Source organism: Ovis aries, chromosome 3 (assembly GCF_016772045.2).
Source record: "Ovis aries strain OAR_USU_Benz2616 breed Rambouillet chromosome 3, ARS-UI_Ramb_v3.0, whole genome shotgun sequence".
In the NCBI taxonomy this organism is placed as follows: Eukaryota; Metazoa; Chordata; class Mammalia; order Artiodactyla; family Bovidae; genus Ovis; species Ovis aries.
Genome location: NC_056056.1, coordinates 86,662,883 through 86,734,971, shown reverse-complemented (window position 1 = coordinate 86,734,971; position 72,089 = coordinate 86,662,883). Strand labels below are relative to the sequence as shown.

At 40.6% G+C, this 72,089-nt stretch overlaps 1 protein-coding gene across 1 annotated transcript; it reads left to right on the top strand.

The window, feature by feature from the left end:
- Positions 1-17,219: 17,219 nt before the first annotated feature.
- Positions 17,220-46,826, top strand: QPCT (glutaminyl-peptide cyclotransferase). The gene is given in 7 exon segments (NM_001166178.1): positions 17,220-17,339; positions 24,987-25,133; positions 32,103-32,381; positions 38,410-38,586; positions 42,319-42,418; positions 44,822-44,938; positions 46,681-46,826. Coding segments are annotated over 7 exon segments (1,086 nt in total).
- The last annotated feature ends 25,263 nt before the right edge of the window (positions 46,827-72,089 follow it).

The window sequence follows — 72,089 nt, the reverse complement described above, 5'->3', positions numbered from 1 at the left end:
TTGTGCCATTAATATTTTTCCCTTTCCCTTCTGGATACAGAACCTTGTCCAAGTAGGAGGGTCTTGAGCTAACCCTGGCCATGAGTCAATGTATGGATATTGATCCAGGTGTCCTGGCTCTCCTATGACTACTGTATAGACTGCTTCCGCTATTTGTAAGTTCATGGTGTTCTCTGGTGGCCCTCCTGCTCCCACAGGGGGCCATTCGACCTCACGGAGTATGTGGAGGCAGTTAGGCTTCATCTTCACCCCATAGTCTCCTCCAAATCCCTTCTTTAAATTTTTAATCATGCACTCCAATGCAGTTGCCTTAGATTCACTTCCCCTCATCTTGCTTACCTTCTCGGACCGTCTTCTACTTTTCCTTTTTGTTCTGTCTACAAAGTTCTCAGTATCCTATGTACTTCTGATATTTCCACTCAATGATATTTAAATTGCCATTCTGCCTCCTTCCTAACTGGGGTGAGAAGAGCCTTACCTGCCAGATCCCAGAGGGAGAAGGGGGATCGGCATGCCTTCACCTGCCGGTCAGCACAGCTGAACCAGAACAGCACGTGGTCCAAGACTGTTTCTCCCTTAACTTTTAAAGTCCATTCTGCCTTGGTGGGCTTGATTAGGTGCAGATGAAAATACAGATGGGTTAAATATCCCATGTCCCAGGCTGTCTCTGGAAAAGCCAATTCATACTCACTTATGTATCCCTCTCCTTCTAGCCTGAAAATTCCGAGGGGGTCAAGAATTTCATAGCAGATGGGACACCTCCTTGGTGAGAGCAGAATACAAGCACACAAAAACCAAGTTTGTTCTCCTAAAAATCCCCTGGCAATTGCTTGGTAATAATTTTCCCCAAGACGGCGTGGACACTACCTCCTAAATGACCTTCACAAATTTCCTTCCTTAACCCTAACATGCTCGTCAACCTGTGTACCAAGCAATCTTTGCCACCTGCCTAATCCAGGCTCCCCTGGGTCTGTGCCCCTTCTAATCCCTCCCAGGGGGGTGATCAGGCCCCCTCTTCCACCCTACCGGGTGGGTTCCTCCTCACCTGAGTGCTCAGTTCCCTTGCTGCCATCCACTATCTGCTAACGTGAAAGGTCCAGGCATTGAGAAGCAGAATCCTTCCAGAAGGGCGAGGCGCCTTCCTCCCTCTAGAAGATTCGAGCCACAAGGCCTTGGAGTAGTCCCAAATGGGACTTGTCTCCTCAAAGTGAGGAGTTTCCCGGCCCATGCACCAAATGCTGTACCCACGCGTTTCGGGGAACAAACTCACTCAGAAGGACAATGCAGACAGTGGAGTGCAGTTTATTACACCGGCGGGCCCAAGGCAGAGTCTCCTCTTAGCCAAGGACCCTGACCAGTTTTTCTGAAAACTTTATATACCCTAAGTGTACATGCCCAAACCCAACTCCCCAAATTCCCTGAAACTAGTCTGAACAAAGGAAAAGAAAGATACAATCAAAGTTAACCTGTGATTCATATACCTTAAGCCTAGGGAGTTAACAGAGGACAATTATCCATAGGCCTGTGGTCATACCCCAATAAGCATAATAGAATTTATGATTCTGTTCGGTTACACAGATAATTAGGGTATTCTTTTAGGCAACAGAGAGTCTAGGTATGAGCCCTGGGGTTCCATCCAGGGGGCCTGGTTTTCCAGTTGGTATGTGGTTTCCATAGATACTGGGCATATAGCTCAAAGTCCACAGTCTAGCTCAAGATGGAGTCCTAATTTCAAGATGGAGCCTGTTCTATCTGTTTCCTCCTTCATCATTAATATATTCCAGAAATTGTGCTTTTTCACCTTTTTCACCTTTTTGATCCTATAAGGTGCAAAAAAAAAAAAAAGAGTAGAATTCGTTGAATAAAAAGTGAAAATATACATGGTATGTATATATATTCTCTCCATAACAATCAGTTGATTGAACCTTCAACATTGTGGTCAATTTTGATCTTGTATACATCAGAGCTGTCCATTCTGTGAGCTGTAAAGAGATGAAGTTTCTCTTTGTTTCTTCATCTTTGATTCTCTTTCTTTGTCCTCATCTCCTCGAATGGATTAAAATTTCTTACTAGAAATTCATTTCTTTGGATCTTGAAGACTTTGGTTTTCAGAGCCCAAGGAGAAAAAAACTGGAAAACAAAGAAAAAGCAAGACAAAATTAATAAAAGAGTGAAAGGAATTTTGTTTGGGTCCAAGATTAGTGCTAGTGAAAGGAATCAGGGTTTGTAGGGAATGTTCTCCTTCCCTGTTAGAAAGGAGCGTGAACTGTTATTCTAAAGGGCTAGCAAGGGAGGGAGCCAGAAAACAAGAGGAAAGGAGATTTTTTTTCCCAACTTTTGTTGCCACCTTGACTTGACCTCTGATCTGGTGTAAGCAGTTGGGAAGATTTACAGGAAATCTGGATTCCTGAGATTTCCAGGGAACAGCAGAAGTCTGACTCTGTACTGCGGAAGCAAACATTTTAATTTTTTATTCCATTATTGGAAGCAGTGGTGGATAGATTTGGGCAGGGCTATAATATGGGTCTCTTTATATTCTCTGTGGTTTTTGCTAATGTATTTCTCAGAGTGTGTGATTAATAGAGTGATTCTCAGCCCTGCTAGAATTACCTTGATGTCCATACCACACATAGGCTTATCATATTAGAACCTCTAGGGGTGGTAGGTACCCAGGTAAGTTCACTTTTTTTTTAAAAAAAGCTTTCTAGATAATTCAAATATGCAATTAAAGTTAAAACCATTGGCTTGATGTTTTATTTCTCCTGGGTAAAATAGCCTTAACACATGAATTATCAAATATTTCACTCTGTTACAAATAGCAACAGTTATTGAGGGCCTCTAGTAGCTTTTGCTTATGTGGATTACTTCTATTAATATTTACTATATTGAAAATTAAAACAGACGTTTTATACATATTTAATTACGGACTTATTTTAAAACAACAAAAGCATTACAAGTCAACACATTCTTATGAAAAAATTGCTATGCTTTCTAAAACAGAGTTTCATGAGAAGACTGGCATTTTCTAATGCTTAAAAAGTGTTATTGACTTATTAGAAAGCAACTGGTTTTGTTTATGCATTCAACCTTCTGTGACATGTTATTTTGGGTTGAAGTATATGAAAAAAGTGCAGCCTCCATGGACATGTGGTAGGAAAAGGAAGGAGTGTTTTAATCGCCTCTTTAGATAATTATGGGTAATCTTTTTTGTTATTAAAACAAAACATGGCAAATAATAATAATGTCATTAAGGTTAGCTGTAATGCAGAATCTGAAACCACGTAAACATTTTTACTCCATTACATTAAAATCCATTGGTTTGTCTTATATTTTGGGTGGACCTTTTCTCTGTGATTGGGCATGGAGTGTTTGGAAAATATTGGTTCACTGAGTTATACTGATATTCCAAATGTTGAACATTTCATTATAAAGTATTTTAAAAATCACATTTGTTAAAATAACTGACTTTGTTAGAAAAGTTGTTATGTATCAGGAAACTCTCAAACTTATGGTAGCAGATACAAGTTTTCCAAAGTCGTGTCCTACTCTTGCAACCCCATGGACTGTGGCCTGCCAGGTTCCTCTGTCCATGGGATTTTCCAGGCAAGAATACTAGCGTGGGCTGCTATTTCCTTCTCCAGGGGATCTTCCCGACCCAGGAATCGAACCCAGGACTTCTACATTGCAGGCAGTTTCTTTACCGACTGAGCTATGAGGGAAGCCCAGTTTCACTTGAAAGATGCAGTTTTATTATTGACAATAAATACTGTTGGTTATTGTCCTTAAAGGCATAGGCACACTTTATTCATTTTCAAACAAATGTTTGCCAAATAGCCAAGTCTGAATAATCAGGATATCAGTCAATTATTCCTTCAAGTAAAAGTAGGATTTTATGAAGAAAGCAGATAGCTCATCTCACATCTCAAACAAACAACTGTATACGTGCTTTTCCTTGAGATAACATTTGTCTCAGCATGTAGCAGAAGTACTATCCTTGTACCTCCTCTTTTGTCAGGCAGAATATAAAAGGATTCTTAATCTCAACTTCTGCTTCCAGTCAAGATGGAGTAACAGACTAGATTTATCATTCTATCTTCAAGGAAAACAGACATCACAGAAGAGTCATAAAAGAAGGAAAACAAATGAGGTGAACTGGATATTTCCCCCAGCTTACTGTCTTGAGAGATTTCCCAGTTTGAAAGAATCCAAATGGAGCCAGGTGGTATCTACGAGACAAACAGAGTTGAGAACATGGTAAAGTCGAATGGATGGCTAGAATTTGTGTAGTACAGAAGGAGAAACAGGGAGCTTCGAGGTGAGAGCACTTCAGGAAACAGTAAAGATTTCTCTTCAAGTCTTCAACTGAGTACAGATCAGCACATTCAAGTGAGGAAACTACTCTAGGGTGGAGGGTGGGGGAAAGATCTACTGGAAAGAAGCAGGCATAAGAAGCCCTCAAGAACAGATAAGTTTAGGAATGTTTTGTTTCTAGCAGTCAGAGTGGGAAAACCTTAAAATACAAAATAGGAAATACAAAATGCAAATATAGAATATCCAGAGAGCTTTGCTTCAGTTCAGTTCAGTTCAGTTCAGTCGCTCAGTTGTGTCCGACTCTTTGCAACCCCATGAATCACAGCACGCCAGGCCTCCCTGTCTATCACCAACTCTCGGAGTTCACTCAGACTCACGTCCATCGAGTCCGTGATGCCATCCAGCCATCTCATCCTCTGTCGTCCCCTTCTTCTCCTGCCCCCAATTCCTCCCAGCATCAGAGTCTTTTCCAATGAGTCAACTCTTCACATGAGATTCAGTACAGTGTTAAATTATACCTGGATCACATGCAGCTCTGCTCCACTCTAAGAAAACTGAAGAGCAGGCCTCCAGAAGACCAAACTATTTCCAACTCAATTGTGTCTCAGAACAAAGATGAAGAACATATGAAGGATGCAAATATGCCCAGCACCCCCCAAAATATAAAAATCACATCTGGTATCTAATAAAAATATTGCCAGGCATGCAAAGAAGTAGGAGCCTATAAGGAGAAAAACCAATCAGTAGAAACAGATATAGAGATGACATAGATGAAAAATTGGCAGACAAGGATATTAAAACAGTTGTCATAACTATATCCTATATGTTCAAGACAGTAGAAGAGAGGTTGAGGACTTTAGGGAGAGACATGGATGGGATGAAAATCTAAATCAAACATCCAAGAAAGAAAAAGCAATGTCTGGGATGAAGAGTACACTGAATGGAATTAACAACAGTGAACAACAAAGGTTAGCCACCACAAAAGAAAATATTAGTGAACTTGAAGACATAGGAATTGAAACAATACAAAGGAAATAGAGAAAAAAACAGGAAAACGAAACAGAGCACAGGTGAACTGCTGGAAAACTTCGCAGAATTTAACATCTGTATAATAGGACTGCCCAAAGAAGGATGGGGCATAAAACACTTGAAGAAATATTGGCTAAAAGTTTTCCAAATTTGATGAAAGCTTAAAATCCACTGATTCAAGAAATTTTATGAACCCTAGCATAAGAACAGAAAGAAAATGTCACCAAGGCTTATTAAAATTAAATTGTTTAAAAACTGGGATAAAGAGAAAATCTTAAGACAGAGGCACATTACATGTACGGGAACAAAATTAGGATGACAGCCAATTTCTAATAAAAAACAAAGCAAGCATGAAGACATTAGAGCAACAGCCTTTAAAGTATAGGAAGAAAGAACCTGTCAGCACAGAATTCCATACTAAGAAAAAATAACTTTCAAAAACAAAGGCAAAATAAAAATTTTATTTTCAAAAGACAGAGATTATTACCATACCTGCACTACAAGAAATGTTAAAGGACATAGTTTATGCAAAAGGAAAATGATACCAGACAAACATATACATCTAGACAAAGGAAGGAAATGGTAAATACCAAATGAAAAATACCCTTTATTTTAACAATCTCTTTAAAAGATAATTGTTTAAGGCAAAGATAATAATAATGTATGATGCGGTTAATAGCATATTTAGAAGTAAAATATCTGACAATGGACTAAGAAGGGAAATAGAAATACACTATTTTAACATTCTTGTACTATACATTAAGTGACATAATAGTTCTTGATGGTATATAGTGATATGTTAAAGATGTATACTATAAATACTAAACCAATCACAAAAACAAAACAATGGTAAAGTTGACAAACTACCAAAGGACATAAAGTAGAATAATAAACAGCAATAAATTAATCCAAGATAAATGAAAAAAAAAATGGTAAAAACAAAGAACAGATGGAACAAATGGAAAACAAGTAGCAGAGTGATACATTTAAGCTTGGCCATATCAATAATCACATTAAGTATAAAAAGTCCAACTTCTCCGTATAAAAGCCAGAGAATTTCCAACTAGATAAAAAAGCAAGACCTAACTATATGCTACTTACAAGAGACCTACTTTACTTGTAAAGAAGAAAACAGTTTAAAAATAAAAAGGATGGAAAAAGATATAGCATGCTAATGCTAATCAAAAGAAAGTTGGAATGGCTCCATTAATGATAGGGGAAAATAGGTTTCAGAGCAAAGAATTATTACCAAATAAAAATGGGTCATTTCACACTGATGAAGGGGTCAATCTGGCAAAAAGACATTGCAGTCGTAAACATATATGCACTTAATAAGACAACTTAGAAATATACAATATAAAAATTAATAGAACTGAAAGAAGTAGGCAAATCTACAATTATACTCAGAGATTTCAACACCTCTCTCTTCGTAATATATGGTACAAGTAGACAGAAAATCAGTTATTATATGGAAAATTTGGAGAACATGATCAACTACTTTAACCTAATTGATATTTACAGAACACTCTACCTAATAAAAGAGGAATACACATTCTTTTCATGTCAGAAGGAAGATAGATCATAATTACCAAGATAGATCATATTCTGAGCTATAAAACAATTCTCAAAAGTTTTTAAAGGATTCATACATACCAAGTTTACTCTCTGGCCACGATGAAATAAATTTCAAACCAGTAACAAATAGATACAAGGGAGATCATTAACTATTTGGAAACCAAATTCAGTTCAGTTCAGTTCAGTCACTCAGCCATCTCCGACTCTTTGCCACCCCATGAACCCCAGCAGGCTAGGCCTCCCTGTCCATCACCAACTCCCGGAGTTCACCCAAACCCATGTTCATTGAGTCAGTGATGCCATCCAACCATCTCATCCTCTGTCATCCCCTTCTCCTCCTGCCCTCAATCTTTCCCAGCATCAATGTCTTTTCCAATGAGTTAGCTGTTCGCATGAGGTGGCCAAAGTACTGGAGTTTCAGCTTTAGCATCAGTCCTTCCAATGAATATTCCAGACTGATTTCCTTTAGGATGGACTGGTTGGCTCTCCTTGCAGTCCAAGGGACTCACAAGAGTCTTCTCCAGCACCACAGTTCAAAAGCATCAATTCTTCAGTGCTCAGCTTTCTTTATAGTCCAACTCTCACATCCATACATGACCACTGGAAAAACCATAGCCTTGACTAGACGGACCTTTGTTGACAAAGCAGTGCTTCTGCTTTTTAATATGCTGTCTATGGAGATGCACAGAGTCGGACATGACTGAAGCGACTTAGTAGCAGCACCAGCAGGTTGGTCATAACTTTCCTTCCAAGGAGTAAGCCTCTTTTAATTTCATGGCTGCAGTCACCATCTGCAGTGATTTTGGAATCCAGGAAAGTAAAGTCAGCCACTGTTTCCACTGTTTCCCCATCTATTTGCCATGAAATGATGGGACCAGATGCCATGATCTTAGTTTTCTGAATGTTGAGCTTTAAGCTCAACTTTTCACTTTTTCTTCTTCACTTTTTTTCCCACTTTTTTCCACTTTAAACTTTTTCACTCTCCTATTTCACTTTTATCAAGAGGCTCTTTAGTTCTTCTTCACTTTCTGTCATAAGGGTGGTATCATCTGCATATCTGAGGTTACTGATATTTCTCCCGGCAATCTTGATTCCAGCTTGTGCTTCTTCCAGCCCAGCGTTTCTCATGATGTACTCTGCATAGAAGTTAAATAAGCAGGGTGACAATATACAGCCTTGACGTACTCTTTTTCCTATTTGGAACCAGTCTGTTGTTCCATGTCCAGTTCTAACTGTTGCTTCCTGACCTCCATACAGGTTTCTCAAGAGGCAGATTAGGTGGTCTGGTATTCCCATCTCCTTCAGGATTTTCCAGTTTATTGTGATTCACATAGTCAAAAGCTTTGGCATAGTCAATAAAGCAGAAATAGATGTTTTTCTGGAACTCTCTTGCTTTTCCATGATCCAGCGGATGTTGGCAATTTGATCTCTGGTTCTCTGCCTTTTCTAAATCCAGCTTGAACGTCTGGAAGTTCACAGTTCACATATTGCTGAAGCCTGGCTTGGAGAATTTTAAGGATTATTTTACTAGTGTGTGAGATGAGTGCAATTGTGTGGTAGTTTGAGCTTTCTTGGGACTGCCTTTCTTTGGGATTGGAATGAAAACTGACCTTTTCCAGTCCTGTGGCCACTGCTGAGTTTTCCAAATTTGCTGGCATATTGAGTGCAGCACTTTCACAGCATCATCTTTCAGGATTTGAAAGAGCTCAACTGGAATTCCATCACCTCCACTAGTTTTGTTCATAGTGATGCTTCCTAAGGCCCATTTGAATTCGCATTCCAGGATGTCTGGCTCTAGGTGAGTGATCACACCATCGTGATAATCTGGGTTGTGAAGATCTTTTTTGTAGTTTTTTTCTGTATTCTTGCCACCTCTTCTTAATATCTTCTGCTTCTGTTAGGTCCCTACCATTTCTGTCCTTTATTGAGCCCAACTTTGCATGAAATGTTCCCTTGGTATCTCTAATTTTCTTGAAGAGATCTCTAGTCTTTCCCATTCTATTGTTTTCCTCTATTTCTTTGCATTGATCACTGAGGAAGGCTTTCTCATCTCTCCTTGCTATTCTTTGGAACTCTGCATTCAAATGGGTATATCTTTCCTTTTCTCCTTTTCTTTTCGATTCTCTTCTTTTCACAGCTATTTGTAAGGCCTCCTCAGACAGCCATTTTGCTGTTAGGTATTTCTTTTTCTTGGGGTTGGTCTTGATTCCTGTCTCCTGTACAATGTCACAGACCTCCATCCCTAGTTCATCAGGCATTCTGTGTATCAGATCTAGTCCCTTAAATCTATTTCTCACTTCCACTGTATAGTCTGTATATAGTCACTGTATGGAAACCAAATAATATATTCTAAATAACCTATAGGTAGAGATGGAATTGTTCATTTCGTTGATTGTGATGATGATTTTGTGGGTGTAAACATATGCTAAAATGCATCAGATTGTATGCCTTAAATGCACTGTTTAACATATTCTAATTCTATTTTAATAAAGCTGTTAAAAAAAACACCCACACACTTGCTCAAAGGTTGAGATTTAACAATAACGACAAATTTTATTGTTTTGTCAATGATATTCTTAAACTAGACTGGATCTTTTCCCTTTCTTTGGTCTTTCTCTCTTTTTTTTTCTTTCTTTTTTTTTTTATTGTGCGTGCAGTGAAAAATGCAATTACTAAAAGTAAGTGGTTTTTTTTTTTTAATAGTACAATTTTGTGCTCTGTCTTGGTAAGTGACTGTGAAGAAAGCTGAGTGCCGAAGAATTGATGCTTTTGAACTGTGGTGTTGGAGAAGACTCTTGAGAGTCCCTTGGACTGAAAGGAGGTCCAACCAGTCCATTCTAAAGGAGATCAGTCCTGGGTGTTCTTTGGAAGGACTGATGCTAAAGCTGAAACTCCAGTACTTTGGCCACCTGATGCGAAGATCTGACTCATTGGAAAAGACTCTGATGCTGGGAGGGATTGGGGGCAGGAGGAGAAGGGGACAACAGAGGATGAGATGGCTGGATGGCATCACCGACTTGATGGACATGAGTTTGGGTGAACTCCGGGAGTTGGTGATGGACAGGGAGCCCTTGGGTGCTGCAATTCATGGGGTCGCAAAGAGCTGGACACAACTGAGTGACTGAACTGAACTGAACTGAACTGAAGGTGCCAGAAGTTTTAGTCACTATTGCTTTAGCAACATCAGTACAAATTTAATACAGTAAAAAGTAAACATTGTTTTTGTATTATTGTAAAAATTGATTTGACCTTGAAGACATTCCCCAAAAGGGTCTTGGGGAATCCTAAGGGATCCATTTTCAGAACTGCTGTTTTAATACAACTTTCTGGTTATTACTGCTTTAGTCCAATAGTGTCACTTTAAAGGCAGGACTTGGTATATGAAAATCCTGCCAGCAAACCTGTATGGGTAAGACCTTTTTCTAGCAGTTGAGCCCTTAATGTGCTTCAAATTACAGTACAGGATCTATACTATAATAAAGATGATAACCTTTCCACTTGTGACTAATGCTTATCACTGCATACACAAATAATTTTTTCCATGGTTAAAAATGGTGCCTGCAATTGTCTAGTTAAATGTAATAGTCATGGGTTATCTTCTTTTTTTTTTTAACTTTTTTTTTCTTTTTTTTTTTCTTTTTTAAATTTTAAAATCTTTAATTCTTACATGCATTCCCAAACATGAACCCCCCTCCCACCTCCCTCCCCATAACATCTCTCTGGGTCATCCCCATGCACCAGCCCCAAGCATGCTGTATCCTGCGTCAGACATAGACTGGCGATTCAATTCTTACATGATAGTATACATGTTAGAATGCCATTCTCCCAAATCATCCCACCCTCTCCCTCTCCCACTGAGTCCAAAAGTCTGTTATACACATCTGTGTCTTTTTTCCTGTCTTGCATACAGGGTTGTCATTGCCATCTTCCTAAATTCCATATATATGTGTTAGTATACTGTATTGGTGTTTTTCTTTCTGGCTTACTTCACTCTGTATAATCGGCTACAGTTTCATCCATCTCATCAGAACTGATTCAAATGAATTCTTTTTTATGGCTGAGTAATACTCCATTGTGTATATGTACCACAGCTTTCTTATCCATTCATCTGCTGATGGACATCTAGGTTGTTTCCATGTCCTGGCTATTATAAACAGTGCTGTGATGAACATTGGGGTACATGTGTCTCTTTCAATTCTGGTTTCCTCGGTGTGTATGCCCAGAAGTGGGATTGCTGGGTCATAAGGTAGTTCTGTTCGCAATTTTTTAAGGAATCTCCACACTGTTCTCCATAGTGGCTGTACTAGTTTGCATTCCCACCAACAGTGTAGGAGGGTTCCCTTTTCTCCACACCCTCTCCAGCATTTATTGCTTGCAGATTTTTGGATCACAGACATTCTGACTGGTGTGAAGTGGTACCTCACTGTGGTTTTGATTTGCATTTCTCTAATAATGAGTGATGTTGAGCATCTTTTCATGTGTTTGTTAGCCATCCGTATGTCTTCTTTGGAGAAATGTCTATTTAGTTCTTTGGCCCATTTTTTGATTGGGTCATTTATTTTTCTGGAATTGAGCTGCATAAGTTGCTTGTATATTTTTGAGATTAGTTGTTTGTCAGTTGCTTCATTTGCTATTATTTTCTCCCATTCTGAAGGCTGTCTTTTCACCTTGCTTATATTTTCCTTTGTTGTGCAGACGCTTTTAATTTTAATTAGATCCCATTTGTTTATTTTTGCTTTTATTTCCAGTGTTCGGGGAGGTAGGTCATAGAGGATCCTGCTGTGATTTATGTCTGAGAGTGTTTTGCCTATGTGCTCCTCTAGGAGTTTTATAGTTTCTGATCTTACATTTAGATCTTTAATCCATTTTGAGTTTATTTTTGTGTGCGGTGTTAGAAAGTGATCTAGTTTCATTCTTTTACAAGTGGTTGACCAGTTTTCCCAGCACCACTTGTTAAAGAGATTGTCTTTACTCCATTGTATATTCTTGCCTCCTTTGTCAAAGATAAGGTGTCCATATGTGTGTGGATTTATCTCTGGGCTTTCTATTTTGTTCCATTGATCTATATGTCTGTCTTTGTGCCAGTACCATACTGTCTTGATGACTGTGGCTTTGTAGTAGAGCCTGAAGTCAGGCAAGTTGATTCCTCCAGTTCCATTCTTCTTTCTCAAGATTGCTTTGGCTATTTGAGGTTTTTTGTATTTCCATACAAATCTTGAAATTATTTGTTCTAGTTCTGTGAAAAATGTGGCTGGTAGCTTGATAGGGATTGCATTGAATTTGTAAATTGCTTTGGGTGGTATACTCATTTTCACTATATTGATTCTTCCGATCCATGAACATGGTATATTTCTCCATCTATTAGTGTCCTCTTTGATTTCTTTCATCAGTGTTTTATAGTTTTCTATATATAGGTCTTTAGTTTCTTTAGGTAGATATATTCCTAAGTATTTTATTCTTTTCGTTGCAATGGTGAATGGAATTGTTTCCTTAATTTCTTTTTCTACTTTCTCATTATTCGTGTATAGGAATGCAAGGGATTTCTGTGTGTTGATTTTATATCCTGCAACTTTACTATATTCATTGATTAGCTCTAGTAATTTTCTGGTGGAGTCTTTAGGGTTTTCCATGTAGAGGATCATGTCATCTGCAAACAGTGAGAGTTTTACTTCTTCTTTTCCAATTTGGATTCCTTTTATTTCTTTTTCTGCTCTGATTGCTGTGGCCAAAACTTCCAGAACTATGTTGAATAGTAGTGGTGAAAGTGGACACCCTTGTCTTGTTCCTGACTTTAGGGGAAATGCTTTCAATTTTTCACCATTGAGGATAATGTTTGCTGTGGGTTTGTCATATATAGCTTTTATTATGTTGAGGTATGTTCCTTCTATTCCTGCTTTCAGGAGAGTTTTTATCATAAATGGATGTTGAATTTTGTCAAAGGCCTTCTCTGCATCTATTGAGATAATCATATGGTTTTTATTTATCAATTTGTTAATGTGGTGAATTACATTGATTGATTTGCGGATATTGAAGAATCCTTGCATCCCTGGGATAAAGCCCACTTGGTCATGGTGTATGATCTTTTTAATGTGTTGTTGGATCCTGATTGCTAGAATTTTGTTGAGGATTTTTGCATCTATGTTCATCAGTGATATTGGCCTGTAGTTTTCTTTTATTGTGACATCTTTGTCAGGTTTTGGTATTAGGGTGATGGTGGCCTCATAGAATGAGTTTGGAAGTTTACCTTCCTCTGCAATTTTCTGGAAGAGTTTGAGGAGGATAGGTGTTAGCTCTTCTCTAAATTTTTGGTAGAATTCAGCTGTGAAGCTGTCTGGACCTGGGCTTTTGTTTGCTGGAAGATTTCTGATTACAGTTTCAATTTCCATGCTTGTGATGGGTCTGTTAAGATTTTCTATTTCTTCCAGGTTCAGTTTTGGAAAATTGTACTTTTCTAAGAATTCGTCCATTTCTTCCACGTTGTCCATTTTATTGGCATACAACTGCTGATAGTAGTCTCTTATGATCCTTTGTATTTCTGTGTTTCATGGGTTATCTTCTATAGAAAGAGTTTGAAGACAGAAAAAGTTGTAGTAGGGAAAATAATACAGATAGAAGAGATTTGAAAAGTTCAGAGAATGAAGGAGGAGAGAAGAGAAGAATGAACGAAGAAAAGGGAAAGATAGATATTTCGGATATGTTGTTGTTCAGTTGCCAAGTCATGTCCAACACTTCGCAATTCCATGGACTGAAGCATGCCAGACTTCCCTGTCTTTCACTATTTCCTGGAGTTTGCTCGAACTCATGTCCATTGAGTTGGTGATGCTGTCCAACCATCTCATCCTCTGTTGTCCCCTTCCCCTCCTGCTTTTAATCTTTCCCAGCATCAGGGTCTTTCCACATGAATTGGGTCTTCACATCAACTGTCAAAAGTATTGGGGTTTCAGCTTCAGGAAAAGTCCTTCCAATGAATATTCAGGACTGATTTCCTTTAGGATGGACTAGTTTGATCTCCTTGCTGTCCAAGAGACTCGCAAGAGTCTTCTCCAACACCACAGTTTGAAATCATCAATTCTTTGGCACTCAGCCTTCTTTTATGGTTCAATTCTCACATCCCTACATGGCTACTGGAAAAACCATAGCTTTGACTAGACGGACATTTGTTGGCAAAGTGATGTCTCTGCTTTTTAATATGCTGTCTAGTTTTGTTATAGCTTTTCTTCCAAGGAGCAAATGTCTTTTAATTTCATGGCTGCAGTCACCATCTGCAATGATTTTGGAGCCCAAGAAAATAAAGTGTGTCACTATTTCCACCCCGCCCTCCCCCGCCATCTATTTGCCATGAAGTGATGGGACTGGTGAATGTGAGAGGAGAGTGAAAAAGTTGGCTTAAAGCTCAACATTCAGAAAACTAAGATCATGGCGTCTGGTCCCATGGCAAATAAATGGGGAAACAGTGGAAACAGTGGCTGACTTTATTTTTGGGGCTCCAAAATACACTGCAGATGATGACTGCAGCATGAAATTAAAAGATGCTTCCTACTTGGAAGGAAAGTTACTATCAACCTAGACAGCATATTAAAAAGCAGAGACATCACTTTGTCAACAAAGGTCTGTCTAGTCAAGGCTATGGTTTTCCAGTAGTCATGTGTGGATGTGAGAGTTGGACTATAAAGCAAGCTGAGAGCTGAAGAATTGATGCTTTTGAACTGTGGTGTTGGAGAAGACTCTTGAGAGTCCCTTGGACTGCAAGGAGATCCAACCAGTCCATACTAAAGGAGATCAGTCCTGGGTGTTCATTGGAAGGACTGATGCTGAAGCTGAAACTCCAATACTTTGGCCACCTGATGCGAAGATCTGACTCCTTGGAAAAGACCCTGATGCTGGGAAAGATTGAAGGCGGGAAGAGAAGGGGATGACAGAGCATGAGATGGTTGGATGGCATCACTGATTCAATTGACATAAGTCTAAGTAAACTCTGGGAGTTGGTGATGAAGAGGGAGGCCAGGCGTGCTGCAGTCCATGGGGTCACAAAGAGTTGGACATGACTGAATGACTAAACTGATGACCTGAACTGAACTGATGGGATTGGATGTCATGATATTCATTTTTTGAATGTTGAGTTTTAAACTAGCTTTTTCGCTTTCCTCTTTCACTGTCATCAAGAGGCTTTTTAGTTCTTCTTCACTTTCTGACATTAGGGTGGGATCATCTGCATATCAAGAAAAGATAAAAATAAGGAAGAGACATAAGTAGAGTTGTACTGGACTCGTTGCTTATCAAAAAATCTCACCTGTGTAAAAGAACAATTTACTAAAATCAGTTTCACTTACTATGCAAATGTTTTAGGGGTACAGGTACATCATAAGGATGCATGAGTAGTGAATACAGAGATGTACTGTTCACATTCCCTTTATCGAAAGACTGCTCCAGTTGCTGGCGTGTTCCTGGCAGACAGCCTCTAGCTGTCAGCTCCTTTGGCTGCAGAGAACTGTTTCTTGTAGGAAGAAGAGGAGGTGAGGTTATAAAGCTTCAGCCATTCTGGGTCACGGTGGGACAACTCTTCACTCTGGGTGAAGCTGTGGAAGACGGGGCGCTCCCCTGCTGACTCTTGCCTCCACCCAGTGGAGTTCCGCCCTCTCCCTCCCACAGGGGTTTGCCCCATGGGCACTCCCTAATACATCCTGAATGCCTAGCTCTGTCTCAGTCTACTTCCTGTAGATCCCAAACTGGAACTGCATCTTACTGACTTAAATATAGCCAAAATTGGAGAAGACTTGAGAACCCTAGGCAATGGAAACTAATCATCAAAATTATGTGTTAACCTTTTAACACAAGCATTTATTTTGAATTGCTTATACTCAGCATATTATCTTTAACATTTGTTTTCATATTTCCACCTCCCCTTTCTTGAAGAAATCTTATTGTGGAAAGATAAAAAGGTAGTAAGGTAAGAAAAACAATTATGCTGTTTCTTACCCAGACACTCAGGAAACCCACAATGTCAAGGTTGGCCTAAGCAGCAAAAGAGGAGATGTGAATATATACCAATAGAAAGTTCTGAGGTTGTCTGATGATCAGAAGTGTTTAATTTTGTTTGAGCCTGAAGATTTGCATGGTTACACAAAACTCTCAGATATGAACAGGATTAGTCATTTTGATCAGGAAAGTGGGTATTTCCTTCCTGTCTTCCTCCCTGGCTCCAGAGGAGGGCAGACAGAGTATTCCCAGGTCAGTTCTCTCCCTTTTCAAACTCACTCTTATAGCGAAGCCTGAAACAGAGTGGGTGAGCCTTCTGACTGTCCATTATCTTCAGACCTTCACCCTCTGGGAAATAGGTCTGTTTAAGTGTCCTTGTTTTGATTCCTTTTCTGGGATCTATACGTTACTAGCAGATGACTCATGGCAGCCCACACCCTGATCCTCAGTTTGGAGGAAGAAGAGGGTGGTGAAGTAACTGTCCCGACAACTTAGACTAGAACCGTCTCAACTGCCTAAAATTGAGATAACGTTTTGTTTCTAGGATTACCTGGATAACAGTGATCTTTGATGTTACGAAGTAAAGATGATTGTATTTAGCTTTTCCTTTGGGGGTATGGATTGGAGGAGTTGGCCGCTGTGAACATTTTAGATCTAAGTTATTTCAGACAATTACTTCAGCCATCTCAGCCTGGGAGTATGATTGTCTCCTATAAGGCACAGTAACTATTTGTGAGAAAAAAAAGAGAAAAGATATATTGGCTGTTATAAAGGAAATACTCTGGAGGTTCCATTCAGGCTTTGTCTCCTCATCTGTTAAATGGGATTAATACCTACATAACTTGGTTATGAAGATTCAATAAGGAAACATCGGAAAAGCACCTAGAACGGTGGCTAGCTAGTACAGAAGTATTCGGTAAATAGCGATCCCTGTCCATCCCTTCTAAATGGGCCGTGGGAAAACAATTCCTAACCTCACAGGGTCTCCTCCCCTTTTCCTTCCCCGTCACAGCAGTGGAGATTGTACAGATGCTTCTCCCATGTCTCTTCTCTCCTTCCCTTCTTCCAAGGAAGCGGCAGTGTGTCCCCATGGATTCGGAAGCTCGTGCCTGCTAGGACAGCTCAGTCCCCGGGTTGCTAAGGTGGGGGTGGTGGGTGGAGAGCTGCGGCTTTGGCCTGCGCAGAGTGGCGGGGAGGCGACCCGGAGACGATGGGGAGGCGGGCGCAGTCGACCCAAGGGTGGAGAAGGGGGAAGGCGAAGGACGCGCGTTCCCGGGCTCGTGACCGCCGGCGGCTCCGGGAACCGGCACCCAGACAGCCCAGGAGAGATGGCAGGCGGCAGGGACCCGCGCGTCGTGGACACCCTCCACCTGCTGCTGCTGGTGGCCGTCCTACCCCTGGCAGTCCGGGGGGTCCGTCGGGGCGCGGTAGGCTGGACCCAGGAGAAGGTGAGGGGCTGCTGCTGCGCGATTGTATCTGGGCGGCTCGAGCGCGTGCGGGGACTCAGTCCCGCGACCCCCACCTGGGCAGGATCGGAAGCGGGCAGAGCCGAGGTCCCCCAACCCTGCGCCCAGAGGAGTTGGGGCTCTGCGTGCTCGCCAGGGTGCCTCGCTGGCCGCCGGGAGGCTTTGGAGCTGCCTCGGGAGCTGGGTGATGTCACCGAGCTCAGCTCGGCTGCGGTCTGATGCTGGTACTGATAGGCACACGAAGTGTGACTTGCCTGCGGCGGCGGAGCGGGGAGGTGAGGGCGCAGGACCGCGCATCCGCCCGCTCGGGAGACGCGGGGGCTGGGTCTCGGCGCTCCAGGCGGCCTAGGTGCGGGGCGTGCCTGGGGGTGTGCCACCGCTCCCTCGCCGCGCAGCCGTATCCCGGGACGCCCTCCCGGTGTTGAAGTTTCCAGGCACGGACGTGTGTGTGGGTCTGTTTCAGATTTTTAAGCACATCAGCGCCGAAAGGAGGAGATTACTTGGAGACCCACTATACTTTAAAATGTATTTCTTTTTTCGTTAAAAGATAGTAAAATACAATTGTTAAAGAAATGTATAAAATTGTAGGTGGAGATTTCATGTAAGGAACTTAGGATAAAAGGGATTTGCAAGTTCCCTCTGTGTGAAGTAAATAGGTCCACAGTTATTTCCATTTCTTGTGTAACAGTTTTGAATTCCTAAAACTGCTAGGGACTTAAGCAAAGGTTATTGATATTGGAGTAAAATGGTATACTTTCAAAGATACTAAGAAAAGTAGCAAAGTAAAGGGATATGACCTTTGACAGCAAGCATTGTTGAAAGATCTCTTAAATGCTTGTGGTCTGCCAGTACTGACTTACAAGGCTCAGGGAGAATGCACAGGCCCTCTCCAGGGTTACCTGTGGGTCCTGGCCTGCACAGGCTATGGATATCAATAGCCCCCTTCAGCTCTCTGGGTGATACTTATAGCTTCACCATTCAAGGACCACAAGGGTGCTGCACTTACATAAGGACATCACTAGCCACAGGGAACCTGGGGAGGATGAGGGCAACTGATTCACACATAACTTCATTATAGGAAAAGCTTCCCATGAGAATTCAATAGGACTAATGTCTATTGATCCAACCAGTCCATTCTGAAGGAGATCAGCCCTGGGATTTCTTTTGGAAGGAATGATGCTAAAGCTGAAACTCCAGTACTTTGGCCACTTCATGCGAAGAGTTGACTCATTGGAAAAGACTGTGATGCTGGGAGGGGTTGGGGGCAGGAGGAGAAGGGGATGACAGAGGATGAGATGGCTGGATGGCATCACTGACTCGATGGATGTGAGTCTGAGTGAACTCCGGGAGTTGGTGATGGACAAGGAGGCCTGGCGTGCTGCGATTCATGGGGCCACAAAGAGTCGGACACGACTGAGAGACTGAACTGAACTGAACTGAATGTCCATTGATGAACATAGGGTTACAGACTTCCATCTTCTCCTTCCTGCCAGAAATTGGGAAGGGACATTAACTACCAGAATGTGGAGCCACACCAAATGTGTCTTTATGATCTGTGGAAATGGATGGGAATAAGTGAGGTGGGGACAAAAGGAGCTGATCTGAGGGATCATTTACAGGCAGAAGGTATTTGTGGGTGAGAGAAGATGCTGGATTCTTTCAGTGTCTTAAACTAATGAGACTCTAGCTTTTGAGAAATGAAGCCCGAATCTCTTTCATATTTAAGAAGCTTCTAATTGCTGTTCTATTTGTTTCCTTTCAAGGGGTACAAGCAAATGATGCAAATGACAAAGTCAGCCACCACAATGCCTGATTTCTGGTCCCCCACCCCCTCACTCTCTAAGGCTTTAATAAGGTCTACCAGGTGTCGAGTACAGTTTGCAGCCTGGGAAATGAATTAATCCGTACTAAAGTTTATGCCTTCCTGCTCTGCGTGATATTCAGCTATTTTAATCATGTGGGGTTTGCCCTTGGCACACTGGTCTGCCAAAAGGTGAGGTGTGGTAAAGGAAGTATTGATTTTGAAATCCATTTTCTTTGGTTTGAAATAAAGGCGTGTCTTTTCCAGTGGGATCTAATATGTAAAAACAGCTCAACCCTAGTTTATGGTTGTGTTTAGAAGACTGCGATTTGTTTGAAACCTATAAACAATTTTTCCATAGAAGTCATATTATAAGTTATTTGATTCACAGGTGGGCTCACTGGTATATATTTAGGGGTATTGGCATCTGGGTATCAGGCTTCTATATATAAGCATCTGACTTGAACCTTGCAGTGCCCTCATAGTGAGAGGGATATATTCATCCCCAATTTACAGATGAGGAACATTGACCATCATTACAGCGGCGAATTGGAGAGTCCTCATCTTTCCTTAAATCAACCATGCCTTTATTATTGGATGTTTAGGTGGTTTCCAAACTTTCTTTATCATAAAGCTGGGACCCAATGTATTTTACCTGATAGATTTTCCCTTTGTTATTAACAAAAATAAAAAGGAAAACTTTAAGTCATATGAAGGATGGAGGAACCTTGTACAGGAGATTGGCTTCACCCAGGAGTCCTCCTCTAGGATTTTTCTGGAGGAGAATTACTGCTCTCACCAGCATTTCACATTTTTCCACTGCTGGAGCCACATATATTCTAAAACCCCATTAGGTTCCCCTCCTCTGTGGTTCTAAAATTCTTGGCCATCTATCCCTCTGCCCATCATGATTCTTGTGAATCATAAAGCAGCAATGGAGACTCCATTGGCAGGGGCAGGGGGCCAGTGGTGGTCTGCATGTTGGTGGTAGAAGGAGAAAGAAAATGTGCTGTTTTTGAGCTTCTCGAATCTGGCCGGTAAGTACTATGACATCCATTATGCAGATATGGGAGCTTTTCCTAGTCATAGCTAGCAGGTGAGGATCTGGGATTTGGCTCTAAATTGTTGTTTTTAAAACCTGCACTGCTTCGCTTTTAGATAGAGGGCTGTTAGCATTAAAGAAGATAGGACTTGATCATATTCACTTCTCAACTGTTCTACAACTTCATTTGTCATATCAGTGGAATCTAACCCAGAAGGAGTTCTGTAAATGGGTTGAATTTGGAGTAGACATAGGTGTTAATCTGAGCACTGTCTGGGAGATGCTCATATTGGATGGAAACTAGAATTGATTTGGCTGTGCTTCTGTAATGTCTCCCTTTCATTCAATGGTGTGGGACCTCAAATCCATCTGCAAGCCGGGCCAGTTCTGCCAATTATGTAATTAAAACCCTCTTTGGCCGGGCACCGTGTGATTAGTCCAGAGGAGATGCTGGAGACCTGGTTCACACTTTTGCAGCTGAAAGATTCTTGTCACCCAAAGCAGACTTATTGTCCTTTCTGCCTGGATGGAAAGACAAGGCAGGGGCTGTAATAGAGACTCATTCCTCTGAGAATGCCCATACCAATGGAAAATTGTCTATGTGCCTTTTAACTGAAATAAACCTAGAGTGGTTTGGGGTTGACATTTAACATTGAGCTCAACACAGTTTTACCTCATTCATTTACTGTCCTCATGCCTGATTTGCACTTTCTTTCCAGGTTTCTTCTCTTACTGCTTCCTCTCAGCTGCACGTAGATTTTTATGTTTATTGAGTTCTGAGAGTCAGCTTCCATAAAAATCAAACAAATGCTGTTTAGGTTGGAAAAATCAAATGGTTCTCCATTCAGGGCTTTAATGAATAGAAAGGCTTAGGCAATCAACCGATTATGACTGTTTCCCCTTCTCTAGCTTTTAATCTCTGTGATTTCACAGGGGCATCTTTACTCCCAGAGAGGCAGGGAGGGGGAGGGCTCTTTACCGAAGTATGTTCATTTAATGGGTGAGCGCAGGAGACTGAGGATCAACACAAGTAAGTTTCTGTATTCAGGAGCACCGATAGGCTTGTCTAATGTGCTTACCCTTTACTTATCCATTAAGCATTGTTTGGTGTTGTTTGCCAACCATGTTTCATTCACAGTATCTGTAACAGGTAGTGATGCTAGAGGATTATTTTGTTCCTGTTTTTTCCTTAAATCTCTTAAGAACTCTTTTTAAGCCTCCATAAATCGCCTATTTACTTATTTACTTACTTATTTCTCTTCTTCCTCATAATCCTTATTTCCCAACATCTTGGGGCTCATGGGAGTTTCCTTGGGCTCCTGTTTGGCTCATGAATTGTTGGGCTGCACCTTGCAGGCCTGTGAACCTTGTAGTTGCCCAGTTTCGAGGCCAAAGAAAGAGCCTGGAGATGGTGACAGAGACAATCAGTGATTTATTGAACAGAGGATCTTACATGCCCAAAACAAAGGGTCCTGGAGCAACACTCCACCCTGTTGGGCAAGCAGACAGGCCATGGCAGCAATCTTTATATAAATCGCCCATTTAAATATCAACTTGATTTCCATGCACTGTGGACATGGAGTCAAGGACCACAGTGACCAGATAGGGTCTGGGATGGATGGAGTAATAAACAGTAAATGAAAAGGAGTCCTTGGCCAGACAGCCTTTGACACAACAGTTCTTGATTGTCACAGTGACTTTCCCAGGCCAACTCTCAACTCTAAACATCACAAGCATCGACTCTCAGAAATTCAAAAAGAACAAAGTCTACCAACATTGAACTACAGCACTTCCTGGCCCCCTGTAGCAGGCAGCCGCTTGTCTTTCCTGGCCCTATAATCTCTGTTCATTCAACTGACTTTGTATATATGATGGCAAACTTCCCATTTTACTTTATTATTATGTACATACCGTCTTAGTGAAGCTAGTTTTAGAAAGACAGTTCACTTGTTGATTCCGTATTTGATTAGTTCATCCAATAATTATTGAGTGTGCCATGTGAGCCAGGTGTTGTGTGGTTCTGGGGAGAGCATGGAAAATAAGAGAGATAGTTCCTGTCCTCCTGGAGTTGGCATCTTGCATGAAAGTAGACATTAAACAAATAGACACACAAGGCCTCTACACCCCAACCTGAAATGAGCAGGAGTTAGCTAGGTGAAGAGGAAGCGGAAAGCCTTCAAGGGTAGAAGGCACCACAGTGCAAAGGCCCCAAGAAGCCCAAGCCTCACTGCCTTGGGTGCTGAAGAGTGCCAGGGAGACTGAAGCATGGTGAGTTGGTCTGAGTGGTCCTGCCCGGGGGCTTGTGGGGCAGCAGGAGAGATCAGAGGCTCTTGTTGTCTATGTTAAGTAATAATTAACCGTGTGAGTTTTCCAACTTCTTGCCTCCTATCTCTTCACTTCTCACATTTCTATGGTTTTATCTTTTAGCTCCCTCTTTCTTCTCAAAGTGCTGTTTGAGAGTTAACAGGAAGACTTAGATCTGAGGTACCAGGGACTTTAAAGGCTGCAGCAACAAATTTAGCAAGGAAATATATTTTTAAATGTATGACCAGTAAATAAACACAAACCTTAAGATGTTCAGAAGCAGCATCAATAGACAGTGTTGTACACTGAAAGTCACAGATAATGCAGGGAGGCAGAGTGGAACGAGCATGGGATTGGGAATTGACACAACCATGATCCTTTCTCGAACTTACCTATAACTCTCCTACAACCTTGGGAAAATCGGCTAGCCTCTCTGACTCAGTTTCCACTGACAGCAAAGAGATTGGATTATAATCATCTCTAAGTGACCTTTTCAGCTCAGAATTCTATACCTCTTCAGTGTCTGACAGACGGTAATAGAACTAATAATACTTACCAAATGTTTACTGAGGTAGTTTATGTGAGTTAGCTCACTTAGTTATAATTACTCTGGGAAGTAGGTGTTATTACCTCCCTTTTACAGATGAGGATGGTAAGTCATAATGAGGTTAAGTAATCTAGCCAGAGGTATAGATAGTAAATGGTGAGGAGTTGAGTTGAGAGGCCAAGTTGAAGGGGGCTGCCTGGACCCACAGCTCCCTATCTTTGTGTGATAATAGCTGAGAGTGCCACTGAGACATAGTGAAGTATAATAAGCATTAGACAATAAAGTGAAGTCGCTCAGTCGTGTCTGACTCTTTGTGATCCCTTGGACTGTAGTCTACCAGGCTTCTCTGTCCATGGGATTTTCAGGCAAGAGTACTAGAATGGGTTGCCATTTCCTTCTCCAACTAGATAATAAGTATGCTCTAATTCCGCAGTTTCTCATGGAGTGAAAACACCCATGTGATAACCTGCACATAATCAATTTATACTGGTTTTGGAAAAAGTGATAAAATAGAGAGGGCTCCCATGAGCTCTGTTTTGATTTCCAAAAAATTTGTGTTACCTTCATCATTCCCCTCAGAGAAGAAATCAGATCAACGACTCACTTCCCTATGGGGAGGAGTAACACATTCTGTCATTGAATGCCTGGTGAACATATAATGAATGAGTGATTCATCATTACTGGAATTATAAAAAAACTCAGCATGTGTAAAGTGGTATCCAGAATACAAATTTGAATGTTATGCTTGTTCAGCTGCTTAAATTAAGGTTCACTTAATTAATATATAAGTGTATCAAGGAGTGTGAGCGTTAATGGAATATTAAAATAATTTTAACTGAAGACAAAAAGTGTACTATTTAGTGGCTGGTAGAATCATCAGTCTCTGACTGAAAAGAATTGCAGCAATCATCCGGGTTAGAGCTATTCAATAGAAATATATAATGCGAAGCACATATGGAATTTAAAATTTTCTAGTAGCTCTATTAAAAAAGTAAAAGACAATAGGTTAAATTAATTTTAACACTATTTAAGTCAATATATCAAATTTTTTCATTTCAACATGTAATCACTATAAAAATTCTTAGTGAGCTGTTTTGTGTGTTTTTTCATACTAAGTCTTCAAAATTCAATATGTGTATTACATGTAAAGCACACTTCCACCTGACTCTCTACATTTCAAGAGCTTAATAGCACATGTGGCTCCTGGCTACCATATTAGACAATGCAGATTTAGCTCAAATTCCTTTATTAGTATTTTAGGGAAATGAGAATTTAAGTGACCTGCCCAAGGTCATACAGCCTGTAAATGGCAGCAGAAACTTTGAAGCCAGCTCCTCTTACCCCAAGAGTCTGCTTATTCCATAACATCACACTGGCTTTTATAGCACAGTTATGCTAACAGAGTGTATTGTTTTGTTGGCTGTAGTTTTTGCAATATTGAGTTTTCTTAAGACTAGGAGAGCAACAATTGTTATTTGTAAACCATAGTTTTACAAAGTAATTGTAGCAAAATTATTAAAAGTTACACAGCTACAAGTGTTAAGTATTAATTCTCAGGTTCAAAGCATGATTTTAATTCTGTTTTAAAAACCAGCTGCCCAAACAGTTGAACTTGTAGATCTAAAGGGCCAATTTTAAAGTTGGGTAGTTTAATTTACTTGGAGAAGGCAATGGCAACCCACTCCAGTACTCTTGCCTGGAAAATCCCGTGGACGGAGGAGCCTGGTTGGCTACAATCCGTGGGGTCATGAAGAGTCGGACACGACTGACGTGACTTAGCAGTAGTAGCAGCAGTTTAATTTACTATATTACAATGTAAGAGCTACCCCTTTATTTTGAAGTTCAAAGCAAATATTTTACAATTGCAAATGTTTCAGGATAAATCTTAAATATGTTATGAAATGATGTAAATATTAATGTTTATTTATTTCTTAGAATTATCACCAACCAGCCCTTTTGAATGTATCATCTCTTCGGCAAGTTGCAGAAGGCACCAGTATTTCTCAAATGTGGCAAAATGACTTACGACCATTGCTGATAGAGCGATATCCTGGATCGCCTGGAAGCTTTGCTGCTCGCCAGGTGAGAAACAGCATACTAATCTGAAGGTTGTCCAACACGTTCCGTTCCCATGAGAAATGATGCTATGCTCAAAATTCTGAATTGTCTAATATTCAGATCTGTCATCTCATCTTATTAACTAAAATAAGCATCCTAGAAAAGCAGACAACTAAGAGTAAATATCTATTCTGAATTAAGAGATGCATGTTAACCTAAATCAATTTATGTATGAATTCTCCGTCTGGGAGGGCCAAAATCAGACAGGATACTAAGTACCCAACTCTTGATTTTTTCTATAACACACCCTCAGGCACCCAACCAAGTTTTCTTGAACTTTAAACACCCAATCTCAACAGACTTGGATATTTCTTTCTTAACAGTTCTGGGTCAAGAGTGAGTTACCGTCTTAACAGGCCTTTATTCCCCTTTTGAAATTGTATTTTACCTGGAGGGAGAGTTAAGACCAGTGATAAACTACTTTCTCTAGTACAGTGCTTCTCAAGCTTCTGACTCTGACACATGGCAAATATATATATATATATATATATATATTACATTTTATACACAAAAACATAGAGTTAACTAATAAAAAAGTTTCTTAAAAAATACTCCTACTATGTGCAATCTGTTGATGTGGTTCAGTAGCTAAGTCGTGTCCGACTCTTTGGGACCCCATGGACTGCAGTACGGCGGGCTTCCCTGTTCTTTACTATCTCCCGGAGCTTGCTCAAACTCATGTTCATTGAATTGGTGTTGCCATCCAACCACTTCGTCCTCTGTCGAGCTTCCCCTCCTGCTTTCAATCTTTCCCAGCATCAGGGTCTTTTCTAATGAGTCAGCTCTTTGCATCAGGTGGCTAAAGTATTGGAGCTTCATCTGTAGCATCAGTCCTTCTAATGAGTATTCAGGATTGATTTCCTTTAGGATTAACTGGTTTGATCTCCTTGCAGTCCAAGGACTCTCAAGAGTCTTCTCCAACACCACAGTTCAAAAGCATCAATTCTTTGGCGCTCAGCCTTCTTTATTCTCCAACTGTCACACCCGTACATGACTACTGGAAAAACCATAGCTTTAACTAAACGGACCTTTGTTGGTAATGTCTCTGCTTTTTAATATGCTGTCTAGGTTGGTCATAGCTTTTCTTCCAATGAGCAAGCATCTTTTAATTTCATGGCTGCGGTCACCATCTGCAGTGATTTTGGAGCCCAAGAAAATAAAGTCTGACACTGTGTCCATTGTTTCCCCATCTATTTGCCATGAAGTGATGGGACCAGATGCCATGATCTTAGTTTTTTTCATGTTGAGTTTTAAGCCAGCTTTTTCACTCTCCTCTTTCTGCTTCATCAAGAGGCTCTTTAGTTCCTTTGATTTTAATTTTATTTTACTAGTTTTCTTTTTACTTTAGTCATGAACCACTAATCTGATTTCAAGACCCACTGATTTTTGCACTGTAGTTTGGAAGACACTGCTATGGAGGGTAGATTAGGCCATAAGAGGGACTAAACCTGAATGTCTTTCTGACTCCTAAGTGTCTATCCTCTTCAGCAACCTGAAACCCCAGCTCTGAATGCCTATTTTTTCAAGGTAGCCCCATTTTTAGGGGCAGCTTGGGAAGGAATGGGGAGAGGCTGGCCTCTCTGAGAGTAGCCCACTTGCCTAACTCTTCCAGCAAACCCCTTGGCACTCCACTGCAGTGACAAAATGACACCTGCAAGGCCCAGCAGCACAGCTGGTGGGCTTTTCCTGTCTATCCAATATATGACTTCTGCCTCTCAAGGTGGGCCCACATGCATTGTCTGTTGCCCCATTAGCCTCTTGTCTTCCATCCAAACAGCTCTTGCTTTCCTTAAGGACTTAGGTGGAGGAGACCCAAAGACAACATTAGTTCCTTCTAAGCTCTAGGCAGAGAGAGGAATAATGCTGATGATGGCAGACTTTTATCCAGGGCTTTTTCCAGCTCTGTCAGGCACTTGATGGAAAACTTTGCCTGGATAATCTCATTCAGTTCACACGGCAGTGCCACCTTGTTGGGGACAATTATTCTCCCAGTGCTACAGATTTAAAAAGGCTGAAGTATGCAGTTTAACTTGCCCATGGTTATACACGTTGTAGAGATGAGGCTGGAACCTGCACTGGGATCTTCTTGACTTCTCCATCCAACCCCTGGAGAGCAGTGGCTGGGCGAGCCTAGCTCTGTGGTGTGTGCTTACACATGGGTCCAGCTCTGTGTCTTCTCAGGCCCCAGTTGGAGAGCAAGGCACATACCACTCATTTCAATGATCTCCCCTGGGCCTCATCTCTCAAGCATTTTCCAGAAAAGTTCAGGGCACTGACTGGGTCTTTGTAAAATCTTCAGTTCTTCATTTGAAAAAATCTATGTCTGTAATGTTTACCCATCGCCACTTTTTCACTTCCCCACAGCATTTGCTCAGAAGGCCAAATATATATCCCCAAAATGTATATGCTCACTTTAGACCTGAGGTTTCTGGCTGTGGCCTCTAAAAAGCAATAAAGACAACACAATATTGCTATTGTGATCTCTAGCTCCAGGAGTATAGATTGCAGAAATAATATACATAGATTCTGTTGTGATTTTAAAACTACCTATTCATTTAAAAGTTTTACAGAATTCACAATAACATCTCCCATGTCAGGCGGGGGTGGAGGCAAGTGAGAAATTTATTGACAGTATTTTGGAATGTGCCGGGAACTGTTGCTGGATTCCCTACATATGGCTGGCTGACACAGCAGCAGTGCTGACAGAATGGTTGTGTTAGAAATCTCACTTAAGAGATTCAGTTTTATAATTTGGGGAAAAGAAAATTACCGTGAATTTTAGGAAAGCTGCCCCCCCTCAAAATGTGGTAGATAAAGACTTCCCTCTTTTGAAAATGAAACAGATGATACTGAGATATTAGGGAGGAACTGCACTAATGACTTTAATTTGACTATCAGTACCTTTTGTTCTGAACTAAATTTAGACAAGAATGGTGGAAAATTAATTTTTCTCCTGAGGCGCTTTTGAGGACCCAGTCAGATGTTTTATAATTTATACAGTTTCAGGGTTATAACTAAAGAACACTTTAAAAATCTAGAAAAAAAAATATAGACTTGGTATAAAATTGATTAGTGAATTAACTTTTATCAGTTATCAATAAAGATGTATATTGCTCTGAATTCCCTTTCGGAGGATAATATGGGAGCAATATCCCATAGTCTTCATTTTTATTGTCTCTGATCAGTGGGTCTAATGCTGCCTCTTAGATTTTTAGAATATATTTTTTGAAAAGATACTTTATTTGTAAATAATACTTTGAAGGTATTAAATTTTGGAGGATTCCAGTGATTTCTAGATGAGAGAGGAATAAAAAATGAATTAAAAAGTCAGAATGATAAAGTCTCACTAGGGAGCAAGCCAAAAACTTTGTCTAGAGGCAAGCTAGAAATTTGGTGGTTAAAATCTCCTGTAGATGACCAGTGTATCTGAATAGCTGAAGCTGGGCTTCTTTAGTAAAAAGTATGTGTATCCCTGAATGGAGAGCCCTGGGTTGAAAGCCTGAGGGACTAGTACATGGTCCACCTAAGAGGGAGGAGGTGCCCAGAGTCCCCAGTGGCAGCATCCAGGCAATATTTGCAGACTTATTGCAAATAGCACAGAACCTACTTCTTCCAAACAAATCTGGTCTGCTAATAACAGTGTTTCTCAGACCTTGGAAATGAGAATGTAAGTTTAATTAACTTGACCCAGGATCATTCACCAGTGTCACCTAAAATCCCCTATGGGCCTTCCTCCCCAGGAAGCAGGAAGCAAGATGTCATGTTTACTTTTATTTTTCTCTTTGCTCTCTTTCCACCCCCAGTCTTGGCCTCTCTTTGTGTCTCTCTCCTTGTCTTCCCGTCCATCTTCATACGCTCTTCTTTCTCTTTACTCAGTCTCACTCTCTCTCTGTCTTCATCTCGCTGTGTCTTTATCCATCTCCTTGTCTCTTTTCTTCTCTCTCCATTTAAAAAGATAGATGTGTAGAAATCCATCTATATTCTTAATTACGTTTTAGCATGCCTGGTAGGCTGAGGCTTCTGCAACTGGAGTTTGGGAAGCATAGCTGTTTTAGACGCCCTCTCATAGCCAAGCACTCTCTGTTCAGGGGCAGTCTAGAGAGAAGAGCAGTAGTTTGTGGAGCCTACCCTAGAGAATTACAGTGGGAACGTGCGGACTAAGTCTGCAAGCCACAAGCACAACAATAAGGGCTATTGGCGACCTGATTAGATTATGCAGCCAATTTGATTGTTTATAAAGAAATTAGTTGCTAAGACAAATAAAAATATTTATACTGAGTAAAAAAGGTTAGTGCAGGGAGAACTCTTTTGGGGGGGAATTGGTGAAGCTTTTGTGGATTTTAGCATCAATACAGGTATCAGATATTATGGCCAAAACCTGCTCAGGGTTGAGGAATGAGTTTGTGTGTGAGACTTCAGCTGAGCAAAGCTAAGAGATACATATTTTTAAAATCCCAGTTCATTTTGTAAGCATGCAGGCTGCTGTTGGTGTTGAACACATTTTACGGAGCAGTTCATCATCTGGATACCAGATGTTCTGGAGATGTGCTTTTTATTTATTTATTTTTAAAGACTGACCCCTTTTTTATGGAAAAATTTCTTTTCCCCAAAGTCTGGGGATAAGTTCTTTTCACATTCTCTGGAAAACTTTTCTTAGAGGCAGTGATTTCTCTCTAGTCAAATGATTAATGTTCTATATCGTATAATTTTATATAGTCTCATTGAGAATGAGTTATAATCAGTCCATATTTACTGATAGCCTACTGTGAACAAAGCCCAACACTAAGCATTGTGGAGAATGAAAAAATAAATGAGAGATGAGTAATAATTTCAAAAAGGTTATAATGTTTCAAAAATTATTTTTATATGAAAAAACAGCCTGTAAATGTGTCATAGAAAAGGTACGTTGTATACATTGCTCTTTAGGCCAAAGTCCACCTCCTGACAGAGAACAAGGAGTAACTGTCTGGGAAACGGTTTGTTTATTTGGCTTTTTCAAGACTGACTATAGAATCACTGTCTTCCCTCTGGCTTAGTTTTCCTCTTCCTGGAAGCTTCCTGCCCCAGTTGTTTCAAGGCTCTTGCCTACGTGTCATGTCACACTAGTTAGGGCAGGTCATACAAGACTTGGCTAGGCTAGAAAGTCATTTATTTCCTTGGGAGGGGGGAAAAATTCTCCCATTCTTTTCCAGTCATTATAAGTTATTTGTTTATCACCTCAAGGTCCATCCCCACTGGATGTTCATTGTGGAACAAATTGCCGGATATGTTGATGTGTGACTTAAAAATAATTGTTGTATGACTTAAAAATAAAAAATAATTGTTGTGTGACTTAAAAATAACTTTTTAAGGCACCCTTCGAAAATCTATATAATATTTCAAAATGAAATAAATGGAACGTAATGAGAATTAAGCAAAGGGAAAATAAACATAGGAAAGGGCAGACTGAACAGCCATGAACTCACCTGCTTCTCACGTCACAAACTCTAAATCCTTTAAGAAGACACCTCCAGTCCCTGAAGAGATGTTTCTTTTACATGTGTTGCCCTTCTCTGTCAGACACCATGTTGCTCACAAGGCCCAAGGTGATCAGGAAAGATGGGAACATAGATTCTTTCTTATCTTCACCAGCATTTGCAGGGGATCTGGACCTGCTCTGAATACAAAGGGAAAACTGCTTGTTATGTCATTGCGGTTCAGAGTTACTTATTGATTCTTAGAGCAGTGTGCTGAGGCGCTCAGTCATGTTTGACTCTTTCGTGACCCCATAGCCTGTACCCCGCCTGGCTCCTCTGTCCATGGAATTTTCCAGGTAAGATTACTAGAGTGGATTTCCATTTCCTACTCTAGAGGATCTTCCTGACCCAGAGATCAACCCCCGTGTCTCCTGTGTTTTCTACGTTGGCAGGTGGATACTTTACCACTAGCGCCACTTGAGAAGCCCTCTTAGAGCAGGCAGAACCTCAGATAGCCTTCAACCATTCCCTTGTAACCATCCCCCTTGTGTACATTATCCTTAACAGGTGAGCTCTAGTATCTTTTGTTAGTGTTTGTTACATTATGAAATATTTGCTGACTGGGGGCACATGTTACGTGCTTGGGACAAAAAGAGTTGCCATTTGCAATTTTCATCCTCAAAGAGCTTAGAGTACAAGTTATGACCTATAGGATCTACCTAGTCTATCTAATGTCTTAAATCTGTCTTGTTATTTTGCTAGAAATATTAAAAATGAGCTTCAATATATGCTGAACTGGAGCTATATCTCCTTATGTTTAGAGAGGTCCATTGTTGTTGTTGCTCAGTCATGTTGGACTCTTTCCAACCCCACGGACTGCAGCATGCCAAGTTCCCCGTCCTTCACTACTCCTGGAGTTTGCTCAGACTCACGTCCATTGAGTCGGTGATGCCATCCAACCATCTCATCCTCTGTTGTCCCCTTCTCCTCCTGCCTCCAATCTTTCCCAGCATCAGGGTTTTTCCCAGTGAGTCAGCTCTTCGCATCAGGTGGCCAAAGTATTGGAGCTTCAACTTCAGCATCAGTCCTTCCAAACAATATTCAGGGTTGATTTCCTTTAGAGAGGTCCATGATACATTGTTAAGTGAGAAGAGCAAGGGGCAGATCAGATGTAGAGAAGGATTCTATTCCTATAAGAATATATATCCCTCTGCTAAATATACATGTTTGTGTGCTAGTGTATATTTGTATAAACAAGAAGGGTGTAGATATACATCAGACTCTTAACATAGGTAATATTAACAGTTGGTTGGGTTGGATTGCCAGGGGGAGACTATGGGAGAGGACTAGATTATTTTTCCTTTCAACGTCCTTGCTATTAATACAATAAGTGTGTATTGCATTTTTAATTTAAGAGGTATACAAATTCTAAAACAAAACTGTCTAGACCTGAAATTTTGGTTTTTGTTTTGATCAGCACATCATGCAGAGAATTCAGAGACTTCAAGCTGACTGGGTCTTGGAAGTAGACACCTTCTTAAGTCAGACGCCCTACGGGTACCGGTCTTTCTCGAATATCATCAGCACCCTCAACCCCACTGCTAAACGACACTTGGTCCTCGCCTGTCACTATGATTCCAAGTATTTTCCTCACTGGGACCACAGAGTGTTTGTGGGAGCCACTGATTCAGCTGTGCCATGTGCAATGATGCTGGAACTTGCTCGGGCCTTAGACAAGCAGCTCTTTTCCTTGAAGGTATCTGTTTCCCTCCTGCAGACTCCTGGGATAATAAAATATTTAGCAGCAACTCAGAGTGAATTCTAGTTCATGGGGCACTAAGACAGCCATCTAGAGATGTAGACTTTCTGTGTATTTTGTGCTAATTTGTTGCAAAATGAAATGAATTTGAAATATTAATTGGAAGATTGTTGTTGTTTAGTTGCTTGGTTGTGTCCAGCTCTTTTGGTGACCCCATGGACTGTAGCCTGCCAGACTCTCCTGTCCATGGAATTTCCTAGGCAAGAATACTGGCGTGGATTGCAATTTCCTTCTTCAGGGGATCTTCCCAACCCAGGGATTGAACCTATGTCTCCTTCCTGGGCAGGCGGGCTCTTTACCACTGAGCCACAGGGAAGCCCAGTCGGAAGATTACATTATTTATAATATCCACCATGGGCGATGAACCTTACTTAGTACATGAGAGTGTGTTTGTTAATTGGCACCTGATTTCTTAGTTATGAATACACATCAAATTAAAAACAACATTATTTTTTGCAAAAGATGAAGAAGGTGTAAGGTTTGATTCAAGCGTATGTAGGAAATATGTTTATTTCTTCTTGTTTGTATAGCCGTGAACATTACAGCCTTCTATTCTGAGAGATGGTGGCCTTGAGTTGGGGGAGGGAGTTTCAGCAAAGTGGTTCTGAAGTAGAGAATGGGTAATTCAGACATATCAAGATGAAAAGCGTGAAGAACAAATGCATTATTGTTTTATCTGTGAATCTCGGCTCAATTTTCTGTATCATAGAAAGCTTTTGTTACATTTTCAGTTCAGAATACTTCGGGGACTCTCAGATAATGTTATTTCAGTCTATGTGTTCTTAAGTGTATATTGGAAAAAAGTGCTATGCCAGATGAAGACATTTTGTTCAGATATCACTCATAACCGAGTAAACACAGCAAAGCAAAACCAGAAAACTTTGTTCACAGACAACAAATACCTTTTTCCTCCCTCAAAGTTTTATGAAGGAGCCAGCTTAAGTTGGGGTAAAGAAGTAAAAAAGTTATCTTGTAATGGAAGTAATAGATATTTGGTTCTATTTTTGCTGGATATGCTGAACTGAAGAAAGCAAGAATTGTTTATAATCACTCAGTATCCTTTTCACTGTTTTTGTCCATTTGTTTTGTTTTCTGAACCTTCTATATTGTCTTTGTTCCATGTGCTGCCCTGCTTTTAACTAGCATTCTTTGCTAGCAATTGACTGAGAGAGTTCAGAAGCTGATATAAAAGGTTAATTTTTCATATTTGCATTTCTAGTGTAAGGACATGAAATTAGGTAAAATATGGTTTAAAGACACAGTCTATGCAGTGGGTGTGTTTTCTCTTGGTGAGATCCTTTACCTTTTTCCATGTAATTCACTCCGCTTCTGGTAACCAGAAGTAGAAAGGGCTGAATGAGTTTTGAATAAGGCTCTCCATTAGCAAAATGCACATGCATTCTTTTAATTATCCTTTCTTTTTTAAACAACAAAAAAATTTTAATCTGATCTCCAAGTCCTCATTTTAAGTTTTTTATATAGTACAGTAAAATTTTGAGAATATTTAAATTTTGATGTGGACCTGTAGATTGGAAATGGCCATCATAGTAGAAAAGTCTTCCCCATTGTCTTCCAAAAGGCATCCGGTCTTTCCAGATGATCATTCTATTTTAATAATTTAAGTTCATGTAGGGATTCTTATATTCCCTGTGATAAGTATCTTTTCTATTAGAGGTAAACAGTGATGTAGGAAATGAAAAATAAAAACTGGTTTTGAGGGCAGTCTCTGAGAGTATCAGATTTATTCTTCAGTTGTGCTTTAGATTTGTATTAAGGAGATATTTTATGTTCTTCAGCTGTCATGAGTTGTGTAAGGGGTGATAAAATGTGACCTTGGAGAAGCCTGGATAGGAACCTAACTGGATGATGGTTCCAGTTCTTTGCAGTCTTCCCCTTCTAGTAATAAGACTGTAATTATACTTTCACCTCTCTTGTCTTGTAACTTTGCTGTGCCCTTCCACTTTAGCAGGTGGTAGTTCCTCATTCCTTGACTCTGGACTTGGTTACTTGACTTGCCTTGGCCAATGGGATGCTAGTAGATAACAAACAGAGGCTGGACATGTGTTTGTGCAATTGGGCCCGCTCTGCTGTGCCTTGTTGTGCCTTGGCCATCGCTGTGAGAAGAGCATGACTTGGCTAGCTTGCCAGTCCTAGGAGGAGACTAAGAGGCTTGTGGAACAGAGCCAGCCTTGATGACTGCAGGGTGAAACAGAGCTACTCCAGCCTAGACCAGTTGTCCCCAGTTAACCTGCAGATCCCAGAGAACTCATGATTGTTGTTTTAAGCCACTGAAGTTGGGGTGGTTTTTACACCTTATTTTTATGGCATTAGCTGATGCAGCCTTGGATGGGGAAAGACTGCAGGTAATGTACTGACTCTATTAACACTGGTAAGTAGGCATTTGTCATATTGCCAGAAAGAAGGACTAGAAGACCTTCACAAACCTGGCCATGCATTTTTTTCTAGCTCTGAGATACTAGACTGAGTTATTAGAGATTAAAGGCCAAAGTTATTTTTCCACCAACCCTAAAAAGAAGTAAAAAGAGCAAGTTGCCTCACAGGACTCAGGGTCATTGTCCAAAAAAGATAGACAGTTTATGGCTATCTAAATGAGATGGTGCAAAGAGAAGAGAATGAGAGCAAGCCATTGTGCTAAACCATGGAGTTACCAAACTGCTGACATTTCTGAGGCCCCTGAACCTTCAAACTTGCAGAATATGTAAACACTGGGCATGAACAGAGTGTTTCTGGTCCCAAGCAATCTTATTCTGCCCTGATATTCTATGATTATGCTCTTTGATTTGGAGTTAGAACTTTGGAACCAGTCAAGGCTCTTTGACTGTCTCCACTACTGTTTGTACTATATACCTTTTGCCAGTGAGACAGTCTGTTTCACTACTTCTTGTTGTTGTTCAGTTGCTAACTCATGTCTGACTCTTTGTGACTCCATGGACTGTAGCCCACCTGGTTCCTCTGTCCGTGGGATTTCCCAGGCAAGAATACTGGAGTGGGTTGCCTTGTCCTTCTCCAGGAGATCTTCCTAGACCAGGGATCGAACCTGTGTCTCCTAGTTCTTATTAAACCCTGAGTGCATATATCTTTCACAGACAGACACATCCTGTCTTTAGTACTATCAGGAGTTTTGAGAGACTCAAAATATAATAAGCTGTCTTTTTCTTGGGGTATAATTAAGGAGTAATATTATGACAGTTGAAATGATTACCATACAAAGATAACTTAGTTTTCAGTTGATAATGATATTTTTTTCTCCTTCTTATGAAATTGCCCCAAAGCAATCAAGAAAAATTCCATCTTTGAAGAATTTAGGGAACATCTGTTCATGGAAACCACCATATGAAGACAGAAGGTGAATGGAGAAAAGACAGATGACATATCAGAGTAGAGAGATGTCACGTTGCCTAGAGGGGAAGAAGTCTAAGAAGACAGTGGTCCTCTGATGAAGTCCTGACTGGCTCAGGGATAGGAGGGGACAGTAAGGAAGGCAGAAATGAGGTAGGGGATGGAGGAGGAGAGTGTTTGTAAGTTTGTATAGGGAGCACTTATGTGTATAAGAGGGCTTCCCAGATGGCACTAGTGGTAAAGAACCTGCCTGCCAATGCAAGAGCCACAGGAGACGCAGGTTCGATCCCTGCACCAGGAAGATCCCCTGGAGGAGGGCATGGCGACCCACTCCGGTATTCTTGCCTGGAGAATCCCATGGACAGAGGAGCCTGGTGGGCTACAGTCAATAGGGTCACAAAGAGTTGGACATGACTGAAGCAACTTAACACACACAAATGTATAAGATTTCCACCCCCTACCTGGCAGATAGGTGACTCTTTCACCTGTATCCTTGTAGGAGATGATGGGATATTTTTCTGGAGAAATTAAGCCAGGGAGGTTCTAGATGTGAGGACACCAGACCTACAGGAGGGCAGTAATGAGGCACCTCGTGGGGATCAGTGAGATGAAGTGAAAGACTACGCAGTGAGCACTGAGCTTCCCCAGCTTTCCTGTGCTTCCAGCCTGAGGAAGCCCGCAGCCAGCTCACACCCATCCGACAGGAAACTGGAGGATCCTTCTCTGGAGAATGCAAACCACCCATAGAGAAGGCCCACAGACAGTGACATTTGGGGATCCTCAGTGAAAACCCTCAGTGGGCATCAGACTGCCTGGCAGTGGAGCCAAGCAATCTGTGTCTCTCGTCAGTGCTATAGTGTCTTATTGCTTAATGCAAAAGCACACAAAGGATGATCAAATATTTGAGGACCGTCTCTGGCATGAAAGAAAGAAAGCAAAACAAATAATGCAAGTTGAAAAATGAACTCAGAGGAAACTGGATACAGCAACAGAAAATAACTTTAAAGAATGCTATTTTCATATCCTTAGAGAGATGAGAGAAGTTTTATCTGTAACAGATTAAAGCAACATCAGAGTCAGTTCCCCAGTACTGCATAGGGTTGGAGAGAGTGAATGGTTGTGTATTTTTCTTCATCCAGGTTCAGGTGCTTGAATGCAGGCACAAAACAGGCAGATAGTTGAACTTAATGTTATGTTTTTGCCACATGAGCTTGACCAAGGTGAAGAGAGGCACAGGAATTGAACATGTACGCAGGAATTAATTAGAATGATTGACTTCAGAATTTAAGATGAATATTAGTCCTTCTGGTACCCTAAGCCCCACAGTCCTTCAGCCCCATGGGAATCTCTAATCTAGTGATAGGTTCGCCTTTTCACAGTCTTTCCTTTATCTCTATGAGGTCCTTGCTTCACTCTATGCGTGCATGCTAAGATGCCTCAAAGTGACTTAGCATGCACTCACCCACACATAGAGTGAAGGGGGCACAGTTTAGAGGTAAAGACTGTGAACAGGTGAATGTATCAATAGATTAGAACATAATAGATTAGAGATTCCAATGGGGTTGAAGGATTGTGGGGGTTAGGGTACCAGAAAGACTAATCTGAAAGGTGAGAGCCGCTGTCAAGACAGTGGAAAGTATAACATCCATCAGAATCCTACTCACCCTTCTAAGTTCCGCTTAAATACTTTCTCTTTCCTGAAGTCCTCCTTGACATTCCAAGGATTCCACCTCTCAATCTGCCTGGTTCCTAGAGGACTTTTCTGCTACATTGTTGACCCTTGATACATTTTGCCATGGCCACGTATTTATCTTTCCCTAACCCAAGTAAAGTGTAGGTTCCTCTGAGGGAGAGGCTGTAATTACCATTCTTAGTGTCTCTGTCGCATTCCAAGGGCAGACTCTCGAACTCAATACAGCACTGCAGACGTAACTAAGGTGAGAAGCAAGAAAGACTGGTACTGTTTCAGGTTCAGTTCCCTGGGAGGTGTGTTCTGATGTGGAGGTTAGCATTTCGGTCACTTAGTAGGGAGTGGCCTTACCATCACACCTGTGGCAGGGAGGGGAAAGAAATGGGAGTAGGCAGAGGGAGAAGCTGGGCTGCCATGCAGGTTCAGCAACAGCCTCAGCCAAACCTTGGAGAGCTCTGGAGGAAGCATGGCCCTTTAGAGGGCCTGCTTAGGCCAGTCATTGCCTGTAGGAACCTCCATGGCTGAGCCAACCCTTAAGGGGACCAACAACCGAAGGCCTTCTGCTGACTCCTCTGCTGGCAACAGGGACAACACATCCTTCTGAAAGGGACCAGGGTGCTGTGTCACAGTGTCCACCACTGCAGTTCCAGAGTTCTCTAAAGTGTAAGAAAAAACAATGTAAGACTTCTATTTTCAGAAGGAGTGGTAATGGTGAGATCTATAAGGGTGAAGACTATAGGATCTCTGATGATTTTCAGAGAGGAACTGGTGCAAAATAAATTCTGACATATTTTCACTTTTTCTGGCTTCTTCCTTTGCTTCATGGCACATCTTTTTGTCCAGTTAATAGGAAAGCATGCTATTTTTTAAATTCTCAGAATATTTTCTCTCTTTTTCTGTTTTGTTAAAATTCAGAATATCTCAGACTCAAGGCCAGATCTTTCACTCCAGCTAATTTTCTTTGATGGAGAAGAGGCTTTTCATCTCTGGTCTCCTCAGGATTCTCTCTATGGGTCTCGCCACTTAGCTTCCAAGATGGCGTCAACACCACATCCACCTGGAGCGAGGGACACAAACCAACTGCATGGCATGGTGAGTCCAGGTACTTTTCATGATGCTGGAACTGCAGACTCTGCTTCAAAGGAAGCCAAAGCTATAGCCAATTAAAGACCTAAAAATGCCATGGCATTCTTGGAGCAGCGTGTTTATAATAGAGCATTATTTGGCAGGCATTGGGTTTTTGAGGAATCCCAGAGCTAAAAAGAATAATTCTGGGTTAGAAGTTATGTTTGACTGAGCTTAATTAAAATGATGTAAAAAATCAGAATAAGGAAGCATCAGATTCAGTTCCGTCCCATGGGAGCACATTCCCCCAGTAAGTTTAGAGGTGAAGAGAGCAAGTCCCATCTCTGAGGCCTCTGTCAAGCCAGAGGAGATGTCTTGGGAAATGGGGTATGAGTGGAACATAGTACAGGGATGGGAGTGAAGAATTTCCTTGGTGGCTTCAAAACATTATAGTGACTTCCAGTGTGTATAGGAAAATTTGATGTAGCGTTTTTGACATGAGGGTAGTGACATTTCAGTGCTTCCTTAAAATTTTGGTCTTATTACCAAGTAGTGGGTGCAACTTATGGCCCCCTCTTCATCCCTCATTCTGGCCCCACAACCCATGCCTTGTCCCTTATTCCACCTTTGAATTTCCTTCCTATTCTGACTCTCTTCCCATATTTGACATTCACTAACACCAGCACGGAACCCATGAGACTTCGATCTTCCTGTGGCTCCACCCATCCCTGACTCTCATCCTGTCTGTGAACTGGTAACCTGTTTCTAACACTCTCCATTCATCCATGTCCTTTGTCCTATCACTGACCTTCACCCTGTGAGTCCAGATGGCCACATGCAGTGTCCTGTCTGACTCCAGAACATCTCATGCTGGTTTTCTCTCTATCCCGTTGCCCACTGGCAGCTCACAAGGGGTCATGAGTACATGCTCACTCGCTCAGTCATGTCTGACTCTTTGTGAGCCCAGGGACTGAGGCCCACCAGGCTCCTCTGTCCATGGGATTTTCCAGGCAAGAATACTGGAGTGGTTTGCCATTTCTTTCTCTGGGGGATCTACCCGACCCAGGCAGGGATCAAACCTGCATTTCCTGCATTGTGGGTAAATTCTTTACCGCTGAGCCATCCAGGAAGCCCCATAAGGTATCAGGAGAACATAATTGACACCTTATTTAATCACTTTTGCTCAAGTGGTTAAAAGAGTTCAAAGGAGGAGACGAGGCCTGGTTGATCAGCAGGAGGAACAAAGTTATTTGTTTATGAGTCCAAATATATGAATTCATAGTGAGGCAATGGCTCCCCACTCTAGTACTCTTGCCTGGAAAATCCCATGGACAGAGGAGCCTGGTAGGCTGCAGTCCATGGGGTCGCTAAGAGTCGGACACGACTGAGCAACTTCTTTCGCTTTTCACTTTCATGCATTGGAGAAGGAAATGGCAACCCACTCCAGTGTTCTTGCCTGGAGAATCCCAGGGACAGGGGAGCCTGGTGGGCTGCTGTCTATGGGGTCGCACAGAGTCGGACACGACTGAAGCGACTTAGCAGCAGCAGCAGCAGCAGTGATAGTTAAGACCATTTTTCCCCCAGAACAAATTCCTAGGAGCTTATCCAACCTGGTGAATATACTCCTATTTCAAACAAGCCTGTTTTTTCCCGGTAAATATATTTAATCATCATTCATGGGGTAATAGATACTGTGTCTTAGAGTCATAGACTCTGAAAATATCTATTATATATCAGGATCAATGCTAGATATTACTCATACCTTACCTCACTTACATAAATCAGGCATTCTTAATCTGGGGAGTAGTCTCCAGGGAGTCCTCAAGCCTGCTAATGTTTTATGGCTCAAAGAAGAATCACTTGGCTTATTACAGAGGCTTTTAGCCAGAAAGGACCTTTATTTATTTATTTATTCTTAATATGAATTTATTTATTTTAATTGGAGGTTAATTACTTTACAATATTGTGGTGGTTTTGCCATACATCAACATGAATCTGCCACAGGTATACATGTGTTCCCCATCCTGAACCCCCCTTCCTCCTCCCTCCCCATACCATCCCTCTGGGTCATCCCAGTGCACCAGCCCCAAGCATCCAGTATCATGCATCGAACCTGGACTGGCAGTTCGTTTCATATGTGATATTATACATGTTTCAATGTCATTTTCCTAAATCATCCCACCCTCTCCCTCTCCCACAGAGTCCAAAAAACTGTTCTATACATCTGTGTCTTTTTTGCCGTCTCACATACAGGGTTATCGTTACCACCTTTCTAAATTCCATATATATGCGTTAGTATACTGTATTGGTGTTTTTCTTTCTGGCTTACTTCACTCTGTATAATAGCCTCCAGTTTCATCCACCTCATTAGAACTGATTCAAATGTATTATTTTTAATGGCTGAGTAATACTCCATTGTGTATATGTACCATAGCTTTCTTATCCATTCATCTGCTGATGGACATCTAGGTTGCTTCCATGTCCTGGCTATGATAAACAGTGCTGTGATGAACATTGGGGTACATGTGTCTCTTTCAATTCTGGTTTTCTCGGTGTGTATGCCCAGCAGTGGGATGGCTGGGTCATAAGGCAGTTCTATTTCCAGTTTTTTAAGGAATCTCCACACTGTTCTCCATAGTGGCTGTACTAGTTTGCATTCCCACCAACAGTGTAAGACAGTTCCCTTTTCTCCACACCCTCTCCAGCATTTATTGCTTGTAGACTTCTGGATTGCAGCCGTTCTGACTGGCATGAAATGGTACCTCATTGTGGTTTTGATTTGCATTTCTCTGATAATGAGTGATGTTGAGCATCTTTTCATGTGTTTGTTAGCCATCTGTATGTCTTCTTTGGAGAAATGTCTGTTTAGTTCTTTGGCCCATTTTTTGATTGGGTCGTTTATTTTTCTGGAATTGAGCTGCATAAGTTGCTTGTATATTTTTGAGATTAGTTGTTTGTCAGTTGCTTCATTTGCTATTATTTTCTCCCATTCTGAAGGCTGTCTTTTCACCTTGCTTATAGTTTCCTTTGTTGTGCAGAAGCTTTTAAGTTTAATTAGGTCTCATTTGTTTATTTTTGCTTTTATTTCCAGACTTCTGGGAGGTGGGTCATAGAGGATCCTGCTGTGATTTATGTCGGAGAGTGTTTTGCCTATGTTCTCCTCTAGGAGTTTTATAGTTTCTGGTCTTATGTTTAGATCTTTAATCCATTTTGAGTTTATCAGCAAGCTAGAGCTTCTCGTTTGACAGAAAAGGAAATGGATATTCAGAGACTTAGCTTATAGAACTCCTAGTCAAGGAAACTCTCTTATGTGCTGCTTTAAGGAATAAATAGTTCCTATACAAGTGTTCTCTTTGGCAGTTGTATTATTACATGCTAAGGATAAAATAACTGATTAGAATGGAGTAGAAGACGAGACAGGCTTTTAAACCCATCTGAAAACAAAGCAAATGTATCCTTTTTTTCTATGAAATATTTATACAAGTGTCCTCCTTCTAATTTAGCCTTAGTAATATTGTTCTGGAGTTACAGACATGAAGAATCTACATTTCGCTATTTCTCCACATTGTATAAGCAAGATTTAAAAATCTCCCTCAGATGATTCATTTACAATGTTATTAAACCTTTTGTTGATTTATACAGCTCCTTATTTCATTCTCAGTTATTAAAATGCAGTTAGTCTTGACTGATTTTTTTTCTATTGGTGATTATGAAATGTGTTTTGGCAACAGTGATTATATAATATTTTTGCTCCCTTAGGATTTATTGGTCTTACTGGATTTAATTGGAGCTCCATACCCAACATTTCCCAACTTTTTCCCAAACACTGCCAGATGGTTTGGTAGACTTGAAGCAATTGGTAAGCAATGCTGTTATTATGGTGGCTCAGATGGTAAAGAATCTGCCTGCAATGTGAGAGACTTGGGTTCCATTCCTGGAGGTCAGGAAGAACCCCTGGAGAAGGGAATGACAACTGACTCCAGTATTCTTGCCTGGAGAATTCCATGAACAGAGGAGCCTGGTGGGCTACAGTCCATGGGCTTCTAAAGTGTTGGACATGACTGAAAGACTAATGCTTTCACTTTTTCACTCTTAGAGAATCAAACCTGGTTTCTTCTCACTGATAAACACTGCATTCTAAAATTCAGAACTGGTGACTTAAGGGTGTGATCAGAGTACGCAAGCCAGAGTACTGGCTTTTTTCTTGCTTTATTGATTAGTTTATTATTCCTATTCATCTGTTTTTATTTTCCTGCATGAAACTGCATTTTGAAATGGAAATATAAAATACTACATTTCATATATTCATATCCTTAGAAATTGCTTCGAGATATTTTCTCAGAGTCCTGTTTGAAACATATGGAATGCATTTTTAGGGAAAACTCAGCAAAGCACATTGGATAATGATCAATGTTATGTCCTTGTAATGATACCCAAAGATATCCTTTAATGTTTCTTTTTTTCTTCTGTTCTCTTTGTCATCTTCTATTTGCTGCCTTATGTAGTTGTGATATCCTTTTAAATTTAGTACCATCTTTGTCTGTTTTCTAAAGTAACAAGTAAAGGGGATGCAAGAGAAAGCCAAAATCCTTCAAGAGTCACTTAAGAGAAGGTTTAGTGGCAACTAAATGAGAGTAGATTAGACCAGATGAGGTTAGGCCAGGTTAGCCAAGGAAACAAAGTTATCTGTGTATGGCTCAGGGGAGAGGCTGGGGGCTTGGCGGAGAATAACTTCTTTCTCTTGTATCTCTACTCCATATATCCTCCCTCTCCACACACACACACACACACACACACACACACACGAACAAAACAAACGATAAAAGATTGGCCTTAGGGAGGGATGAACATGAGCTAGATGTTTATTATAGAATTCAGGCCAGGAGCCCTGCTTTTGTGGCAAAAACATCAGACTAAGAATTCTCTTCTAGCTACACAGGCTTCTTGCAGTGGGATGGGATAGTACTTCCTTCTCAGCAGTGGGGAAAATGCTGCCATCTCAACTGACACTTTTGCCACAGTGTGCCTATATCCAGATCTAGAATATTGTGAAAGAAATGTTTACCTGAACCTCAGATGCTTATCTTTGACAAATTTCAATTTCTTATTTGAAGGACTTGCTATTCTGGTATTAATATAAGCTTTCTGGGACACTTCCTTACAGCATGTTTTCCTTACTCTGAGTAGCCTCAAGAAATGGGTTTGGCCTTCTGTCATGCGTTTGGTTCCCTTATCTTATTTCTTCCACCAGAATGAATTTATATCAGTAACTCACGTGTTAATATAGTTTTAACCCATTGTGTAACCCACTGAGTGGTATTTATATTCAAATCGTATCTCTAATTGTATAAGGAAAAGTTGTATATGAGATAAAGAATTATAATTATCAATAAACAGATGGGAATATTGTGGTAGTAAGGGCTTTTTTTAATGTTCCTAAAATCATATTACATATGAATGCTTACCCTTTGGTCTAATTTTACCCTTTAAATTTAGCAGTGAATATAACCAATCTGCAAAGTTTCATTTGGTTGTCTTAAACTCTTTGTGATCTCTTTTCATCTTATAATATAGACTCACGTTATACGTAACTCATGTAACACGTGAGTTCTATGTTACACTATGACAGTGATGGAATGTAGGTCAATGGTTCTCAAATTTTAGTGTGCATTAGAATCACCTGGAAGGCTTGTTACACCACAGATTGCTGGACCGCACCCCCAGAATCTCTAATTCAGTCGGTCAGAGGTGGGACCAGATAATCTGCATTGCTAACAAGTTCCCAGGTGGTGCTGATGCAACTGATCATAGATCACACTTTGAGAACCACTGATGCAAGTCATAGTAAGTATCCCTTTTGCAGAGAGGTCACTCAGTATAGTACTTCATACCTGTTCTGTCTAAGGATTCCCTTTCAAGCCCAACATCTCCTCTTGAAACACTCTTTGTGCAGGGTTGAAAATCTGTATCTACACCTGTGTTTTCCCCTCTGCTTCCCTCTACTTTTCTCATTCTCCGTCTCTGCACTGTTCTATTGAGTTTCTGACTCTCAGGAGTCAGAAAGCTAGAGTCAGAGGTGACTCCTCCCTCGGAACTAATCCAAAATGCCCACACCCCAAGTTCAGCTCAGAGGGTTTTTTTGGTCATGGGTGCGCCACTCACAGTGTTTTAAAGCCAGGTGCCAAGATTTCAAACTCTTTGCATTCTGACCATCGATTAGTTAAAAATACATGTTCATCTGCTGTCTAATTATCACCTGCAGAACATGGACTCCATGAATTAGGTTTGCTCAAGGATCACTCTTCGGAGAGGCGGTATTTCCGGAATTATGGTTATGGAGGTGTGATTCAGGATGACCATATTCCATTTTTAAGAAGAGGTAATGTGCGTATGTGTAAATATGTATGCATGCATGCACATGTGTGGGTTTTTCCTATCATATTCGGTGTATTTTATGTGTATTTACAACAATCTAGAAGTGTGAAGAACCATTAAATTTAATAGCTGATTCAGCAATCATCTCATGGGTTTTATTTTTTCATGAAAGTCATTGTAAATCCTTGAAGAGACCTTTTTATTTTTTCCTACATGTAGAATATTTATCAACGCTTGTATGCCTCTGACATCCTGCTTTCCCTTTCACAGACCTAGATTGTATTCTTATGCTTTGTGTAACTCTGGTGTTTTCCTGCTAATAAGGAAGCAAAGGGCTTCCTTAGTGGCTCAGATGGTAAAGAATCTGCCTGCAATGCAGGAGACTCGGGTATGATCCCTGGGTTGGGAAGATACCTTGGAGAAGGAAATGGCAACCCACTCCAGTATTCTTGCCTGGAGAAGTCCATGGACAGAGGAGCCTGATGAGCTACAGTCCACGGAGTTGCAAAGAGTCGAACTCGACTGAGTGATTAACACGTTCACTTTCGTTTCATCCTTTCCATCAGTGTTGGAAGTCTAAATTAACTCAACAATTCTTACAGTAGCCACCCAATTCATCTCCTTCTTTTGCTCTTGCCTCCTTATTCTTTATGTATGAGCAAGTGTTATCTTTAAAAAATGTCACTCAAATTATGGTACTTCCCTACCTTAAAGCTCTGTTGGCTTGCCATCATGTAGAGTAAGACCCAAAGTCTTCATCATGACCTACAAGGGCTTCCATTTTCTGAGTCCTTTCTTCCTCTCCAGCATCACCTCCTACCTCTCTAATTATTGCTCTGACCCAGTCACATTGCTGTTCCACAAGCAGGCCAAGCACACTCTTACCGCAGGACCTTTGGGCTTGCTAATACTGCTGCCTGGTCATCCCCAGGTCTTCACACAGCTTAGTTTCTCCTTTGTTGCATCTGTGTAAATGTTAGCTTCTCGAAGAGGACCTCTTTGATTTGTTTTTTTTTTTAACTGTATGTCATTTGTGTGTATTTTTGGTCTTCATTGCTGCCTTCAGGCTTTCTCTAGTTGTGGAGGGTGGGAACTGTTCTTTAGTTGCACTGCATGGGTTCCTCAGTGTGGTGGCTTCTTTTGGGGCAGAACACAGGCTCTGGGGCCCATGGGCTTCCGCAGTTGCTGTGCACAGGCTTAGTTGCCCCAGTGCGTGGAGTCTTCCTGTACCAGGGATTGAATCCATATCCCCTGCTTTGGCAGGCAGATTCTTAACCACTGAACCACTAGGGAAGTCCAGGGCCATCCTGATTTTAAATTCCTTTTTCTTGGCCCTTCTCTCTGCCCCTCATTCTCTATTCCCTTGTTTTACTATTCTTTATAAACCTTATCACTTTCAAAAATTATTTTTTGTATTTGTTTATTTGTTTCTTTCTCTAGTAGAATGTAAGTTCCATCTGAACAGGGCTTTGCCTTTTCACTGATGAACCCTCAATTCCTACAATAGGAGCTGGCACATAATAAGTGCTTTATTATTATTTACTGAATTTATTAATATTTGTTTAATGAATGCATGACTTTGGAGTATTAGGGTAAGATACAGGGATGTACACAGAAGTTATTAGCTGAGTTATTAGCTGTGTTTATATAGTACAGAGCTCCCACTTAGACTTCTCTGAAGAATGATACTTTCTAGCTTACTCATGGAAAATATGTACTTAATTACAAGTCATTTCTTTGTGTTAGGTGTTCCAGTTTTGCATCTGATATCATCTCCTTTCCCTGAAGTCTGGCACACCATGGATGACAATGAAGAAAATTTGGATAGAACAACCATTGACAATCTAAACAAAATTCTACAAGTATTTGTGTTAGAATATCTTCATTTGTAATATTCTGGTTTAGTTTACTGGTAAACTAAATATTCTGGTGATTGCATCTAGTATCATATTCAAAAGTCAAGGAATCCTTTAAAATAATCTGACTCTAGACAATGCTGTGTGGAAACTTCTATCCTATAGATTCTTTCTGTAGGTATCTTTGAATATCCTAGATTTATGTCATGTCCAAATTGCCCATTAATTTTTATCTAGTGATAAAGGCGAATGTAAGAAAAACTGAAGATACATATCTTTAAAAAACTCCTTTAGATAAGAAACTATGAAGCTAAATCAGATTCATATAGTTAGTATCATGATCTTCTAAAATAATATTTAATATGATGGTCAAGTGCAATGTATAGCCTTAGTTTTATGATTTTCTTATACTTGCGAATTTATTGCATATAAAACAAAACAGAGATGCAGTTTGAGGACTCAGTCTCCTTGAGAAATCTTTGTATGGTTTATTTTATGGAAATTAAATCAAAATTAAATGCCATGTTGTGAATGTTTTTCTTTATATATAAATGAAAAAATCATATGATTTAAAGTATAGCTCAATTTTATTGTTTCACAAATTTTGTGTTTTTATTGTAAAATAGTATAGTCAGTACAAAAAACATAGAAAATAGAGAAAGTAAAAAAGCCATAATTTCATTATATTAACCAAATCATCACTCACTCTAATTTTTCCTCACATATTTTCAATGCAGATTTTGTGTGTTTATAATCACTCTATCTTCAATTTTTTGGCTTTCTGTCTGTTAAATTAAATAATTACCAGACATTTATTTGTTGATTTGATCTTGCGTTACGATGAAGACAGAGATTGTTGAGTGTGTCCTCCAGAGTCCATATGAAGGTAACACAGAGAGAGCACAGCAATTATGATCATTTCTGTGTATCGTTGTATAAATTATATGATACTCACATTTGTTTAATTACTTATAGATAATTTCTTGTAGGAGATTCATGGAAGCAAAATTGTTTGGGCTGGAAACATGTTGAGAATTCATAGATTTTTCTTTAGCTATAGGAAATAGTTATCTAGAAATACAAACTTGATCACAGTTAAACGATGACATGATTCATCCTGCCATATACTAATAGATGAAGTTAATTGGGGGTTGCTGCTTTTCATGTGTTCTCTGTTCTGTGCAGACATTTAATAAGCCTCACTGAGTTAACGTGCTAGGGACTGGATAGGGTGTGAGACAAACTGAGTGGGACATCAATAGCAACCTCAAGTTCAATAGCAAAGACAGTCATTGGAAAAGGAATTTACTTATGAAAACATACTTTCCAGGTCAAAACAGGGGCTAAAATATAATTTATGTATATGACTTTATATAATTTTATACAAGAATAGCCAGAATTATGTACAATTATATGTAACTGTGTCTGTAATTTCATGTTGGTGAATTTTATTTCATTTTAAACAATTTTTCTTATTCACTTATTCTTAAATTTTGGCCCTGCCATGCAGCATGTGGTATCTTAGTTCCCTGACCAAGGATCTAACCTGTACCCCCTCCATTGAAAGGTGCAGTCTTGACTACTGGACCACTGGGGGAATCTCTGGTGAGTTTTACAGAGCTGGATTTTTACAGACTTTATTTTACACAAATCTGCTTCTAAAATTCCATAAGGGGAAGCCGTGCATTTGTGAGTTAAATAATATTAAGAACCAACACTTATCGAGTACTAACTCTGGGTCAAGGTTATAGGTGCTGCACATGTTTTTACCAACTTAATCCTCACAACAATCCTAAAGGATATAGGCTACTATTAGCCACATTTTATGGTGCTCAGAGGGCTTCCCAGGTGGCGCTAGTGGTAAAGAACCCATCTGCCAGTGCAAGAGATGTAAGAGATGAGGGTTCGAGCCCTGGGTCAGGGAGATTCCCTGGAGGAGGGCATGGCAACCCACTCCAGTATTCCTGCTTGGAGAATCCCATGGACAGAGGAGCCTGGCAGGCTACAGTCCATAGGGTCACAAAGAGTCAGACACAACTGAAGCGACTTAGCACAAACGCATGCATGATACTCAGAATGGTTAAGTATCTTCTTCAAGATCATGTAGCTAGTAAGTGACAGTGCTGGGGCTAGAACCCAAGTAGTCTGGCACTACAGCTCATCCTCGGGAGCACTGTAGAGTACTACCTCTTTACATGAAAAGACCTTTGCAGAATATTTTTAATACCAAACACAATGCAACAATGGCGTCTTGAAATTTTTATAGGTTATTCATTCAGTCTGGGAGAGCATTCTTAAATCATTGCTTCAAGGGTTCACATGACAATGTTAGGCTTCAGAGGTGTGTCATTTGTATGCAGAATTATTCCTCTGCCATATCAAAGGCTATTTTTACATAAGCTTGTGTATCATAAAAATCAACACGAGTGGTTCCAGGGCTGAAAAATCTAAGCCACAAAGAAGGATTAAAAAAGGCTGAGTTTTCTGGATTAATTTTCAAATGAGTGAAACATTTGAAAGGGGTTCAGGGAAAACACTTCTTAAATACCAGAAAAGAAATGATTTAAGTGACAGATATTAAAACAGAACGAAAAGATGTTTTAATAAGGAAACTAAAAGTTAGTTGATAGTACTACATATATAATTATACGCCTAAATAATAAATTTTATTTGAGGCAGAATGAAATAAATAGACCTACTATAATCTTTTGGTTAACATTAGTTGAATTATTTTTAGAGGAGGAAGTTGGAAAATATGTTGAAATGAGATAAGAGGAAAAATAAAAACATAAGCAGATTAACTCAGGGAAAGTTTCCTTCCTTCTAAGTGGCATACTCTAAAATGCTATTGACAGAGAGTTTGTACGTATATGGAAAAAGTAATCATGATACCATAAAGGGAAACATTTTAAGGTATTAATCTTGATATTAATCCCTGAAATATGTTCTGTATAAAAATGCCAGTCAGAAATATTACTTTAAAAATCATACCTGCAAAGGCAGGTTTCCATAAACATTATGTTGTATTTGGAATTTTCCTATATACATTTTGGAGCATTTTACTGCCCCTAAGAGAACAATTTGTATGCTTTGTCTATTTCTGTCAACCCTGAAATACACAGGGCTATTTTTCTTCTTCAAGAGAAATGAGTTCAAAGGAAAATATTCATAAAAGGGTATTCATAACCTTGGCATCTAAGAAAATCATGAGTCTGTTATTGTAGCTTGAGGGTTGTGGCTGGAAGAGAAAAGACAGATCCTTCAAACTGCAGAAATGTTTTAGATGGTGAAGCAGTTGTCACAAGAACAAAGCAGCCCATGCTTTCAGCTCCAACTCCAAATCCGTAATTGTTTATTCCAGGGAGCTTCTTTCTTCCATCAAAGAGGTGCATTCATTCTGATGCTGCAGCAAAGTCATGTGAAAGCTGAGCATATGCTCAATTAACTTGGCTCAGCTGGAGGTGGTTACTTCTCACAAAGGAGGGAAGGACAAGACACAAGCCACTTCTACTTCTCTGATGTACAGACAGCCCCACAGGAAGCTTGGTCATGGTACATTCTGCTGAAAATGAAATGTTTCTTTAAAAGCCCTAAATCTGAGGAATAAAGGTGTGGGAATAAAGGACATAAAGAGAAGATGAGAGAGACTATTTATGGCAGCCATAGTAATTTAAAGCAAAACTAATGTAGGATGGATGTGAGAGTTGGACTGCGAAGAAGGCTGAGCGCCGAAGAATTGATGCTTTTCAACTGTGGTGTTGGAGAAGACGCTTGAATGTCCCTTGGACTGCAAGGACATACAACCAGTCCATTCTGAAGGAGATCAGCCCTGGGATTTCTTTGGAGGGACTGATGCTAAAGCTGAAACTCCAGTACTTTGGCCACTTCATGCGAAGAGTTGACTCATTGGAAAAGACTCTGATTCTGGGAGGGATTGGGGGCAGGAGGAGAAGGGGACGACGGAGGATGAGATGGTTGGATGGCATCACTGACTCGATGGACCCGAGTCTGAGTGAACTCCAGCAGTTGGTGATGGACAGGGAGGCCTGGTGTGCTGCGATTCATGGGGTCGCAAAGAGTCGGACATGACTGAGTGACTGAACTGAACTGAACTGAATGTAGGACATTTGGGGAAATTACTTAAATTTGCTGTTCATGATATGAGGCTGTGCTTTTCACAGGCAACCTTCTCACCAACTTTTGGCTTCAAAGATGAATGTACGAAAGACTGAGGTTTCACTCAGTTTCAGAGCCACTTTCTACACAGTCTGAAACACTAAAAGTCATTTTGAAGTGGTTTAACGTTCTCCTGTTACTTCTCCCTCTCACTTCTCTGACTTCTGTGGTACATCTTTCTCAGCCTCAAATAGCTAACCTATTACTCTGTTGTGAGGAGTGGGTCCCATTGTGTAAATTCACTGCCATGTTTCATGGAAGGACTCAAGTGGGGAGGGAGAGGTCATTAGCTGGTTGAGCCAGTAGGGTGCTTCGGGACACCCCCATATCCTCCTCAACATGAAAATTAGCCGCGGGGTCCTGGCACTACATTCAGCAGCAGTAATTTACGGCACTTTTGAAGGCAGCTGAGATGAAAGGACTGTCTGTGTCATGCCTGTAGCCTTCAGCCTGAATTTGGTTGGCCTGCTCATGCCATGTGAAGTCATCTTATTGTGCTCATATTTCAAAGGAAACACATGGTAGGTACATGGCGAATTCTCCCAATGTATCCATATTTGCCAGGGAGAATTTAGACCATTTGTGTGAGAGTTAATCTTAAGAGCACAGAATTGTTAAAAAGAGAAAAAAACTTGACTTAAAAGCAGACAAGCAAGCATGCAAAAAAACGAAAAAACCCTATCAACCAACTGAACAAATTAAAACCCCACAAAGATTACAAAGGTAACATTAAAAATAGATTTAAAAACTGATGAATTATAAATAGTACTGAAAACTTTGTTCTATTACGTTTAAAATGCTCTATGAGGTATAAAAGTTCCTTGGCAGGCAAGGATTAAACTATTGTCGTTTTGACTAACAAAGAATGACATGCAGTACATTTTTTGAGTTAAGAGATTGACATGGAGAAGTGAATGAGTCTAGCTGACGGCTGGCCATCAATTGTTATTCATTGTGATTCTCTAAACACTTGGGAAGTAGTAAAACACATTTGTTTGTAAAAAAAGGAGTGCACTCCCTGCATTTCCTAAGCCAATTGCTCTTACTGGAGATGTAATTAAGGAGGTCATTTTTGATGGTGGCACAGAGTAGTTTTACACTTGATTTTAATCCCTTATTGATTGATGAATTAAGGATAGGAAAAGATCATTAGAAAATTTTAGGGATTTAAAATTATCTTTTTAGGAATTCTATTTTGCTGAATTGTTTCACAAATCTCTAGCCCTAACTCCTTTTGGCCTAAGTGGTGTTCTAGGTTCACTCTTCACTCAGTCTCTGTGCTGGGGACTGGAAAGCACTGATAGACTTTGTCCTGTGGGTCTTGCCTGCCTACAAAGCTGGGGCGGTGGGGGTGGGGTGTGGGGAGGGTTACCCCAACAAACCTCAGGGTTGGAGGTGGGGATGAAGTCTCTCTCCAAGGGAAGATCTAGAGAAAGGATGCTGTACAGAGAAGAGCAACAAATGTCCACCAAGGTAAACATGTGAATTAGGTGACTTATGAACCATACTGCTTTTCTCTTGTCTTACAAAGGATGTGGTATTATAACGTCCCCCTAAAATGAAGATGTACTTGATCCTCCATCAAAGTTCTCAAAATATAGACTCAAAATCTTGGAAGAGGAGCACAGGTGTTATAAGACTGTATTTATACCTCTTACCACCAAACCAGGTCCATTTGCCATACACACAACAAGCCAGATGCTGAGATGCTGAGGTTTACAGCCAAGAAATCCAACTCCCTGAAGGCAACGGTGTCGGGTGAAGTGAAAGTGAAAGTCGCTCAGTCGTGTCCGACTTTTTGCGACTCCATAGACTGTCCATGGAATTGTCCAGGCCAGAGTACTGGAGTGGGTAGCCTTTCACTTCTCCAGAGGATCTTCCCCACCCAGGGTTCAAACCCAGGTCCCCTTCATTGCAGGCGGATTCTTCACCAGCTAAGCCACAAGGTAAGCCCAAGAATACTGGAGTGGGTAGGCTATCCCTCTCCAACGGATCTTCCCCACCCAGGAGTCGAATGGGGGTCTCCTGCATTGCAGGCGGATTCTTTACCAACTGAGCTATCAGGGAATTGGATAAGTAGAGTGTCTTAGGCATGGGGAGAGGTGATTGGAGGTCAGGAAAAGATGAGATAGTCGCTATTTTGCACAGGCGCATCTGGGTTACATGCGTGTGCCTATTCAGAATAGAAGCATTTAGCTTGATAGGAGAGAAGGCGATGGCACCCCACTCCAGTACTCTTGCCTGGAAAATCCCACGGAGAGAGGAGCGTGGTAGGCTGCAGTCCATGGGGTCGTGAAGAGTCAGACACGACTGAGCGACTTCACTTTCACTTTTCAATCATTGGAGAAGGAAATGGCAACCCACTCCAGTGTTCTTGCCTGGAGAATCCCAGGGACGGGGGAGCCTGGTGGGCTGCCTTCTATGGGGTCACACAGAGTCGGACACAACTGAAGCGACTTAGCAGCAGCAGCTTGATGGTAGGGTGGAGTTTTCCAGCCCGCCCCCCGCCCCTCCATATCAAGAGGCTCTTCATGGGACACCTGTACAGGCCCAGTTTTAGGGTTGGTGGTTCCAACCAACTGCGGTAGCCTTGCAAGTTCCTGTAAAACGACTGAGCTGTGTGAAGCTCGGGAGGTATGTAGTTAAAGAGAAAAAAGAAAGAAAGAAAAAAATAATAACTAAACGGGCCTAATCAACGAAGGCAGTTTATGAGCCAAGGGGTTCTGACAAGCTGTCCCTTTATCTGTTGTTCTGTAAGACAAGCTCAGGAATTTGTTAGTTATCAGCTTCTGTTAGCTCTATGGGGCATGCTTTCACTTCAGGCTTTAAACATCTGGATTTAGGAGGTGCCTAATCCGGCTGCTCATGCTTCGTTTCTTTGCAGTTGGATCCTAGTGTTGGAAATGAGTGTTTGTCATAGAAAAAAGTCTCTGTCCCTAAAAGCAGATTTTCTTCAAGATCATTGTGTTTCCTCCCAAGACCTATATTGCAAGCTGACAGAGCTTCGAAAGTTACATTTTTGCAACCTAAACTTGTTAACATTTCCTCTGGGGGGGTGGGAAGACAGAGAGATGAGAGTATCTGAGAAACCATGAAAAATTGAGAATACTTAGAAGTTGACAAGGAAAGGTACATAGCTCTGCTGTGGGAGGCTGGCAGTCATGATAAAACCTCATCCAGACGCTGCCTGAGGCCAGAAAGACTGAAAGTGGTGATGATCAGGGGCGGCAGAAGGAAGGGTTTGTTAACTCATGGTGAAAGTCGCAGTCCAGCAGTTCTTAAAATCAAAGAGTTCAAAGCACTTTGATCAAATCGATGTTCCTTATACGCCTCCTCAAAGGCCTGTAAATGTTATCAGACCCATTAGGAGGGCCAGCCAGGTCATGCGTCTCCATCAAAGTCATTGTCAGACTGGAGCATGAGTGGAGTCTGAACTGAGATTGTTGTTCAGGGTTTGGGAAGGAGAGGCTAGAATTCAAATGTTCTAGAGCTGAAAAGGGCCTGAGAAATCATCTGCTCTGTGGTTTTCACCCTCAGCTTTAGATTTTACCCTGGAGGTGGTGTTGCAGAAAGAGCGCCTCTCCACAGTCATGCCTCTGTCTCAGTAGTACAAGGTGCTGCAATAGATTTTTAAGTTGTGTGTATGAGATAGTAGAACCCTTTCTTTAGAGATCTCACATGGAGCCCTAAACTCCAGGTGATGAGGTTGTTCCCTACCCTCTGTTCTAGACAGTGTTCCTCCCTAGGGATGGGGCAGAAGTGCAATCCTTGTGGTCCCATGCCCTGTCTCTTCTTCCCATTCCTCTCTGCCAAACTCAGTGTGTTTGTTTGGGGCTGAAAGTGATGGATAGCAGGATTTATTAAAAGCATTTTTAAATCAAGAGATTAAACTCTGGTAACAGTGGAATTTCATCCATTAGTCAGTGTATAAATCAGATTGTAGAGCTAATGCTGTAAAGGTATTTCCATGTTCTCAGAACTGCAGACATGAATTCCTAGACATTGTTTCTTCCTGAGGGCAATTTCAGCTTGTTGCCAATAAGGGTAAAAGGCAGGACTCTTGCAGCGGTAATAGGCTATAAGCCTCAACTTGTAGGATGCTCTGGGCTGCTGAGTCTGTCTCTTTCCCCGGATTCTACGCCTCACCTTCTACATATAGCTGAGCTCCCACATGCTGCATGATACCCTGACAGTTTACCCCAGACAGGCTGGCTTGAATTTGTCTCATGCTGTGTTTTGACAGTGTTGGGTAGGGTGCAATCTGTGGGGATCTGTCTGGACTGGCGGTCTCTGGACATGGGGCGTATCAAAGCAGCAGACAGGCTGCCTGCCTGGGCCATTTTCCTGCCATCAGGGCTACTGCTCTTGGCTGCTATCAGACCTACATGGTAATTACATGGAAAGGGCTTGAAATGGCTGGGTATCAAGGGCAAAGGAAAATGCACTCAGAGGTGTGGAATTTATTTGCACTGGTCCAAGGAACCAAAGGAAAAAGTTATTGGAGAACGGAATATTCTTGGCCTGCGTGCCCAAGAAAGAGGAGAGTGAAAAAGTTGGCTTGAAGCTCAACATTCAGAAAACGAAGACCATGGCATCTGGTCCCATCACTTCATGGGAAATAGATGGGGAAACAGTGGAAACAGTGTCAGGCTTTATTTTGGGGGGCTCCAAAATCACTGCAGATGGTGACTGCAGCCATGAAATTAAAAGATGCTTACTCCTTGGAAGAAAAGTTATGACCAACCTAGATAGTATATTGAAAAGCAGAGACATTACTTTGCCAACTAAGGTCTGTCTAGTCAAGGCTATGGTTTCTCCTGTGGTCATGTATGGATGTGAGAGTTGGACTGTGAAGAAGCCTGAGCGCCGAAGAATTGATGCATTTGAACTGTGGTATTTTGATGTGTTTGATGTGAATTGATGTTTTGAACTGTGGAGAAGACTCTTGAGAGTCCCTTGGACTGCAAGGAGATCCAACCGGTCCATTCTGAAGGAGATCAGTCCTGGGATTTCTTTGGAAGGAATGATGCTAAAGCTGAAACTCCAGTACTTTGGCCACATCATGCGAAGAGTTGACTCATTGGAAAAGACTTTGGTGCTGGGAGGGATTGGGGGCAGGAGGAGAAGGGGACGACCCAGGATGAGATGGCTGGATGCCATCATGGACTCGATGGATGTGAGTCTGAGTGAACTCCGGGAGTTGGTGATGGACAGGGAGGCCTGGTGTGCTGCGATTCATGGGGTCGCAAAGAGTCAGACACGACTGAGCGACTGAACTGAACTGAACTGTGTGCCCAATAAAATTGGAATTTGTCTTACAGCATCTTCCTGGTTCTCTTCCAATCCAGCTGGATCTTTCCCAGGTTCTTTTGCTGATTGCTCTTCATCTCCAGACTGGTTAATATTGACAGGCCCAGGGCTCAGCTGTGTTGGTCCTCTTTTCTTCTCTGTCTCTCTTAGTTCATTCTTGACCTCATTCAGCTTCAAGTCTTTACCTAAGAACTGATGACTTCCAGAGCTCTCACCTGCCTCCTGGTCTCCCATATTCAACTGCCTGCTGAACAGCTCCAGGTCGCATTCAACATGCCTTCACCGAACTCCTGATCTTCTCCCCGCTTACCTGAGCCAGCTTCTTCCTCTCTCTAGCTTCATTCTTCCTGTGGCTGAGCCAAAAACATTGAAGTCACTCTTGATTTCTCACCTTCTTTCACATATCCAGTTAGTCAGGAAATAGCCAGTCAAATGTACTTTCAAAGTACGTCTAGAATTCAGTCACCTTTTACCACCTCCATTGGTGGTATACTGATCCAAGCCATCTTTCTCTCTTGCCTCGATGACTGTAAGAAGCTCTCATCAATCTTCCTACTTCTGTCCCAACCAGGGCAGTCTATACTCAATGTAGCAACAAAAATGATCCTTTAAGGAAGTAGGTCAGACTGTGTTACTCTTCTCCTCAGAACTCTACAATTGTTTCTTATTTCACTTAGGAGTAAATGTCAGCGACCTTTCAGGGGCTTGCTTGACCTCCTGTGATCTGTCCACTAACACCACTCTGACCTCACCCCTGACAAGTCTCTCCATTTGCTCGCTGGAGCCAAGCTCCAGCAACACTGGCCTCTTTGTTGTTTCTGGAACATGTCAGACTGGATTCTACCTCAGGACTTTTACGAAGGCTGTTCCCTCTGGCTGGAGTACTTTCCCTCTAGATACCTTTGTGGTTAATTTCTTTATCGTCTTCCAAGCTTTGGTGAAGTATAACTTTTTAGTGAAGTATTTCTTGACCTCTCTATTTAAAATTTTAATCTTGTTCTGTTCAGCGTTTTCTTTTATCATCCTCTAACATACTGTACAGTTTATTCAATATGTTTGCCTTTTTATTGTCTGCTTACCACTTTTAAAATGTAAGCTCCACAAAGGCAGAGATCTTTGCTCATTTGAACAGTGCCTGGCATGTGGTGGGTTTGTTAAATAAATGAATGAGTGAAATGCAGTGAAACCAAGGACAGTCTTACAAGGCAACCAAATGAAAGGTGAGCAGCAGAGGCTGCAGAGCATGGGAGTCTCAGCTGTGGCCAGGTATGGGTGAGGACCAGAGAGATTCAAGGATGTAATCAGAGCCAATGTTTTGCGCTAGAATGGTCAATACAGGAACCCTCTGGGGTCTGCTGCATGGTCATTGATAACAAGCTGCTGCTGCTGCTAAGTTGCTTCAGTTGTGTCCGACTCTGCACGACCCCATAGACGGCAGCCCACCAGGCTCCCCCGTCCCTGGGACTCTTCAGGCAAGAACACTGGAGTGGGCTGCCATTCCCCTCTCCATGATAACAAGCTAATCTGACCAAAAGAACAATCAGTCAACCTATTAGTTAGTCCCCATGAAGAGGCCTGATTGTAGATTAGTGTTTATTCTCACCTTGGTTACTGGAAGGCTACATCATACTTCACGATGCAAAATAATCTGATTCTTGATTAGAGTATGGAAATAGATACTTCTTATATAGTTTAAGGGAGAAGGCAATGGCACCCCACTCCAGTACTCTTGCCTGGAAAATCCCATGGATGGAAAAGCCTGGTAGGCTGCAGTCCATGGGGTCGCTGAGGGTTGGACACAACTGAGCGACTTCACTTTCACTTTTCACTTTCATGCATTGGAGGAGGAAATGGCAACCTACTCCAGTGTTCTTGCCTGGAGAATCCCAGGGACGGGGGAGCCTGGTGGGCTGCTGTCTATGGGGTCGTACAGAGTCAGACACGACTGACGCGACTTAGCAGCAGCAGCATATAGTTTAACAGTCACACAGTCATACAAAGTAGAAGGGAAAGTGAATGTTTCAGAGGGAAATGCTACATTCATAGAATTGCAGCTGGAGTAAACTAAATGGAAATTGTTTCGTGGTGAATTTTATTCCCATGAGTACTTGGTGTGCAGGTTGACTTTTAAGTTGTGTGTGACCTTTGCGCATACTACCGCCACTTCTGTCACAGCCTATGGGCTGGGGTACCGCACCAGAGAAGTGACAGTGATGCATCGATGAAGGGCAAGGCATTTGACTGCTTCAGGTCCACAACCCAGAGGGATGCTCAAACCCAGCTTACTTTCCCTGCCTCTAGTCTCAGACCCGTGGACTTCTGGTTCTCTGCTCTTCGCTAGCTTCTCCTTCCACTCGGTGCTACGTTACCCCGTGGATATGGTGACTATAATTATCAGTAGCACCCCTTCCAGTCTCAGGGCACCTACTTGTGTAGGTGATCATTTGAGGGCACCTCCTACATCTAAGGTTCTGATTGGCTGGTGACCTTGGAGCCTCCTGCTGGTGGCCTCTCTGCCCTTATGCCCCCTCCCACTGGCTTTGGGGGCTGTGGTGAAGACTTGATTGTGTGAAAGTTCACTTTCCCCAGAAGTTTCAGAATTTCACTCGGTTCAGAGTGTGTAATTTGGCCATTGAATAACAGGGTGGGTCCAAAAGTTTCTGGTTACGAGCAATGGAGAAGCAGAGCTAACTGAGGACAGAAACCACAGCCCTCTCCTTGGGCTTGGGTGACCAGAAACTACATTAGCTGGCAGACTGTGGAAACGATCTTGGTATTCTGTGGAGCTTGTGGTGTTTTTGATGGTGGTAAGGGCAAGTCATGTCCCCTCTCTGGGTCCTGGTGCCTCATCTGGTGCAGTCATGTAGACTGCAGTTCATATGCCGCAGCTAAGCGTTCACATGCCACAACCAGAGATCCTGCATGGCGCAACTAAAGACCTCGGATGCTGCAACGAAGATGGACGATCCCACGAGCGCAACTAAGATCCGGCACAGTGGAATAAATCAATAAAAATAAATACTAAGAAAATAAACTCTAGGGGTTCGCCCTAGTAATCTGGTGGGTCTCTTCGGGTGCTAAGATGCTATGCAGTAGTACGGTATAGTGTTAAAGAGCCCAACCTTTGGAGATTGAACTAAATCCGAATCCTCGCTCTGCAATGTAAAAGCTGTTCAATTTTGAGCAGGCTATACACTCAGTTTTCTTTTGAGTAAAACGGGTGTGACACTCACTCAAGCTTTTTATGGTGACTAAATGAAACCGGTGAGAAAAACACCTTGTGGAGTGTCTGACGCATGATCACTCAATCAGGGATGGTGGCCGCTGTGGCCTTGGTTGTGGTTTGTGTGCGATATTTTCAAAACACATGATCTCATGCAAAGCTCACAGCTGTGGGACTGTAGCAGGTTGGCTGTTGTCATCTGTATTTTGTCAATAAGAAAAGTGAAGTGCAAAGATGTCGGGCGATTTCATGGAGCTAGTGTTTGGGGGAAGCCTTGCCAGTTATGCTGGGGGAAGCAAGAAGGGCATCAGCTGGACATTCATTAAGGAGACAGAGCTGCACTCACTCACCTAGCAGGACAGACCTTCAATAACCATCATTCATGTAAGAAAACTCCCCAGAGGTAATTGCAAAGGAGAGCCAGTTGTAAAGAGCCTGATGACAAGCCCAGAGAGAACAGAACACTTTCTGCTTTTCAGACAATGAAATAACCTCATTCTCTCATTCTGTTGTTCCACTGTCTAGGCGCATTGCAGTACTGGATGTTGCTAACGTCCTCATGGGGGTCAGACTGCTTCTCTTAGTCTCTCTGATCATAGTTCTTGAGATCTGAGTGTCAACTCTTCACCTCTGATCTTCACCACTTTTCCATCTATCTCTTCTGGGGCCCCTCTTCTCACTTAAAATGGCATTGAAGTTCTTTTTCCTTTTTAAAAAATACTTTTTAAAGAGAATGGATCTTAAATGTTCTCACAACACACACATACACAAATTTTAATTACGTGAGGTGATGGAAGCGTTAGCTAACCTTGTGGTAATCGATTTGCAATATATGTATATGAAATCATCAAGCTGTACACATTAAACCTACACAGTGTTATAGGTCAATTATATCTCTATAAAGCTGGAAAAAATAAATAATTTTTACTATTTTGCTTTCTGTTCACTAAGGTAATACCTGATTGTTGCAGAAATGTTGAAAAATACATAAATGTATAAATAAGAAAATACTAACCTCAGAAATGACTGCTATTAATATTTTTACATTTCAAACCATATTTCTCCTCTGAGCATATAGATATTGATTTTACTTAATGAATATTCTATATATGTTTGTTTTATGATCTTATTTTGGCATTAAAATCTTTATGTTAGCATTTATTCATGTTATTAAAATGATTTGAAAACAGCTTAAAATGTATGTCCATTACATGCACATACCAAAATGTATTGAACGCATTTCCCAAATGTTGGACTAACTCTTTCCAACATTTCATTTTATAAATAATACCTGATGAAGACTTTCGAATGTAAACTTTTGTCCACATCTCTGGTTATTTCCATGACAACATTTCCTGTGAATGAATCTGAAGGATCAGTCCTTGCTGGAAGCAGCTGAGCAACAGAAATGTCCTGTGCAGGGGCCATCCTCTGCCAGTAGGTGTCATCTTTGCCTCATGGTTTCTGCTCTTATCTATTTTCCTCAGGATTGTTTTCGAAGGCCAGGAATAGAATAAATTTGCAAGTCAATGGAGTTCAACTACAAATTTTAAAGTCCCCTACAAGAGACATAAATAAACAGTGCCTTGAGGGCTGCAGGCCTGATTATTTTGTTTTCTCTGCTGGATTTATTTCATCCAACCCAGCAGTGTGTTTGCTGCTGACCTAATTCTAAGAAAAAGAGTTCAATCAGGATTGCTGGCAAAACACTACCCTTTTAGACTCTCTAGGAAAAAAAATACACAAATGTGTGGGGGGGGAAAAGCAACGGCTTATTGACTGCTTTCAAAAACCATATGGTTAATTAAAAATTCACAAAAATTTAAAAAGGTAATGATTATCAACACCCTATTTCGGATATGGAAACTGAGGCTCAGAGATACTTTCTTGATCAAGATGCCATGACTTATTTTTGGTCTAAGGCAGCGTTCAAACCCAAGTAGATTTATTTCTGAAGGCTGCAATTTTATCAATTTTTCTATTCTAGTTAAAAATACGGATTCCAGGGATTTCCCTGGTGGTCCAGTGCTTAAGACTCTGCAATCCTAAAGCAAGGGGTCTGGGTTTGATCCTTGGTCAGGGATCTAGATCCTACAAGCTGAAACTAGATCCTACAAGCTGAAACAGCCAGAGCAGACAAATGTAAATGTAAATACACTCTGAGCTCTGTCCCAGTTCTGTTGGGCCAGAATACCTGGGCCCAGGAGCTTACACTTTGCCTTTAAATGACCTCCTTGGGAGATCTGTATGAGCACTACAGGGAAATGCTCATTTCATCTATTCAGTGACCAACTTAACCAACTAGAGGTCATGAGTAGAGAGGCAGGGTTGATCTTGGGTGGTCTGAGTCTTAAGTCACTTGTCCAATTCCCATTTTATGTCAGCAGCAAAGGTCTTGAAATACTCTAGGGCTGATTTGGCTCAGAGCATGTGATATATTTTGAAACTGAGAGCTTTGTTGCCTGGGAAACTGCTCTCCTTTCTTTGTTAAAAAGATTCTCTGAAACCCTTTTCATTCCTTAGCCGATCAACAGTGTGGCTTATGGACTGGGTCTCTGCTGCTAAGTCAGACAGATTTAGATTTGCATTCTAGCTATGCTACTGATGATTTGTCTGATCCTGGCCAGATGACTTAAGCTTGAAGTCTGAAAAATGAGTATATTTATAACAATGTTATTGAGTTGAAGTGAATATTAAACGTTACAGTAAAAGTGAGGTAACTAGTACTTGTCTAGTACTTGTCTAGTACTTGACTAGTACTTGTCTTATAATTTGTTATTCAGTAGCTCAGTCATGTCTGACTCTTTGCGACCCTATGGACTACAGCATACCAGGCATCTGTGTCCTTCACCATGTCCTGAATCTTCCTCAAACACATGTCTGTTGAGTCAGTGATAATCCAACCATCTTGTCTTCTGTCATCCCCTTCTCTTCCTGCCTTCAATCTTTCCCAATATCAGGGTCTTTTCTAATGAACTGGCTCCATGCATCAGGTGGCCAAATTATTGGAGCTTCAGCTTCAACATCAGTCCTTCCAATGAGTATTCAGGACTGATTTCCTTTAGGATTGATCTCCTTGTAGTCCAAGGGACTCTCAAGAGTCTTCTCTAATACCGTAGTTCAAAAACATCAGTTCTTTGGTGCTCAGCCTTCTTTATGGTTCAACTCTCCATACATAACTACTGGAAAAACCATATCTTTGACTATACAGACCTTTGTGAGCAAAGGAATGTCTCTGCTTTTAATACGCTGTCTAGGTTTGACGTAATTCTCAGAGACAATGGCCTTTCCCTCTAGATCCATTACTAGAAGTCAAGGTTCTTTATGGTCTATCTCCATGAATTACTGCTTTTTCCCCCTTTGAGGATATCATCCTGTGGGTGTTCAGCCTTTATCAGGAGTCCTTCATCCGGCATCTTATCATCTTCAGGACACAAGCCTTGTTGCTTATGGCTCATTGAAATTTACTCTCTAGTTTATCAGAAATCACTGGATACTTGGGGGTAGCTTTTTGCTTTAATGTTTAGTTACCTTGCTGAATTTGTGCCTTTTTTTTTTTTTTAACAAGTTTGACCATGAAGGATTTCTGTTACTTTCTTGCCAACTCTGTTGCTAGGCATTTAACGAAATGCTTTGTATATTTTTTCAGCATTGGTAAGTGTTTTTTATTAGGAGACATTTTCATTATGCTTAGTCAGCTATTTTGCCAGAAGGAGAAGCTTTGAAGGGTTTCTTGGAATTTTTAACATACAAAGAAAGTGAATTTGATATTAAACTTGAATTTCTTTGGGCTTTTCCTTTTTTTAGCCTTAGGTTTGTTAAGGGATTTAATTTGAGGATTTTAATTTCTTTCTAGGAAGTTCATGGTAAGCAGGCTTAAATTTATACATAGGGTGTCTAGCGTATTTGGAGTGTTTTTTTTTTTTTCTTAAAGGATTTTCTTTGTGTTTTGCAGAACTATTGGTAATATATTTTGGACATTGTGGATGGACTAAAGTGAAAATAGAATAAGGTATGAATGTTCTCCCTTGGATGAAAAGTGGCATTGGGATCAATTTAATTGGTGAACTCCTAGAGACTATTTTAGAGCCTTCTAGAGGCAAAACATTCTTCAGCAGAATCTTTATTATTAATATAGGTGCTAATAAGCTCTCTATCTGTTTTACTCCTTTCTCTATATAAATTTAGAACTTTGGCAGAAGAGAGAGTGTGATTTATTGGGTCCTCTCAAGCTCCAGTAATTTTTTTCATAAGTATATTACATAACAGTGTTATAACACTGGATAAGAATAAATCCTTTTTTATTATTTGGTTAGTATCAGGACGTTTAAGATAACTTCCTTCCCACTTCACCCACCATTTCCCAGCCCAAGGTTTAAATCATTAAATTGAGAGAAAATCATTAGCACTCCAAGTTCATTTCTCATCCAATGGCTGATTCCTTCCAGAAACTCTAGCAGCATCCCTGCAATAAAATAAAATTAGATCAAAAGTATTATCGGTTTGGCAGGTGTTATCGGAGAAGGCAATGGAACCCCACTCTAGTACTCTTGCTTGGAAAATCCAATGGACAGAAGGCCTGGTGGGCTGCAGTCCATGGGGTCGCTAAGAGTCGGACATGACTGAGGGACTTCACTTTCATTTTTCACTTTCATGCATTGGAGGAGGAAATGGCAACCCACTCCAGTGTTCTTGCCTGGAGAATCCCAGGGACGGGGGAGCCTGGTGGGTTGCTGTCTATGGGGTCGCACAGAGTCAGACATGACTGAAGCAACTTAGCAGCAGCAGCAGCATCAGCAACAGTGAGTTCAGTTTGAACTCAAACAGAGGAGTTCAGGATACTTCTTTTAATAGTAGAGAAGAATCTGGATGCTCCTCAAATGCTCTGTCTGGCAAGTGTTTCCCTATCTAAGGCTGATGAGGAAAAGAGCAAGAACGGCTTAACCAATTGTTTAATGATTGTTTTGCTCTATTTGATTTTCTGAGTAGAAAAGATTTAATGGAGTGACTAGGACTGCTGAAAAGGCAATTTGGTGTCATTCTATGACAAGTAGAACAAGTAGATCTTTGTCCTTGACTGGTAGTATAGGAGTGTTGAAGCCCACTGCATTGATCCGCCTTAGCCTCAAGTCTTGTCTCTGAGACCGAATTCCTATACAAGCCTGGAGTTACTTGTTGGGGGTGGTTATTCCTTTTTGTAGATGAGGACACTGACCTTGAGAAGTTGGCTGGAATAATGCCTGTAAGGTACTTACAGCACTCAATAAATTAGAGCTGGAGTGAAGACATTACTTTACAATGTAACCTTTTACCAAGTAAGCACATTGCCAATGGGCTTGGAAAAGATGGAAGAGTTTATATAGGGTTTTGTGTGGCATATTACAAATCATATGCACTGACTATTTGTGTATTAAGAAATTAAGAGATGAGTTTCAACATTCTTAACTCACCTCCCTCCTCTCAGTTTGGTCACACTAGAGCCTTAACAATTATATTTCCTCCCAATGTATAGCCATATTACTGTAATTTCCATTTGTGCAGATCCATATCATTCTGAAATTTAAGACTTGCTTTTCTTTAATATATCATTGGCTGCATATATTATCTTTTGCTGAATTCTCTGTTCTGGCCATCTCTGTACTTTGCTAACCTGCTAACTTGTGCTATGATGGTGGGAAGGATTTTGTAATAGCGAGAGAAGAGTAATAGGGTCTGAAAAGGATTCCCCATAACCCAGTTCTATGGTGCTCCTGAAGCATTCTCATTGTACTGCTGAAGTAACTCAGGATTTTACTATCTACCTATATCCTATGTACTGTTATGTTCAAACTGAAGCTCTCAAAATGGTTTATGTGAAAACAAAAGAACTGCTATTTATATTTAGCTTTTAATTTCTTCCTTTAAAAATTCTAAATTTAGTATATTTTAAAGTATAGTATCCATATATATTTTATAAATAATATACAGACACTGTGAATACCTAACACATATTATTTTTAACTGATGGGACAGTAATTATATTTGCAGAATTGATCATTATCAATTCTAATATATTAATAAAGGCAAAACTCATATTTAGTAATAAGATTATCCAAAGTTTATATATCATTTATATCCAGTAATAGCTGAACTTCTATTACTCAGATTTTTATTTTTTAAATTTTTATTTGTTTATTTATTTATTTTAAATTTTAATTGGGGGAGGCTAATTACTTTACAATATTGCAGTGGTTTTCGCCATACACTGACATGAATCAGCCATGGGTGTACATGTGTCCCACGTCCTGAACCCCCCTCCCACTTCACTCCCCATCCCATCCCTCTGGGTCATCCCAGTGCACCAGCCCTGAGCACCCTGTCTCATGCAGCGAACCTGGGCTGGCGATCTGTTGCACATATGATAATATATATGTTTCAATGCTATTCTTTCAAATCATCCCACCCTCACCTTCTCCCAGAGTCCAAAAGTTTGTTCTTTACATCTGTGTCTCTTTTGCTGTCTCGCATATAGGGTCATAATTACCATCTTTCCAAATTCCATATATATGTGTCAGTATACTGTATTGATGTTTTTCTTTCTGACTTACTTCGCTCTGAATAATAGGCTCCAGTTTCATCCACCTCATTAGAACTGATTCAAATGCATTCTTTTTAATAGCTGAGTAATATTCCATTGTGTATATGTACCATAGCTTTCTTATCCATTTGCCTGCCAATGGACATCTAGGTTGCTTTCATGTCCTGGCTATTGTAAACAGTGCTGCAATGAACACTGGGGTACATGTGTCTCTTTCAGTTCTGGTTTCCTCTGTGTGTATGCCCAACAGTGGGATTGCTGGGTTGTGTGGCAGTTCTATTTCCAGTTTTTTAAGGAATCTCCACACTGTTCTCCATAGTGGCTGTACTAGTTTGCATTCCCACCAACAGTGTAAGAGGGTTCCTTTTTCTCCACACCCTCTCCAGCATTTATTGTTTGTAGACTTTTTGATAGCAGCCATTCTGACTGGTGTGGGATGGTACTTCATTGCGGTTTTGATTTGCGTTTCTCTGATAATGAGTTATGTTGAGCATCTTTTTCATGTGTTTGTTAGCCATTTGTATGTCTTCTTTGGAGAAATGTCTGTTTAGTTTTTTGGCCCATTTTTTGATTGGGTCCCTTATTTTCCTGGAACTGAGCTGCAGGAATTGCTTGTATATTTTTGAGATTAATTCTTTGTCAGTTGTTTCATTTGCTATTATTTTCTCCCATTCTGAAGGCTGTCTTTTCACCTTGCTTATAGATTCCTTCATTGTGCAAAAGCTTTTAAGTTTAATTAGGCCCCATTTGTTTATTTTTGCTTTTATTTCCATTATTCTGGGAGGTGGGTCATAGAGGATCCTGCTTTGATTTATGTCAGAGAGTGTTTTGCCTGTTTTCCTCTAGGAGTTTTATAGTTTCTGGTCTTACATTTAGATCTTTAATCCATTTTGAGTTTATTTTTGTGTATGGTGTTAGAGAGTGTTCTAGTTTCATTCTTTTACAAGTGGTTGACCAGTTTTCCCAGCACCACTTGTTAAAGAGATTGTCTTTTCTCCATTGTATATTCTTGCCTCCTTTGTCAAAGATAAGGTGTCCATAGATGCATGGATTTATCTCTGGGCTATTTTGTTCCATTGATCTATGTTTCTGTTTTTGTGCCAGTACCATACTGTCTTGAGGACTATAGCTTTGTAGTAGAGCCTGAAGTCAGGCAGGTTGATTCCTCCAGTTCCATTCTTCTTTCTCAAGATTGCTTTGGCTATTCGAGGTTTTTTGTATTTCCAGATAAATTGTGAAATTATTTGTTCTAGTTCTCTGAAAAATACCTTTGGTAGAATGACAGGGATTGCATTGAATCTATAGATTGCTTTAGGTAGTATACTCATTTTTACTATATTGATTCTTCTGATCCATGAACATGGTATATTTCTCCATCTATTTGTATCATATTTGATTTCTTTCATCAGTGTTTTATAGTTTTCTATATATAGTTCTTTTGTTTCTTTAGGTAGCTCTATTCCTAAGTATTTTTTTCTTTTCGTCACAATGGTGAATGGAATTGTTTCTTTAATTTCTCTTTCTGTTTTCTCATTGTTAGTGTATACGAATGCAAGAGATTTCTGTGTGTTAATTTTATATCTTGAAACTTTACTATATTCATTGATTAGCTCTAGTAATTTTCTGGTGGAGTCTTTAGGGTTTTCTATGTAGAGGATCATGTCATCTGCAAACAGTGAGAGTTTTACTTCTTTTCCAATCTTGATTCCTTTTATTTCTTTTTTTCTCTGATTGCTGTGGCTAAAGCTTCCAAAACTATGTTGAATAGTAGTGGTGAGAGAGAGCATCCTTGTCTTGTTCCTGACTTTAGAGGAAATGCTTTCAATTTTTCACCCTTGAGGATAATGTTTGCTGTGGGTTTATCATATATGGCTTTTATTATGTTCAGGTATGTTCCTTCTATGCCTACTTTCTGGAGGGTTTTTGTCATAAATGGATGTTGAATTTTGTCAAAGGTTTCTCTGCATCTATTGAGATAATCATAGGGTTTTTATCTTTCAATTTGTTGATGTGGTGTATTACATTGATTGATTTGTGAATATTGAAGAATCCTTGCATCTCTGGGATAAAGCCCACTTGGTCATAATGTATGATCTTTTTAATACGTTGTTGGATTCTGTTTGCTTGAATTTTATTAAGGATTTTTGCATCTATGTTCATCAGTGATATTGGCCTGTAGTTTTCTTTTTTGTGGCATCTTTGTCTGGTTTTGGTATTAGGGTGATGGTGGCTTCATAGAATGAGTTTGGAAGTTTACCTTCTTCTGTAATTTTCTGGAAGAGTTTGAGTAAGATAGGTGTTAGCTCTTTTCTAAATGTTTAGTTGAATTCAGCTGTGAAGCGTTCTGGTCCTGGGCTTTTGTCGGTTGGAAGATTTCTGATTACAGTTTCAATTTCTGTGCTTGTGATGGGTCTGTTAAGATTTTCTATTTCTTCCTGGTTCAGTTTTGTAAAGTTATATTTTTCTAAGAATTTGTCCATTTCTTCCAAGTTGTCCATTTTATTGGCATATAGCTGTTGATAGTAGTCTCTTACAATCCTTTGCATTTCTGTGTTGTCTGTTGTGATTTCTCCATTTTAATTTCTAATTTTGTTGATTTGATCCTTCTCCCTTTTTTTTCTTGATGAGTATGACTAATGGTTTGTCCATTTTATTTACCTTCTCAAAGAACCAGCTTTTAGCTTTATTGATTTTTGCTGTGGTCTCCTTTGTTTCTTTTGCATTTATTTCTGTCCTAATTTTTATGATTTCTTTCCTTCTACTAACCCTGGGGTTCTTCATTTCTTCTTTTTCTAGTTATTTTAGGTGTAGAGTTAGGTTATTTATTTGATTTTTTTCCTGCTTCTTGAGGTAGGCTTGTATTGCTATGAAACTTACGCTTAACACTGCTTTTACTGAATCCCATGGGTTTTGGGTTGTTGTGTTTTCATTTTCATTCGTTTCTACACATATTTTGATTTCTTTTTTTATTTCTTCTGTGACTTGTTGGTTATTCAGAAGTGTGTTGTTTAGCCTCCATATGTTTGTATTTTTAATAGTTTTTTCCCTGTAGTTGACATCTAATCTTACTGCATTGTGATCAGAAAAGATGCTTGAGATGATTTCAGTTTTTTTGAATTTACCAAGGCTAGATTTATGGCCTAGGATGTGATCTATCCTGGAGAAAGTTCCGTGTGCACTTGAGAAAAAGGTGAAATTCATTGTTTTGGGGTGAAATGTCCTATAGATTTCAATTAGGTCTAACTAGTCTATTGTATCATTTAAAGTTTGTGTTTCTTTGCTAATTTTCTGTTTAGTTGATCTATCCATAGGTGTGAGTGGGGTATTAAAGTCTCCCACTATTTTTGTGTTACTGTTCATTTCCCCTTTCATACTTGTTAGCATTTGCCTTACATATTGTGGTGCTCCTATGTTGGGTGTGTATATATTTATAATTGTTATATCTTCTTGGATTTTATCCTTTGATCCTTATGTAGTGTACTTCTTTGTCTCTTTTCACAGCCTTTATTTCAAAGTCTATTTTATCTGATATGAGAATTGCTACTCCTGCTTTCTTTTGGTCTCCATTTGTGTGAAATATCTTTTCCCAGCCTTTCACTTTCAGTCTGTATGTGTCCCTTGTTTTGAGGTGGGTCTCTTGTAGACAGCGTATATAGGGGTCTTGTTTTTGTATCCATTCAGTCAGACTTTGTCTTTTGGTAGGGGCATTCAACCCATTTACATTTAAGGTAATTATTGATAAGTATGATCCTGTTGCCATTTACTTTGTTGTTTTGGGTTCTAGTTTATAAACCTTTTCTGTGTTTCCTGTCTAGAGAAGATCCTTTAGCATTTGTTGAAGAGCTGGTTTGGTGGTACTGAATTCTCTCAGCTTTTGCTTGTCTATGAAGCTTTTGATTTCTCCTTCATATTTGATTGAGATCCTTGCTGGGTACAGTAATCTGGGTTGTAGATTTTTCTCTTTCATCACTTTAAGTATGTCCTGCCATTCCCTTCTGGCTTGTAGAGTTTCTATTAAAAGATCAGCTGTTATCCTTATGGGGATCCCCTTGTGTGTTATTTATTATTTTTCCCTTGCTGCTTTTAATATTTATTCTTTGTGTTTGGTCTTTGTTAATTTGATTAATATGTGTCTTGGGGTGTCTCACCTTGGGTTTATCCTGTTTGGGGCTCTCTGGGTTTCTTGTACTTGGGTGGCTATTTCCTTCCCCATTTTTAGGGAAGTTTTCAACTATTATCTCCTCAAGTATTTTCTCATGGCCTTTCTTTTTGTCTTCTTCTTCTGGGACTCCTATGATTCAAATGTTGGGGTGTTTAACATTGTCCCAGAGGTCTCTGAGGTTGTCCTCATTTCTTTTAATTCTTTTTTTCTTTTTTCTTCTCTGCTTCATTTATTTCCACCATTCTATCTTCCACCTCACTTATCCTATCTTCTGCCTCTGTTATTCTAATGTTGGTTCCCTTCAGAGTGCTTTTGATCTCAGTTATTGCATTATTCATTATTGATTGACTCTTTTTTATTTCTTCTAGGTCCTTGTTAAACTTTTCTTGCATCTTTTCAATCCTTGTCTCCAGACTGTTTACCTGTAACTCCATTTTGTTTTCAAGATTTTGGATCATTTTTACTATCATTATTTTGAATTCTTTGTCAAGTAGACTCCCTATCTCCTCCTATTTTGTTTAGTTTGGTGGACTTTTATCATGTTTCTTTACCTGCTGAATATTTCTCTGCATTTTCATCTCATTTAGATTTCTGTGTTTGGGGTGGTGGCCTTTCTGTATGCTGGAAGTTACTCTTCCACAGTTCCTCTTTATTGTGGAAGGATCCTTCCTGTAGGTGGGGTTGGATGAGTGGCTTGTCAAGGTTTCCTGGTTAGGGAAGCTTGCGTCGGTGTTCTGGTGGGTGGAGCTGGATCTCTTCTCTCTGGAGTGGAATGAAGTGTCCAGTAGTGAGTTTTGAGGTGTCTATGGGTTTGGTGTGACTTTTGGCCACCTATATTTTAATGCTCAGGATTATGTTCCTGCTTTGTTGGAAAATTAGCTTGGTATATCTTGCTCTGCAACTTGTTGGCTCTTGGGTGAAGCATGGTTTCAGTGTAGGTATGGAGGCTTTTGGATGAGCTCTTGTCAATTAATGTTCCCTGGAATCAGGAGTTTTCTGGTATTCTCAAGTTTTGGATTTAAGCCTCCTGTTTCTGGCTTTCAGTCTTATGTTTACAGTAGCCTCAAGACTTCTCCATGCATACAGCACCAATGGTAAAACATCTAAGTTAATGGTGTAAAGATTCTCCACAGTGAAGGACTCCCAGAGAGGTTCACAGAGTTACATGGAGAAGAGAAGAGGGAGGAGGGAGATAGAGGTGACCAGGAGGAGAAGCTGCTGCTAAGTTGCTTCAGTCATGTCTGACTCTGTGGGACCCCACAGATGGCAGCCCACCGGGCTCCCCCATCTCTGGGATTCTCCAGGCAAGAACACTGGAGTGGGTTGCCATTGCCTTCTCCGAGGAGTAGAAGAGGGGGAATCAAAAGGGGAGAGAGCAATCTAGCCAGTAAGCAATTCCCTATTTGCTCTCCACAGTCTGGAACACTCAGAGAGGTTCATGGAGTTACATAGAGAAGAGAAGAAGGAGGAAAGAGATAGAGGTGACCAGGAGAAAAGGAAGGGGAGTCAAAAGAAGACAGACCAATCTAGCCAGTAATCAGTTCCCTAAGTGTTCTCCACAGCCCAAAGAGATTCACAGAGTTAAGTAGAGAAGAGAAGGGGGAGGGAGGAGATAGAGGTCACCTGGGGGAGAAAAAGAAGAGTCAAAAGGGGAGAGAGCAATCAAGTCAGTAATCACACTCCTAAGTAAAAATGGGTGCTGAAGATTGGATTCTTAAAGGTACAGAATTGATAACACATACCAAAAAGCAAAGATTAAAAATCTAGAGTAGAGGTTAGACTCAAAAATACAATATTAAAAAAATAAAACAATTGCAAGTTATATACAAAAATATGAAATTTGCTTTAAAA